The sequence below is a fragment of the Lycium barbarum genome, chromosome 4 (assembly GCF_019175385.1).
Source record: "Lycium barbarum isolate Lr01 chromosome 4, ASM1917538v2, whole genome shotgun sequence".
Taxonomy (NCBI): Eukaryota; Viridiplantae; Streptophyta; class Magnoliopsida; order Solanales; family Solanaceae; genus Lycium; species Lycium barbarum.
The window spans coordinates 110347370-110419458 of NC_083340.1; the positions used below are offsets into that span (position 1 = coordinate 110347370).

Below are 72089 nucleotides of genomic sequence, written 5' to 3' on the forward strand. Positions count from 1 at the left end.
CTGCCGATGATTATATATAAGGGCCTCGTTTTCATGTTTTGTGAATTCATATGTCTCCAAATCACTCCGAATCTTTAGGCTTTTGTTTACTCAAAACTTTAACACCTTTGTTTTATTCGTCTACCCGTGATGGCTATCCGTAGTCGAGGGATGTTAAATGAATATTCATGCAAAGGTATAGTTAACAAATTTTTTACCCTAAGTGTCCTTCTCATTTTAAACATTTATCTTGTACAAACAACTGGGACATTTCATGATCTGATCTTTTTTCTGCCCTTGCCGTAACAAGTAATACTAGTCGAGCACGATTCATTCGATCGTTTGGCCCTCACAACAAATCCTAGTGCAGAGTGCAAAAAATACAAAAAATATCTGGCTTCTTTGAGCGACGTCAAACTTGTCGAGGGCATGGCAGTCCCCCAGTGTTTGTGTTCGAAGTATGAGAAGTCGAACACTGTGAAAGTCGACGCTGGGCAGTCCCCAGTCCTTGACATTTAGCTGGTCTTCGATATGAAAAGTAACACGTTGTACATTGTTGCCTTGTTAAAAACCTTGTCGAGAAACCCACTTCGGGACAAAACCGAGCTAAGGGATGCAACACGTGTTTTCAAGCCTAATTCTAACCTTTTGAGCTCCGATCCGGTCTGTACCTACATGGGCTAGTTGGCAAACAACTTAAGAAATTCACAAAAGGTTAGCGATCATACCTCAGTAATAATATCTTTTCAAGTGTGCCATGTTCCAATTATTTTGCAACTGCTGGCCATCTTCTTATTCAAGTTGGTATGAACCTTTACTGGTTATTCTGGTTACTCTGTACTGTCCTTCCCAATTCGGGCCCAGCTTCCCCTTGTAAGGGTTTTTGGTGTGCAGAGTAACCTTCCGGAGGACTAAGTCCCCAACTTGGAAGTGTCGAAGATTTGCCCTTTGATTGTAGTACCTTCCCATTCGTTGCTTCTGTGCTTCCAAGCGGACCAACACCGTTTCATGAAGTTCATCCGTTAAGTTGAGCTTTACGGCCATAGCCTCGTTGTTTGATTCTTCCGTGGCGTATTGGAATCTAAAACTCGGCTCCCCAACTTTGACAAGAATCAAAGCCTCTGCACCATAAACTAATGAGAATGGTGTTTCACTGGTGCTCGACTTCGACGTCGTTCTGTAAGCGCATAGTACTTTCGGTAATTCTTCTTTCCACCTGCTCTTGGACTCATCCAACCGTTTCCTTAGGTTCTGAATGATTGTATTGTTTGTTGACTCCGCTTTCCCGTTCGCGCTTGATGATACGGAATTGACATTATCTTTTTGATTTTCAAACCTTCGAGGAAATCATTGACTTTATTGCCTATGAACTGCCGGCTGTTGTCGCATGAGATTTCGATTGGAATACCGAACCGATAGATGATATGATCCTATATAAAGTTAATGACCTACTTTTCTCTGAACTTTTCGAAGGCCTGCGCTTCAACCCACTTAGAAAAATAGTCAGTCATAAATAATATGAAACAAACCTTACCTGGTGCCTAAGGTAATGGGCTGACGATGTCCATTCCCCACTTTATGAATGGACATGGAGATAATACCGGATGTAACAATTCGCCTGGTTGGTGTATCATCGGAGCGTGCCTTTGGCACCCGTCACACTTCCGAACAAAGTTTTTTGCATCATCTTCCATATAATCCCAATAATATCTGGCCCTAATCAACTTTAGAACCAATTGCTCTGCTTCGGAGTGGTTTCCATAGGTCTCTCTATGGACATCGCGCATGACGTAGTTAGTTTCTCCGGGCCCCAAACATCTGGCCAAAGGGTCGTAAAATAACTGCGATACAATTTTCCTCCCGACTAGACAATATTTCGCCGCTTTGGTCCGAAGAGCCCTAGATTCCTTAGGATATGTGGTCAATTTTTAGTCTTCAAGATAATCAATATACTTGTTGCGTCAGTCCCGAGTCAAGCTATTTGCATTTACTTCGGCATGGCTGCTTTCTACCGCAAAGTTCATTAGTTAAATAACCGTACCCGAATTAAATTCCTCCGCTCCTACTGACGAGCCCAAGTTGGTCAATGCAACATCTTCGGTGTTCTGTTCCCTAGGCACGTGTTGTATGGTCCATTCTTTGAATCGGTGTAATACCATTTGGATTTTCTCCAAGTACCTCTGCATTCTTTCGTCTTTTACTTCGAAGACCCCGTTCGCCTGATTGACGACCAAAAGTGAGTCGTATTTTGCTTCGATGATTTTGGCTCCCAAGCTCCTAGCCAGCTCTAAACCTGCAATCATAACCTCATACTCGGCTTCATTGTTAGTCAAATTTAAAGTTCTTATGGATTGGCGAATAATATCGCCCGCAGGAGCTTTAAGCACTATTCCAAGTCCGGACTCTTTCGCGTTCGATGCTCCGTCTGTGTGTAGGGTCCAGATTCCTGACGTTTTTCCCGAGGTTAACAAAAGCTCTTTTTCTACCTCGGGAATCATTGCGGATGTAAAATATGACATGAAGTCTGCTAAGATTTGAGACTCTATAACCGTTCTAGGTTTATAATCAATGTAATAAACACTGATCTCAATTGCCTATTTTGCTAACCTACCGGATAGCTCCGGTTTATGCATAATGTTTTTTAACGGATACGTAGTTACTACGCATATTGGGTGGAATTGAAAATAAGGTTTTAATTTCCTAGATGCACTCAAAAGAGCCAAAGCCAATTTTTCTAAGTAGGGATAATGTCTCTCCGCATCCCCTAAAGTTCTGCTTATATAATAAATTGGAAATTGCGTACCTTCTTCTTCTCGAACCAAAACTCCACTTACCGCAACCTCGGATACTGCTAGGTAAAGATACAACTGTTCATCCTCCTTCGGGGTATGCAGCAAAGGCTCGTTGACATTCTAGGGTCCTGACGAAGTCGTTCTTCTTCTTTAGCTAAGAAAAGAACGGGTGGCTTTTATCCGAAGATCGTGAGATGAATTTTCTCAGGGCCGCAATCCTCCCAGTTAACTTTAGTACTCTCTTCATGTTGCCGACTACTTTGATGTCTTCGATAGCCTTGATTTTTTCCGGGTTAATCTTGATTTCTCAATTTGACACCATAAAACCCAACAATTTGCTCGAACCTACTCCGAAGGCGCACTTTCAAGGTTTAACTTCATGTTGTACTTGCGCAGTATATCGAATGTTTCCCGTAAATGCTTCAAATGGTCCTCTTTTTCTAGGGACTTAGCTAGCATATCATCAATATAGACTTCTATTGTTTTCTCTATCTATTCTTCGAACATTCGATTAACTAGACGTTTGTAAGTTGCTCCGGCATTTTTTAGTCCTAATGGCATTACGTTATAACAGTAAGTCCCATATCTAGTTATGAAAGAATTTTCTCTTGATCCTCTGGGTTTATCCGAATTTGGTTGTACCCGGAGTAGGCGTCGATGAAACTTAACATTTCATGCCTTGCCGTTGCATCGATCATTCGATCGATGTTAGGTAAAGGAAAGGAATCTTTCGGGCATGCTTTGTTCAAATCTTTATAATCTACGCACATTCTGAATTTATTACCTTTTTTATGTAAGACTACTACGTCAGCTAACCAGTTCGGGTATTTAACTTCGCGTATGAAGCCTATTTTTAATAGCTTTGTTACCTCCTCTTTGGCGAATTTATGTTTGACCTTGGACATTGGTCTTCGTTTCTGCTTCACCAAGGTGAAATTCTTATCAAGACTCATCCTGTGTGTCGTCACCTTTGGCAGAATACCTGTCAAGTCTAAGTGGGACCATGCAAAACAATCGATGTTAGCTTGAAGAAATTTAATCAACTTACGACTGAGCTCCGGGGTCAAGCCCATGCCCAAGTATACCTTTCTGTCGGGTAGGTGAACGAACAGGATAACTTGTTCCAATTCTTCCATAGTTGATTTAGTCACGTCCGATTTATCTGGTAGCACGAACGATCTTGGAATGACGAAGTCATCTTCCTCGAAGTCCATCTTCTCCTCGTTTTCAGGTCTGGCTGGGTCCGAGTCCTGTGGTTGCTATTTAGTATCTTTACCTTTGTTCAGGTCTTCAGTATCCCTGGGTGTGGTTGACTTCGGTGCTAGAACCGCTTCTTCGACCGCAAACATTTCTTTTGTTGCCTGTTGTTCTACATGGATAGTTTTTATTCCATTCAGGGTCGGAAATTTCATCATCTGATGGAAAGTTGAGAGCACTGCCCTCATGTTATGTACCCACGGTCTGTCGAACATAGCGTTATACCTCATTTCGCCATCAATGACATAGAATCTTCTATGTTGAACAATCCCGGCAGTGTTCACCGACAGAGTGATCTCTCCCTTGGTAGTTTCGCATGCCATGTTGAACCTGTTGAGGACCCGGGCTTTCGGCACAATTTGATCCAACAAACCTAGCTGCTCTACCACCTTCCAACGAATGATATTGACCGAGCTACCTGGATCAATCAAAATACGCTTAACCTAAGAATTATTTATAAGTACAAAAATTACCAAAGCATCATTGTGAGGTTGAATGATGCCCTCCGCGTCCTCGTCGCCGAAGGGAATGAACCCCTCCGGTACATAATCTCTAATTCTCTTTTCCCGAGTGATCGAGACCTTTGTTTTCTTCATCGTCGAACCTCAGGGAACTTCTGCTCCTGCGATAATCATGTTGATCACGTGATGAGGTTCCGCCGGTTCAGGTTTCTCGGGCTCTCTCTGGTATCAGACGTCCCAATGGGATTGTTCCTGAATTGTAAGCCCCTACTACCTGAGCCGCGATCATTTCGTTTATCATTTCTTACCACATTATGGTTGTGACCAATTCTTCCTCTATCCATCCTAAAGCTGAACCTATCAAGCTGGCTATAAGGCCGATACTGGTCCTTCGATGGTTTCAACTCTGTTTCCATCGCCCTTTTTAGCCTCTTCGTATTTTTGTTTCGGCTTGCCAAACCTAGGGAAGCTCGAACTAATCATCTTCGATTCAAATTTTGGATTCGTACCTGTTGTGGACATCGGCCCATGTCACTGCTTCATACTCCAACGAATTCTCCTTTAGTTTGAACAAGGTGGTAGAGCTATGAGGATTGAGTCCCGTAGTGAAATCTTGGGCCGCCCACTCATCCGAAACCGGGGGTAACAACATTCTTTCCTTCTGAAACCTTGTCACGAATTCTCAGAGTAATTCGTTATCCTTTTGGGCTATTCTGAATATGTCAGCCTTCCTCGCTTGGACCATTCGAGCCTCAGCATGGGACTTTACAAAAGCATCTGCAAGCATCTTAAATTGTTAGTAGAGTGTTCAGGTAGCATACTATACCATGTCATTTCCCCTTAGGACAACTTCTCACCGAACTTCTTCAACAACACCGACTCAACCTCATGTTCTTTGAGATCATTGTCGTTTATAGCGTAGGTACAAGAAGTCACGTGCTCTTACAGATCCGTTGTTCTGTCATACTTAGGTATATTCGGCATCTTAAACCTCTTTGGGATTAACTTTGAGGCTGCACTTGGAGGGAAAGGCCTCCGAATATAGCATTTGGAATCTGGCCCGGATAAAATTGGTAGGGCCTCGGGGATCTGGTCCATCCGAGAGTTGTAGTTTTCTACCTTTTTCTCGTTGGTGTCGATCCGTTTGGCCAACGCCTCGAGCATTTTCAAGACCTCGGATGAACCATTAGAATCGAATGTCAAGGCTTCGAATGAACCATTAGGACCGGACCCGTTACAATTGTCACTCACTCTATCTCCCCCATGGACCGGCTCATTGATTTGGTTCGACTTCGCTGTTGCTGGGCCGTTGTTCTTCTTTTGGAGTTGGACTATGGTCGCCTGTTGTTCCTACAACATATTAAAAATCAAACGTAAGTTAATCTCTTCCCCCGTACCATCGGATGTCTTTGCATCATTGAATTGACGACGTTTGGATCGACGGGGAGGCCGCCGTTAGGATCAACAAGGGGGTAGGTCATTTGCTGGCACCCCGTTGTTGGGGTTCGCGTCATGGTGACTTGAATCATCGTCGTTCAAGTGGGCTGACTGGCTAAGATTTGACATGCTGAAGCAAACCTGAAATTACAAAGACCAATAGAACAAGTGAAAGTAGGGTTGTGAACAAACCACCACTATTATATCTTGCCCCACGGTAGGCGCCAAACTGTTTACCCCTTAAAAATGTAACAATTGAATTTATACGCGGTTAAAGGATATGTGGCTTAATTTGTTGTTGAAATAACGAAGTATAACTCATAATCTATGATATGTACATAACAAGAAAAAGGATGGCCTTGAATTGTTATTGTAGAATACAGTAACTTGGTCCGTTGCCCAAGCCGAAGCTTATTCAACTTGAGAACTTGTAGGTGTACAGCGTATGGATGTAGAAAAAATGAGAACTAGATGCCCTAATGAGGGGATCTCCCTCTATATATATATAGTACTAGAGTTAGAGTTATACAAGGAAGTTAGAGTTATACGAGGTAAGTATTGTAAAGGAGATAATGATTTCGATGATCTCGGGCACCTCAACAGTTGATGGCGTTATGGCCGGCGCAACGGACGGCGAGAATTTCGCTACAGGTCGGATTTCTTGGGTTCGTGTCGATCGGCGCCCCTTCGGTTTGTGACCCCTCGGGACTTGTTTTGCTGACTATTCGAACCCAAGCCGGCGCTATATACCAACCCTCTTATTTTGCTCTGATCTTCCGTTAACGGATACAAACACTTTGTTCCGGTTTTACACCGTATACACACACATCCTCAAATACACATGATATACCCGGAAGATATACACATATTTATACATCCGTACACAGCGTGAAAAACCCATCGCAACATTTTAACATATCCTCCACCACACCACCACCATATGTCACGACCCAACCGGAGGGCCGCGACGGGCACCCGGTGCTAGCCCACCCGAGCACCTCTTAACATATCTTTACATTTATATCTAGGTGAGCCACATATTAAATCATACATTTCTATTCATCAATCATACTAATCCCATTGGACAACAATACCTTTATATCAACATTAGCAACTATGCCCATATCAATGTACATAAGCCGACGAGGCTAACAAAATGATGTCCAAAATATAGGCCGACAAGGCCAAACACATCTAACTAAGTACACATGTCTACGAGCCTCTAAGGATAGTATGTCATATCATATAGGCGGGACAGGACCCCGCTATGCCCATAAATATGTACACAAAAGAATCAATACCAAAAGCTATAGCTCCGAATGAAATGGAGTTTCGTTATGCAGTCCCTGAGAAATATAGCTACGGATCAAGCCTGTCTCCCCGGCCACCTGCGGGCATGACGCAGCGTCCACAAACAAAAGGACGTCAGTACGAAGAATGTACTGAGTATGTAAAGCATGATCAATATCGTTATAGAAGCATAATAAGCAACATAAGAGATAACATAACATGGAAGATAGTAGTATCATTGTCATAAACACTTACTTGCCTTTCATAGGGACTTTCCATTTCTAATGCGTGACTGTGTACATACATCCGTATCCGTATCCGTTTTCATATCCGTACTCATTTACATTTCGTAACCATATTCGTATTCGTATCATGTTCGTATTCATACTCATATCTATATCGTATACATATCCATATCATATACATATCCATATCATATACATATCATTTACATAGCATACCCGACCACGAAGGTTCAGTGTTTCACGTACCCGACCATGGTTAGGTGTCACGACCCAACCCCGTGGGCCATGACTAGTGCCCGAGATGGACACTCGTATGCGTACCTGTTAGATATAATCAGACTGAAACTAAAGACAATATGGAAACTTGCAAAAAAAACACTAAAGGTTCACAACGTCATATATATATATATCAAGATGACCTGTCTCCTGAGGAGTCACAATTAATCAAAACGTAATACGATACACAAGCCGACAAGGCTGCCACTACATACCAATATGATACGCAAGTCGACAAGGCTGCCACTACATACGATACGATACGCAAGTCGACAAGGCTGCCACTACAGACGGGAATATCCTTAGCAAATCATATAGACATAGCTGAACAAAACTTATACACAACCCACACATATGTCTACAGACCTCTAAGAGTACATGAGTGAAATATGACGGGACAGGGTCCCGCCGTACCCCTGGATATATATATAAGTCTAAATAGAAGATCTGTACCAAAATATCTAGGCTCCGAAACAATGGAGCACTCCAAACAGCTGAGCAGAAGTCCTAAGCTGGAGGATCACCAAATCGAGTATATGTACCTGCGGGCATGAAACGCAGCCCCCCGAAGAAAGGGGGTCAGTACGGAATATGTACGGAGTATATAAAACATGTAATACAATAAGGAAAATCACAACTGCATAAACGATTACAGGAGGCAAGTATGATAATCAAAGATACCAATGCACCTGTGCCTTACGATATGAAAATCATGCATGTCTATATCATATACCATATCCGGCCCATTATGGGTCTCGGTGAATAAGTCATCATATACCATCCTCGGCGCCATAATCACATCATCATATCATCATATCATATATATATATATATATATATATATATATATATATATATATATACTGTACCCGACCCTCTAGTGAGGGACTCGGTGAACAATGCAGTGAAACTGTGCACGAAAACATACCCGGCCCAGGACTCGGTGAAAGATACATTAACAGCATGCACGAGCAGAGTAGTGGGCAACCATATGCAAACTAAGTTATATCTGAGACTCAATAGAATATTCAAAACGAACTATCATTTGAAAATCAAAGACAATAGTTATGTCAAGTATCCTTCGAATGTCACTATGGAATATATCAAATAGAACTTCAGGAATCATAGACACATATCAAGACATAATGAAGTAAGTTCTGGGAATCAAGAACATTAGCCATCCTAGTGTCTCTAAGAATAGGAGTTTCTTTAAAGTCACATGCTCGTCGTCTATTTGTTTATAAAGATCATGCCAACAAGAAAGAAGGGTTAGCTTCACATACCTTTGGCGCTTAATCCGTAACTTGATATGTATACGCTGTCCAAAGTATCTCAACCTATATTAAGACGTCAAGACTATGGTTAAGCTACGGAAAGGTGTAAAACGTACTTCAACGTTAGTAGTTTATTTCTAGACAATTGGGCAGCACCTCCCCTATATCGCTCACTCTCCTCACATCCAAGCCAGCTATACAACAACCAAAATAGCATCAACAATCACACGTTCAAGTACTATATCAAGACTAGCCAAGACAAGATTCAAGAATACTCCGAACAGCCCGCATAACATTCCAATCAGCCCACACATCACAACATTCAATGATCGATAACATAACGGCTACGACATATTCAAGTTACTCTTAATAATCTATAGCCCTAACACTTCATCGAAACGACCTTATAATAGTTCAACAATTATAACAACACAACGCATAATCTTAACTACACTTAGTCCTCCAATTCAACAAGAACAACAACACGCCCCAAACAGCCCCTAATTACAACATAACAATGCCCGATAATCTAACGAACATCTAAGAATACACCAAGCAGACCACATATGCTTCGTATACGATATTTTATACGCTTCTATCATCCGAATTTGTGAATCATATCAGCAATAACACGACAACAACATCAATTACTCATACCTAAGAAAACTACCTAATATCACAACAAGTTCTTAAAATAGCCCATAAAACAAATACAACTTCAATTTTAAATATCAAATTCCTTCACCTTCATCATATAACCCATGACAACAATAACGAAAACCCTAATCAAAATTAATTCACCATTATTAAGTTAGAACAGCCCCCAACACGGCCCAAACAGAACCTTAGCATCAACACACACAATTCCTTACATCCAATTCCACATCCACCAAATTATACAAAGACCAAACCATCTCTAAAACATTTAGGAGGGAATTAAACCTTACCTTAGCAAGCTTGAGTTGATCAAGAACTGCCATGGCCGTGAGCTGCCATGGCTGTTGTAATCTCTATTTCTTTCTCCAATTGAACTTGAAAAATTATCAAATTATGTAGAGGGGGCTGGCCGTGAGCTTGTTCAAGAGCTACCATGGCTGTGAGTTTCCATGGCTAAGCTATGAATTGGTTTTCAAGAAAAATGAGGGGATGAAGTGTGATTCCTTAGTCATCAAATGCTATTTATAGGCAGCCCAACAATCCTACATGTGCCCCACTATGGCATACCATTATTCATGATCAGATTTTTAATTATTATGCTTGGTGGGGCCCACTTAATACACTAATTAGGTTAATTAATCCTTAATCCCCACTTAATAATCTAATCATGGTTAATTAACCCATAATCTTCACTAATATTTCTACACTAATTGTTATTAACTAGCAAACCGTGCAATATAAAAAAAAAAATCGGCATTAAAAGTCCATGTCTCATATCCCAAAAATAATCTTGTCCTTGAACTTATGTCGATTAGCTTACGAATAACCCAACACGCAAAAATACGGGATATAACACTAGGCTCGGTTATCATACATACCTGGCCAACCAAGGCTTCGGGGTTACACATACCTGGCCCTACCAAGACTTCAGGGTTATCCGTACCCAACTGCAGAGGTGCGCGCGCGTTACATAAATATATATACATATTCTACCCGACCTTATAAGCTCGGGGTTCCATAATAGTCATACATAGACACATATACATAATAGCTCATAAGCATCTTTAGTATCATTACTATTTTCATCGTCGTCATTATCGTTATCACCATTATCGTCGTCATCATTATCTTCGTTCATTACATCTATCCTTGTAGGATTATTCGTCATATGAAGAATTTAGTACAATCGTAATACATATCAAGAATTATAAGCTTCGTAGCTTTTTGAAGATAGAATCATGTGGAGAGCATCATAGGCTCATAAAAGAATAGATATTTGGCCAAAGAACCATGCCTTACGAAAGAAGGGTTAGCCTTACATACCTTTCCGTTCAACTATTTTATCACTTGCATGTTCTCCTTCAATGCTCACGTTTCTACCTTCATTAGAGTTATACTATCATTAGAAAACCGATAGCTCGCATACATGACTAAAGATAGAGAAAATTGGACAGCATCTCCTTTATTTATACGACATTCCTCCATATCGTAAATCAACTCCCAAACGTCAATAATACATTCACAACATCATAACAATAGTCTTTATTCATCCACATTATCTATATTTCTCAATTCACTTCCAATCATCCATATCCATGGTCATAACACATGACTACTTTCATTCATATACAATGCCTATCCCATGTTCTTAACATCATTTATAACATAACCATATCACCACACATCAAGAATCATGACTCAATTCAAGCTATTACTCACAATGATACTATTCTCACATTCATGACCCATTTTTCTATATCCTTCTACAATCCAAGTGTTTCAACTTTCAAATACCTTAAACAATATGGAAATACCATAAATCTTACCTTAGATGGTGTAGGGACGAACCTTGGGTGAAAACATCTCACTTGAGCAAAACCCTAGTTTCACCTTCACTTGGATTCCTTGCCTTGGATGAACTTTAATGGGTTTCTTACAGTTGATTCACTTAGTTTGATGTTGTTGATCACTAATATCTCTTGAATCCTTGTGGGAGAAGTGTAGAGAGATGTTTTAGAGAGAAGGTGTGTGAAAGGAAATGAAATGAAATAAGACTTGGATCCCTTATTAATACACAAATCTGTCCCAACCAGTTTCTACGGACCAACATACGGTCCGTATAAATTATACTGACCGTATGTCTGGCCGTAGATTTGGTCCAGAGAGGGGTGCTATTCTGGGCTGATTATACGGTTCAACATACGGCCCGTATGTTTTATACGGCCAGTATGTTTGGTCGTATAATCCCCAGTTTCCCGAAATTCGTTTTCGTCGACTCGTTTGATCTCCAATCCTTATGGAACCTTCTTAACACTTGTTTATCACCTCATTAACAATCTAAGAGACGTTATAACTCTTCTCCAAAGCATCGTTAAATCATCATTAACTCGTTACTCGCAATTCCTTTTCGATACCTATCGTATGCCTTGCCTTCTCTTGGCAAACTTTCTCCCCCTATCTCGAACATCTTTGAAATCTTAATTAGGGTCATCAAATGTCATTCCTTACTTATCGAAATATCGTATACTTCGTGCTCTTCGTTAGTCTATTCACTGTGCATCAACGGAAAATTTTCCGAGGTGTAACACCATATCCCTAGTTATTCCACCATAACAATGCAAAACACCATTTCAAAAAAAAAAAATGAGAGAGAGATAGAAAAGAAACAGAAAGTTGAGATTTACTTCTTCATTTTCTTCTCTTAAAGCTTTGCTTCTGGTATAGACGTTAAAGATGATGGATGATTGAGAATAGCTATGGGGTACCAATTGTTTTAATTTCAAAGCTAATATGTGCGAATTGTTTTACTTTTAGGGTGTATTCGGTATGAAGGAAAATGTTTTCTAATTTTCTCATATTCGTTTGGTTAAAAATTTTGAAAAATATTTTCTTTAAGAAAACAAGTTCCTTAAAAATGGGAAAATGACTTTACTAATCAAAGTAGAGAAAACAACTCCACAATTGGCATTTCACTAACCACCCAACCCACCCCCTAACCACCAAACCCCAACAACCCCACGCACCTCCCCCACCACCATCCCTCCACCACAAAAAAAGTTTTTTTGTTTGTTTTTTTACACCACTCACCCCACGACCCCTGCCCCAACAACCCCTCAAAAAAATTATTTTTTTGAAAAAAGAAAAAGTTTTGAATTTTTTTTTCCTGGTTTATTACGACACCCCCACACCCTGCGCCCTACCACCCCCTCCAAAAAAAATTATTTTTTGTTTAAAAAAGTTTTGAATTTTTTTTTTCTACACCCACCCACCCCCTCCCGAATTTTCTACTTCATATTTATTTTTACCTTTATAAAAAAATTATAAAAATGGAAAGTTTGCGTGGTTAAATTTGGTGTGGGGTGGGTGGTGGGTTGTAGGTGGGGGTGAGGGTGGGTGGTGGTGTGGGATAGTGGATGGTGATGGGGTGGATAAGAAAAAGTTTCCCATTTTTTATCAAAGTTAAATGAAATATATAAAATAGAAAATTTGGGATGGAGTGGGTGGGTTGAGGGTTGGATAAAACGGTGGTGTGGGGTTGGCGTGGGTGGTGGTGTGAGGTAGGATGGGTGAAGATGAAGTGGTTGGAGAGTGGTGGTGGTGGGATTTGGTTGGGGGTGGGTGGGCTGGGTGGTGGAGGGTGGGTGCTTGGGCTGGGGGTTGGTGTGGTCTAGGGTGGTGGGGTTAGGGTAGGGTTGGTGGGGCATGGGTGGTATTTTCGAAAAAATATTTTTCTACCAACCAACCGAACATGAGAAAATAAAGTAAGAAATTCACTTATTTTTCACTACCCAACTGAACATGAGAAAATAAGTAGAAATTCACTTATTTTTCAAGAACACATTTTCCAGGATTCCTCCATACCGAACACACCCTTAAAGTTAATACGGATTATCGGGTGCCAATAACAAACCAATGAGCTATTTTATGCCATTGGCTGAGCGTAGTTGTCATACAATGCCAAATGCTCATTTATTTAATCTCACTGATATTACAAGTAGATTATACAATGGAGGTTATGGTCATCCAATCTAGGGGTGGGCGTTCGGGCCATCGGATGGATATGAAATTTTCGGTTTGGATATTTGGTTTTCGAATTGAAGAAATTACAATTCAAATCCAATCCAAATAAGTTTGGATTGGATTGGATATTTTAAGTTCGGTTTTTTATTATTCGGTTTGGATATTTCGAATTTTCGGATTTGACTCTTGAGACTTAAGGCAAACTTATTAGGAACGAAATTCATGTGTTAGTTCCACAGAGGTAGATCTAAATCTTATTTGCTCAGTGAAAAAAGTCTTCCAGTTCAAATTAGGATTAACAAATCCAGGTCATGTCCAACATAGTAAATCCATACCAAATAGATGCATTCTGGAAAAGTGGAAATGAACAAAATAAAATCTAAGTAGTCATCTGGAAAAATAACAAAGAACTCTGTCATGGGTGACACTAACGTGAGACTTTTGAGACTTGAGAAGTAAGAAAACCCTATATTATATTTGATTTAGTAGATAATTGTATATTGGATTTAATATTTTAATGGATAGAGCCTTAGGTACTAATCTATTGGACCTTTAAAAACTAGACTTATTAGTACTGGGCACATATGATATAGGTAGGTCTAGATAAAAGGTATAAAAATTTCGAATTTTCGGATATCCAAAAATCCATAGTACTAAATCCATATCCAATCCGAAATCCATAAATTTTAAAAATAAAATCCGGAAGTCCAATTCATAATCCAAATATCCAAACCAAATATTTAAAAAGTTCGGATTTCGAGTTGGCCCAGACTGTACCCACCCCTAATCCAATCACACATTATTAAGATTTGTCGAAAGTCTAAATAAATATGACAAAAGTTCTTCTCACAAAATGAGCTGGATGCTATGACTCCTAAACCAATGCTTGAATGACTTGATGTTATTATAGATAATGGCTCGACATCATCGGATCAGGTTACACTTATCTTTTCAATTATGTGGCATATTTTGAAAGAGCATCATTAGAAATTTGATTGAAAATAAATGTATCCTTATTGAACTTATATACAATCAGATGACAGATTATGCTCGAGATATTGGCTAATCAAACTCCTACTTCCAAATAAGTTAAACTAATAGCTTGGTTTCCTCATTGGACACGAAAGATAAAACTGAACAGTGATGGTAGTGTCAAGATGCAATCTGGAGATGCTGCTTTAGAGGGATCTTTAGAGATGATAAGGGAAAGTGGTTGTTGTAACACTCAAGTAAGATGAAGCCTACTTCAAGCATTACTTCAGAATGGTGGAGCATCAAGCAAGGATTAAAAGTAGCAAACCAAATAGATTATGAAGCAATAGAAGTGGAAACAAATTGCTTAATGGCTGTCAAGCTTATCAATGAAGAGGACGTCTAAGATTATTCACTTAGACCTATTATTGGAGATCGTAGATATTTGCTGAAAGCCAACAAGGTTGCAGGGCAAACCAATGTGCTGATTTTCTAGCAAATGGACACAACCACACAGAGGCTTCACTACTCTGGAATAGTGCATTTAAGGAAATTGAGTTTCTTCTCCTAGCAGACTTAAGCCGTGTGTCTTATTAACGTTTTTAAGCTTTTTTTTTTTAATTGTACGAAAGAAAAAAAGGGGCGTCCGATCAAAAATCCTCATTGACTCACTAAGTCTTATTCAACTTCCCACATTGAAGTTGCGGGGAAAGAAGTTGCTAGGTAGCAAACTTGACAGTAATTTTAAACACAGGTCACACTTGAAGTGTATGTTAGTTGTAGACAAACATTTTATTGCAATTATCTACTTATTTATTTTCAAACATCCTGTCACTTCTACAAATATGTGGTCTTCTTTTCTCGCCTTCTTTTGCAGTATTATATGTAATTTTTATGCATAATTTCAATATAAAACTGCATACAACAAACTCAAACATAATTCAATTCTCCAAAACCCGCACATTACGAGAGCTCTGAACTATCCTTTCATTTTTAAACTTATTTAAGCATATACCCCATTTGTAACTAATGTCTACTTTTTGATGAATTCATTTTCTACATCCAGGTCCATGTAACGTTAATTATATAAAACAAAGCTGGCATAGCCTGGCAGTGGGCAGTTGATGAGTTTCACGGCCATCCACTTAATCGATTCTTGAGACAGGATCACGAAAGATAAGCGGGAAAAAACACCAGGAAACTAGCCAATATACAATGCCCATTTGAGTTACTAGCCCTTCTTAATGTAGTTAACTCTGCTTACATAACATTCAACATACACATTTAAGTATACATCTTTCAAGACTCCGCGCAGATATGCAGCAACTAAGCCAACAAAGCTCTACCCACCTGTTCATTTAGAAAATAGACCAACCTTGGATGCTTCTTCCTCACTTTCAACCCAACTATTTGTGTTATTATACTTGGTGACCGGAGAGGTCAAAATTTCAAAACTTCGAATGTACTATGATGCATTTAGCAAAAATGGAGGAAGATGGTGCTCCAAGACAGCCAATAATTCTTTTCCTTGGTTTGCCTCTTGCAGTACTATGCCACCGAGCCTTTTGGCTGCTTCCACAAGCTGTCCCCTAATTCTTTGAGATAACAAGCAGCATCCCCCTGCCTTAACACTTTCTCTATACAGTGGCAGGTATGCTATTGCTACCCTCAGAGGTCCAGGAAGATCCTTCAAAGAGATAGGAGTTTCGCCCCATTTTACAATACGCGCAAAGTTTAAGTAGTGTTCTTGTCCTTGCTGCAGTCCATCTGAGAAAGCAGCTTCCGACCAATGTTCCTGAAGGAAACTCCTCAGCTTGGGATTAACAGCATCATCATCGGACTTAGCTATGCTGTCGGCAACAGCATAAGTGGCAACAGGATCACCGAGGAAGTCTGAACGCAAAAGAAATGCTACCCCATCAAGAGAACCACCGCTTCTTTCACCAGCAGCCTTGAGAATCTCAATGCTGAGGGCAGCAAGAACATGGTGAGGAACATGAGGGAGGAGATACGCAGCAACTTCAACCTGACTACTGGAGGTCGCAGCTGTGAGAGCCAGACATAGTTCCATGTCTCTGCATCCCCTTGTGACAAACCATTCAACAACCTGTATGCATCCCCTCTCAGCAGCTCTCATCAGAGGGCCCAAGAAAGCCATTGCATTACCCTCGTCCACTAAACATTGCATAGTTCCAATTTTACCGTAGTGGGAAGCAAATCCCAAAGCCAGGTCAACATCAACATCCAAGCTATTCCTTTGAGCAATCTACGAGGGAACCAAATATGAGAATGACAGACATTTTAAAGCTTCGAATACATTGGAAAAGAACACAGCAACAAAGTATAAAAGTAAAACACATCCTCCAAATTCATGCACACCAATCGAAATACAAATACTGAAATCAAGCACACTTAGTAACATAAGGACTATTATGGACGACACAAACCCAATTAGAGAACTAGACCACCATCAATAGCATTTAAAACCAGGATAATAACAAAGAACTCAAACTTAATGACTAACTGCAACCCCTCATAATCGTGGTATGCAGATAGTGAATTTTTCATGCCACTTGAAATACCAAATGATCCTTTACAAAGCCCCCAACTCCAAACAAGATTGCACTTGAGTAGTTTGCAAACTAAAGCGATGAAGATAGTAATAGAACATCAAAACTTGAAGCCTACAGTTCCACCTCCCTTCTGGTACGCCGAGTCATATGAACTCCAGAGTCGAAAGAATTAGCCCCCGCATTCTGTCCCCCCCCTTCCCTTTTAACTTTAGAAAGGGAAAAACATGCCACTACACTAGTACACAAGTTAGTGTTAGGTTATTTTGAAAAGGGATGACCTATTATTCCATGATTAATATGTGAGGCTTTGCGATCATATAGATGGTAGTAACTAATTTTTTGCCTTGCTTTTATGCTGTTCTTTTGTCTGATAAACAGCATCATGTCCAGTTTTAAGTTATTAACAGAGGCATGCACTCAATCGTCTTGCAGGATGTGAAGCAGGAACATCAATGAATTTATCCCCAAATGTCAGACTTCTGAAACCATGTTACATTCTTCATAGAGAGAAGACGAGTTGCTTCTGATACTGATGGCTAAAGAGGGGTAGCTTCTTCACAAGATAAGGATATTGAAGACACTACATGTTGGGTTTTTGGGTTTTCCATTCTTGTGTGAATTGGATTAATAAAACCCAATCCAATTTGGACCAGGCCACTTTTGCCCTAAAATCCACTATATATAGGATCGACTTAGGTCTTATTTTCATAACACAAGAGTGAATTCATAGCAGCCATATAGAGAGAAAAATGTGAGAGAGAAAGCAGATTTTCGTCCAGAAATTTTCTGCTACAGCAGTCCGCTCCAAATGTTTGCCGATTCGTTAACCGTTGGATCGTTCTCAAACTTGAACTGGGGGTTCTCAACATCAGGTTCTTCGATTTCAACGGTGGAGATTGGATTTTGTGGTCTGTAGCTCCAGTTTTCGAGTACGAACAGTAGCTCGTTTTTGGGGGTGATTTCTCTCCTTTCTTCACTAGTTTTGGTGCTATCTTTTATGTGTTGTTGCTCCGTCTTTGGCGTTGATATTGTAGCCATTTGGAGAACATTGTTGGAACTCTTGTTGATTTTAGTGGAGCTTTTGTGGGCCGGAGGTCCCGTGGATGTTTCCTCTTCACCTTGAAGGGTTTTTACCACGTAAATTTGGTGTCTCTTGCATTGATTTACTTTTGCTTGCTTTGCTATTTTGTTGTTGGTATAGTTGCTGTTCGGATTTCCACTTGTGCTAGTGTTTATTGTCTTCTCTTGGTTCAAATAGTGTTGGAAGTTTTGACTTGGGTATTTCTTCTGCTGTTACCTCGTCGTGCAATTTGGTATTTTCTTGTTTCTTCCCAACACTACAGTCTACATAGCACACCATAAGGAAGATATCCTAAGCATAATCAATTCAGAGCCAATCAGCTTGACGCCACCCAAAAGTTTGTCCAACAATAAGGCCTTCATTGCTTTAATCAGCTAAATCCCTCCATCACTCCACCAAACACCAAGAGGAACTAAATCCTAACTTCTAATTTCATCCAGGGATACAAGACAAATTTTAAAGAAACCAATTAGGTCTGTTTCTCATGAAAATATGAAATTCAAGACAACACAAACACTCTGGTGTCATAATTAGATTAAGTTCTTCCAATTCCTTCCTCTTCTCTTTTTCTTTTTCCAATTAAAATTGTTTGGTAAGACTTCACAACTAGATTTTATGCAATTGGTATCAAGCAAAGTCCTTTTTTTCGAGACACGTATCAACTACATCCTTTTGTAACCATTTTGCAGTTTAAATGCTTTCCTAATCTACGTTTTGATGTTGAATTATAGCAATTTATCATTTGTATCCTTTGAACCTTCAAATTTGATGGAAAATGTCCTTCACATCTTTTGTTTGACGGTCCAAAATGTTTTCTAGCATATTCTAAAATGCCCTATGCCAGACAATTTAACTATGTATTACTCAACTTGTAGTCAGTAGGATAGGGACAAACGGGACAAGATAGAGATAAGTTGTCTTGCAATACCTACAACCACTTGAAGCATGCAGTAGTATAAATTTTGCTACAAAAAAAAAAAAAAAAAACACAACAGATGCAAAGGATCTATAGAGATGATACCGACGATTGAGATTAAAGTTTACTTGTTGTAACCAATGTCGTTAAAGGCTCGCTGAAAGCGCGCTTAAGCCTTGAACCTCGGTGAAGCCCAAGTTGTGCACTTCACCTCACTTTATTGTCACTTTAGTGTAGGCATCAAGGTGTTAAGGCGTGTAGATCTTCAGCGATGGGTTCTGTCTTCTAAAGCACAACAATTATATATATATATAGAGAGAGAGAGAGAGAGGTCAGACCACGATGATCGATAGGGACAAACGGGACGAGATAGACCTAAGATTACAGGGAGATAAGTTGTCTTGCAATACCTACAACCACTTGAAGCATGCAGTAGTACAAATTTTGCTTAAAAAAAAAAAACACAACAGAAGCAAAGGATCTATAGAGATGATACCGATGATTGAGATTAAAGTTTACTTGTTGTAACCAATGTCGTTAAAGGCTCGCTGAAAGCGCGCTTAAGCACTGAACCTCGGTGAAGCCCAGGTTGTGCACCTCGCCTCACTTTATTGTCACTTTAGTGTAGGCATCAAGGTGTTGAGGCGTGTAGATCTTCAGCGATGGGTTCTGTCTTCTATATATCTAAAATATAATTTTTCCATTCTTCTGTCCAATAATTATTATGTGTTTATAATTACATTTTTTATTCAGTATTTGTGTTTATAATTACATTTTCTTGCATCACATTTCGAATTTTTGTATCTTTTCTTCATTGGCGCTTTTCTGGCTAAAGCCCACGCTTTAATTGCACTTGGTTTAAAACTCCAACATATTTTGGTGTTTTCTTGTACTTTTTACTCTGGATTTGTAACAGCTACATTAGGCTAGTGTCTGTCAGAAGCCTTTTATTCTGGTCTGAGACTTGTATGTTTGTGTAATTTTAAACTACTCGTCAAATAATTTAAGGTTGAAAGTTGACGTAAGTTACTCCGTGATGAATGTGTACCAATCTATAGACCAAGTGAAGGGCCTATACATTCTAAAATTATGAAGTTTATACTATGTTCACTTATTTACTTCGATCGGAAATAGTTCAAGCTTCTACCATCAAATAAAAAATTCGTTCTTTTTTTCTGACATGTATTTTTCCATTCTTTTCTTTATCATCCATATGCCTTTGGTTGTTGTATTCACCACAATTACAGTTTTATATAGCATTTCTTTCGGATAACACATTGTAGCAGAAGTTCACTTTACACCTTGGGTCGCTTAAGGTCCCACTTCATGCCTTACATCTCCACCAATGGAACTAGTAGAGGACACTAACAGTTCGAAGTCAAAATCTATTACCTTACATCATAGTACCCCCCAAATGTATGAGGTTCAATTGCCTTTTTGCTCCAAGGTGAATTCATCACAAAACACTAATGCAGTGTAGCGAAAAATAACCCAAATGCAACTGCTTCAGAGAAGAGGAGTATGCGGAGAACCATACAAAGTTACAAAAACCACACACAAAAGAAAAGTTTCAGTGATATGTACAATAGCTAGAAAATTTTAGGTGTATTCAACCGGTATTTTCTTGACAAAAATGCGTACTGAACTGGAAAAGCACAACTAATGGTTTAACAGGTCCTTCTAACCCTCTCAAACCCAAATAATTCCCCACTTTTCTGTCTTTTCTTCTCTTACAAACAATCGCGGAATTAATGAGTTCTTATGCAGAAAGCTATTTCTATCAACGGCCAAAAGGGAACCTACGTACTTTTTTTCTTTTTTCCTTTTATTGCCTTTATAAATAAGAGGCACGAGCTATAATAATTTCGACCTAACTAAGTATTCCAGCGAGCTACAAGTCTCAGGCGTCTACTTGCCCTGAGGGGAAGTAAAACAAGATTCTTTATAAGCAATTTCTAGTTGAGATTCATTTATTACTTAAAGGTATATCTAAAGTTTTCTTTTATGTATTTACTTTTATCTTTTATCTACTTGCAACAAAACAACAACATTACCCAGTGTAATCCCACAAGTGGGGTCTTGGGAGGATAAGATGTACGCAGACCTTACCTCTACTTATCAAAGTGAAATTCGAACAGCTAGAAAACACTAACATTGCTTAAAAACCAATGATGAGAAAGACAAAAAGCAAACAGAACATCCGTGACAGGTGAATTACCAATATAAAAATTACAAAGGCAGTTAAAGTTACCTTTCTTTAAAAAAACTCCAAATATACATCAATATACCTGCAGCAGAATGCGGACCAGCTCTGTGCTCCCAAAACGCGATGCTTCAAGAAAGCACTGATTGACATTGTCTGCACCCCCTTCCACAAACATGCCGAGCAATCCTTGGATTGCATTAGCTGAAACTCCTGATGCCCAGCCAGTATCAAATGAACTTGAGAATAGTGTAAGCGGAAAGCAAGCTGCATCAAATGCTTCTGTAAAGTCCTTCCCGGTAAGGTGGTTCCCAGCAAGATCCAGGAAAGTTTTGAAAGCTGATAGCTGCAGTTGTACTATTTCAATAGCTGAGTTACACCCAACCCCAACCCTCTTTCCTTGGCAGCGGGAATGGAAACCTATACATTTAAGAGCCCATTCCGTGAACTTCTGAACCTTAGCACCAGCTTCAGCCTTCAAGACTTCATCTCCGTTGCATTCTTGTAGTCGTTCATGCAACCTGCTGAGAGTGGTGGTAAATACCCAGCAAAAATTTTAGTGCCACAAACATCTACAAAACCAGACATCAAGGGAAATGGAAAGAGATATGTTGAAACTTGACCGGACCCAAGGGTCTGGCCTAATGTCAATGAAGTGGGAGCAAACCCTAGATAGCGGGATTCAAATTCCAGCAGAGACAAAAAATAAAAATACTAAGTGATTTATCCTCATCTACCTAAGCCTTGGTGAGTAAAGTTACCCAGTATCCATGCTGATGGGACGTAGCAGGTACCCGGTGGAATAGTTAAGGTGCACACAATCTAGCTCAAACACCACCGCCATCAAAGAAAAGAAATTGTGACTTAACCTTGTAAAGTATCACCAAGGAAATTCTTTTGTATGAAGAATAAACTTTTCAATAATATGTCATCCTGTGTATTCATTTTGATGATAGACCATAATAGCAACAAACCAGCAAATACTAAAAGAGTATCTTCAGCATAAAGATAACTCAAACAAAGATTTCACAGGCTGTTGGAGCCTGAAATAAATGCTTCTTTTGAGCAAAAATATATTAGTATTGGAGAAAATAAAAGAAAAACTATTTCACAACTACGTACACAAAGCATCCAGTGACCGATATCTGGGAATAAAAATTTGTTGTTCCGGGTGGAAGAACTTGGATTTCAATAAGCATGCTACGCTGCACAGGAATCCTACTAATTTGACTAGACATGTATACTTCAGACATTCAGCAGCAAATTGAAGGCGTTCTCTACCATCATTTAAGCATTCAAGGACTAAGGAAAGGCAAAAGGTCTGACCTTTGTGCCATTACAGTGACAGTATCTGCAAGGCCCATCGTTCGACTCTGGCAAGCAGAAACACAAGAAGCAAGAAACGAAGTCCTCAAGGCAGCCCGAGTGAAGTCGTATGCACCATTAGCGATAATCTTCTTAATCAAACCTGTTATCCCATACAACTCATCATGACTAGTTAAAAACCAGATTGAATCCAAAGCAATACACAACGCGTCATTCAGGGTTTGGGGATCAGCCAGTAGGATCAAACTCTCTGCCAGCTCCCAATCATTGCCACTCACAGCACCCTGTAACAACCGCCCCAACTCAATCCTATCTTGTCTACTAAGCTTCTTTTCAGGAACTGATTCCGAATCAGCGTTAGCTACCCTCGATTTAATCTTATTACCTCCACCACAACTACAAGTGGAGTCCTCATGTACAAGTGGAACTTCTCTTGAAAATACCACATTTCCATTGCTTCCCTCACCTTTTTCGGATGGTAAAACAACAATTTCATTGCTCACATCAGATATTTCCACTTCCATAGTCTCTTCTTCACTAACAAAAGCTGCCTTATCTTCTTCCATATTTTTTCCTTAACAATTCTCAACACCAAAAACTGGGCAAAATACCTCAAGAATCAATTTTTCCCATCAAAATCCACTAAAAACCAAAATTTAAGCAAAACCCCAGAATTGTTTTTTTTGCTACACAATCAAGATCCTTTTTGTTTTTTTTTTTCCTCAGTCACAGCCACAAAAGCCCCAAAATTTCAAACCAACAAGTAATCAAAAGCACAGAAGTTGAATGAAACTTAAAAATCAAGAAAAGAGCAAACCATCATCGTAGCTTATACAGTAGAAAACACTAACAGATGAATTCTTGATAAGGCATATCCACTAACAAACCTACAAAGCAACAAATACCCATCAGCTAAAAAATAAAGAAAATTAATGGAAGTGAAAATGAAATAAAGAGAAGAAACCCTTTTGCCTCTTCATTGGCTTGGATGGTTAACTACTGGTTAGGAGCATTTTGCTTTTGCCAAATCTGCAATTTCTTTATTTTTTGTCTCCTCATTTGTTTCTAGGGAATTTTTACTTTTGATTCATCAATTATTGAATGAACTTTTATTTTTATTCTACAACTAGAACCTGGACCATCTTAAAAATTGTTTATCATGTTAAATTTTGTTGTTTGAACATTATTATTACATTATATAATTTGATTAAATTTCAACTGTCATACTAGCATTAATACCCACCCGACGTAGGGAAAATATTAATTATTTTGACAGTAAAATTTAGTGCAAACAAATTCATTTATCTTATATATTAAAAGCATAAATAATTTTTTTTAAACGTTGAACGACGAAAATATCTTTGATCAACTTTTATACCCTTAAAAATTTAAGTAAAGAGTTGGGATAAAATTGTAATAACCACTATCCGTATGAATGTAAATAGCCTAGAATCCTAAAATATATCTAAAACCAGGACACAGAAAGCCAAAAAAAAAATCCACTAAGAAGTTGGTATGGAGTATAACTCTTTTCGATACTAATTACCGCCGCTATGCGTTATTTTTTCAAAGAATTGTGAAACAGATAATTGTTCATATGTGTAATGAAATATCTTTAAAAAAGAACAACTTTAAAGATATGTGAGTCTATCACTCGAAATTACAATTTTCATTTGACAACTATTTGATTCATAGATATTATTTTCTCAGATTGCCTATCAGTAGAGAAAACAAAAGAGTCCTTTGTAGTGTAAGATCCCCTCATAAAATATCAAAGAACTCATCTTTTAAGGTTCTAATAATATCTAATTGTATTAAATTTAGATATTAGGTAATAGCACCACAAGCATGTACAATTTATTATTTTAAAGTAAATGTTATAATAATCGATAAGGGATATCCCTGCAACAACACTAATTATTGATTGACGAAAATATTCCCAAAATATTGATCAATTTTTATGTCCTTTGAAAGCTAAAGTGTTTATTTGATGAAGAAACTATATGTATAATTATAATATATATATATAATATCACTCAATATGCGTAGGACATTGAGTGGACTGATTTAAGACAAATTTGGTGAATAGAGTTCTTTTTGCACTTTAATTAGTTAGTGCATGTTTAGTCGAGGTGATCACGTCGGATTGATATATCATAGAAATTATAATACGGTTATAAATTTAAATTACTCAACAGTTTGAATTCTTTTAGAAAACAATTAAGTACAATTAATTCTATTTAAGACATATTTGCCATCTTAAAGATTCGCTATATTGGGCTTCTGCTTTGAGAAGATAAGCATAATTAAGTTATAATTAAATACCAATTTCATTCTTCGCTTGGTGTACTGATTTACTGATGAATTATTTGATATTCCATGTAGGAGGAGATCTCTCGACTATTTCTGTGAAATAAAAAAAAAATCCAAGTTTGTTTTCAGTATATTAAATGGTGGACTCGAGATTTAAAGGTTATCTTTGATTTGGATCCAACATATTTTTACGATAAACTCTTATTTTTTGTTACACTTTTTATTGAATTCTTACAGTATTTTGTCTTTTTAGTAGATTAGAAACGAAGTATTAGGGTCAACGATGTACATACTTGTCACAACCCAAGTAGCCGTGAGTGGCACCCACACAAATCTCTTAGTAGGTGAACCATCCCCAAATCATTTGAACAATTATAAATTAATTACCAAAAATAAATCATGAATAAGTCTAAATCATTGCCATAAATAAAATAACTGCGGAAGTCCTAACTATTACAACCCCAAAGATTCGAAAATCATTGTACAAGAACTCTAAAACATAAAGCTGTCTAATGAATGAAATAAATGTCTAAAATAATCATAAATGTCTGGAATGAAAGTAGACATCCAAAGAAGGATCTTCAGGAGGCATGGATAGGAGCTCACCCTCGAATCTGATCGGGAACTGGCATCACGCTAGATATGAGGTTTGAAAGATGTCTCCGGCACACAATCTGCACTCAAAAGGGTGCACCAAGGTAGTATCAGTACAAACACTCAGTACTGGTAGGTATCATAGGCTAACTAAGATTAGTATCATGCATACGTTCATAAAATTAACAGAATAGGCAGATAGGTACAACAACAAATAAACAAATAATGTCATCAACAGAATTCAGCCAACACAGTCATATGATAAGTCAAGTCATCAATCAGTCTCGGAAATCAAATAAGTTTACCGTCACAAGCTCAGTCATCAACCAACCATAAGAATAAAGTAAGTCCAGTGCAATGCAATGTAATAATGACAGAATCTCAATCGTGTACACACATGCTAAATGGTATTATTTCCCCAAGTAGTCATGACCTGCAGGGGACCCATGATGTCCATGCACCACTCGCTACGGAACTGACCTCGGATCACGAGACCATAACTAGGCCATATCCTCACCTCCTGTCAAATGTGCCTTTATATATATAAACATTCTGTTTCTCACCACGATGTGTTTCTCAACGTATTTCCAGTTCATCAGTAAATGTGGAGTATGATTAGTCAATAATATGAATATTAAGTGTTATATCCCGCATTTCTGTACAATCGGATAATTCAAGACAATCGCGGGAAGACAGTAATCAAGGCCATATTTTTTTTACTTTGCTTGGCATATAAGTTGTTATGAAAATTTTGAAGTGGGAATATTAAGAAAGGCTAGGGGCAAAAAGGTAAATTGGCAACATGACTCGTGGAAATATGGAGGAAGGCGAAGGGCAAATTTGGAAGTTGGAAAAATGTTTCATAAATTACAAGAATTTGCCAAGAATACAAAGTGGGCTTGAACTATTTTTTTTTAGTAAAAGAGAGGCCCAACCGGCCATGCATAGGGTCCAAGCCCATATGGAATAAATTTTGGCCAATAAATAAGATGACTAAGTCATCTTTATCACATTAAGCTCTAGAATTTTCAAGAAAGGGAGAACAAGAGAAAGAGAGAGCTAGGTTCTAGGGCCTTTCGGCCAAGAGAGAAATCAACAAGAAAAATTGATAAAATTTCTCCAAAAATCATTTTCTACCAAGTAGGGGGTGCACAACAAGGTGGAGTTGTTGTTGGAACAAGAAAGGTTCAAAATCATACAAGTTGCCAAGAGTTAGGCAAGTGAGAAGTTGAAGAAGAAAGGTAAATTCTAATCTTGTTTTATGTGTTATACATGGTTTATATGTGTTGTAGTATGCTAAAATGGATGAAATTCATGAAGGAGAGGAAATTAGTATGTGGCCGTGCATGTTCATATATGAATAAGAATCATATTTCAATTATTTTGTTTAGTGTTTGGTTGTTATGGTTGTGAATGATATGTGGAAGATGGAAGTTGAATGAATTTGGAGAGAATGTAGTTGTGCATGCATGAAGTGTGGCCGTGAGTGTTGTGTGTGTGTGGCCGTGAGGTTGTGGTATAGTATGGAAGTGAATGAGTTAATTTTATGTAGTGTTTTGGTTGTTGTTATATTGTGAATCCTATGTTGCTAATGAATGTCTAGGAACCTTAGTTGAGTTGTGGAAGTTGGAGACTTATTTTAGAAATCATGCATATTGAATGTGATGTTCTTATGCGTATGAAAGACAATGATATTGGTATGGGGTCGTTGGAATATATATATATTAGAAGATTGCATTGTTTTATTGGAGTTGGAAGGTTTTGAAGAAAGTAGTAAATTGATATCATGTATCTTGAATTGAATGTATGGATCGCTAGTGTGATTGTTGAATTCATGTTGATAGTTTGGCCGGGTTTGAATTCCCGGATTGTGTTTGATGAGAATTTGACTAAATTGAATGTCGAGGATGGTATATTTACAGAGGAAATGCTGCCGAAATTTCGGTAGCCAAGTATTACCTTAAGATTTCAACTTTAAGTATACTAATGAGAGTTTTGGTAAAAACGACCAATTTGCAGATTTTGACGAAATTGTGACGTGAATTTGGAATAGCAAAAGGAGCGGAAGGAGGTATGTAAGGCTTCACCCTTCTTTCTATGGCATGTCTTAGATGTAATAAGTCGGGTACGAGCCTCGGGGACAACTCTGTTCCCCGGAATCCGCACCTAAAGTTTTCCACTTTTTGTTCAATAAAATTGAACTAGAAAGTGTGCAAATGGTAGAAAGACCTCCTAAACCCCTAGAAGTTGCATAAATGGGATCCGATTACCCTAGAACCCTCACAAGTAACGCCATGACATGTAACATATGTAAATAGTATACGCTACCTCATCCGGCCGAGGTGGGCCCGTTACTCTCGGATTTTCCTTACAGCCTTGTTGGACTTACTAGAAGTTGAATCCAAGGGAATCCTTTGATCCAGATTTGTTACCAGATGATAAGTACTATAAGTACTCTAACGAGGAGACTTCCATGATGATAATGATGACAATGATGTTAGTCAAGAGGATATGCCTATGATAAGTACTACCGGAACGATTCTATGACTAAGATTTCTAAGCTAAGTATTCTATGTGAATATGAAAGTGATAAACTAATTCTTGAATCTTATTTATATCCCCTAGCTATGACTTTACTTTCTAAAGACTCCCAAGCCTATGAACTGTCATCTATGACGCCCACGATTTCATTCTACGTTTACTTTAATACTATTCTCCGTTGACCATCTCACCTTAAAATATCCGTCCCCTCGAGGTGAGACAAAAGCGATCACGAGTATTCCATAATGTAATCGGAGGTCACAGACCTTATGTCACTCCGATGTTTACATGATTTTTCCTTGGGCCCCCTTGTGTGCCTATATGATATACATATAAATAAAACACGTATATTTATATAAGATACGTTATATATATATAAAAAACATGTATATGTATATAAGATATGTATAAGTATATAAAATATGTATATGTATATAAGATAAGTGAATGTATATAAGACATGTATATGTACACAAGCTATGTATATGAATATAAAGATATGTATATGTATGTAAGATATGTATATGACCCTGGGATGGGGGGAAGGGATATATGGGGAAATGGGAAGGGAAACATGTTTCATTGCCACCTGATCAGCTGTCTTATCATCCCGGACGTGGGGTGCCCGGACGCGGGATATATGGGTGAGCCGGTGTATATCGGTGCTATGTGGGTGAGCCGACATTGCTCGGCGCTATGATACGACCTACCATGTCATGACCAGACATGCTATGCTACGATATGATATGTTATGATACGCTATGCTATGACATGATATGCTATGATACGCTATGCTATGATATGATAAGATATGCTATGATATGACAAGTTATATTATGAGATAAGCTATGCTATGATATGATAAGCTATGCTATGATATGACAAGTTATATTATGAGATAAGTCATGCTATGATATGATAAGCTATGCTATGATATGGTAAGCTATGCTATGATATGACATGATACCCCTAGGACACACTATGCTATGACATTGACATGATATAACACGATACAATATGCCACGATAAGACACGACAGGACACGACCGGACATGCCACGACAAGTTACGGTAGGGCACGATAGGGCATGATAATACATGACATGATATAAGTTCTATTTTCTATGACCACGAAAAAGAATGTTTCAAAAAGGGAAAGATGAGCCTACATGATAGCCGGCCTAAAAGGGGCCTTTTCGCGTACAAGTTACTTTCTTGCCTCATTATATGTCCTATGACTCCATGATATTATTAATTATACACTATGTTACTGCTTGTGTTATCTTCCATGCCTTACATACTCAGTACACTATTCGTACTGACGTCCCTTCTTGTGGACGTTGCGTTTCATGCCGCGCAGGTCAGCAGACAGGTGGACTTGACCCTTAGGAGCTCTACCAGCGGTACTCTACAGCGCTCCAGTTGTCCCGGAGCCTCACTTCAGTGGTACTATTTTGTGTATGTATTCTCGGGCACGATAGTACTCGGCCCTTTCTATGTATAAGTGTACTATGTCTAGAGGCTCGTAGACAGATATGCACAGTCAGTTATGTACAGTTAGATATGTGGTGTTTTGGCGTCTTAATGTTGTTGTATAAAGTGATAACGAAGTTTACTAGTCTATGTTCATAATGACGCTGCTAATGTTAATGTTCATTAATTTTCAGTAACAAAAAAAAAACATGGCATTGTTTATACGGCTTGCTAAGGGGTAAAGGTAACAAGATAAATAAGGGGTGCTCGGTACAAGTATCGGGTACTCGTCACGGCCCCTAGTCGGGTCGTGACATTAAGAACACAAGGCCTCATGCCACAAGTCATATCAAGACTCAATCAATTCAACTCATCAACAACATGAATATGAAATCATCTCAATCACAAGAAGAGTATATATGAACTCTTTCCTTGTCATAACATAACAAATTTCACTCAGGTTTCGGTATATAAAAACAATGGCGACGAGCCCACATAATCATAGCTCATACCACCTAAGTAGTGTCCCTCTGGACGTCATGTCTGAAGACCTATACATACTTTCTTCCCTCAATTTTACTGCACATACAATCAACTAATCAAAGTCTAACTCAAGCAAACCATAACCTACCTCAACGCCGAACTGAAATAATGCAATTATTCTGCAGCTGCTTTCCCCTTTCGCAAAGCTTCGGAATGTTCAAAGTCTAGAAATCACAACGCTAAGTGAGTAAGGAATCATCTACTCAACAGCAACAATTTGGGAAAGAAAACCCCACTACTTCTACCCTTTTTTAATGGGTGAACTATCACTAGGTGTGAATTCATCCTAAAATCAATCCCAACAATCATGTTATATCAATTCATGGGTTTCCTAATCAATTCGACCCATTTCAATCAGTTTTTAGGCTAAGGCTTCCATTTTTATATGAACTCTAAGTCTCAATCAATCAATTCCACCATTAATAATCAAAATCTCATTCCAGGAAGTGATATTCTATACTCCTAAATGACAAAGCAACAATAAAATCAACAACTCATTCATTATTTAAGAGTTTCATATGTTCTAGGGTTCTAACCTTTCGATTCACCTTTAAAGAACCTTTAGCGGATGAAGAAACTTGAGACGATTATGGAATGAATGAAGATAAAGGTTGACACTTACCTTCATGAAAAGTGGTGCCCTAGCCTTAGAAAAATCGCCTCTATATTTCTTGGGAACTGTTTTTTGGTGTTATGTGGGGAATGGGTTCGAAATATGGAATATAAAACACAATTTCTACTTCTCGTCGACTGCTGCAGCGATCGACGTTCGCTACGGCGGTCTCGCTATAGCGGGAATCGTCCTGCTATGGCGGATCTCATTTAATTCCCCATTTCCCACGACGGCGAACCACGCACCACTATGGTCGACTCGCTACAACGGTATTACCACCGCTACAGCGGTCCAAATCGACCAGTGAGCTCTGGTGTTTTCTGTTATATCCTGTATTTTGTACGTTCGGATATTTCAAGGTAGTCGTGGTAAGTTAAGGGAATGACCATCTTCCAAAATTATTTTAATGTACAAGTTGGTTATGAATATTACTTATGAACATTATTAGTATGGAAATATTGAGAAAGACTAAGGGTAAAAAGGGAAATTCACAAGGTGGCCCATGGTAATATTGTGAAAGGCTAGGGGCAAAATGGGAATTTCACAAAATATTCAAGAAGGTTCTTGAAGGGGCCATGTTGGCCGTGTGGCATATAGGTATATGTCCACATTTTTACATATATATATATATATATATATATGTGTGTGTGTGTGTGTGTGTGTGTGTGTGTGTGTGTGTGTGGGCTAAAGCTTACATAAGAAGACAATTAGTCTTCTTTGTTTATTTTTAAGAAACTTCAAGAAAAATGGAGAAGGGGACATGTGGCCACCCTTGTGTGGATTATATATATATATATATATATATATATATATATATATATATGAGAGAGAGAGAGCTTACCAATCAAGACATATTTTTCATGAAAAATCAAGAAACTTGAAGGAAAGAAACACCAAGGGCATTCGGCCCTAGCTAAGAAAAATGGTGCCATGGTAATTGATCAAGAAAAATTATTTTCTCCTAGTAATTCAACCAAGGGGAACGTCCCTAACAACATGGAGTGATTGTTGGAGCAAGCCAAGCATTTATTGGGTGATTTACAAACCCTAGCCAAGTAAGAAGACAAGTGGAGGAAGGTAAGGTTCAATCTTCTTTTATATATGTTATGGATGGTTTATGCATGTTGTTGTATGTAGAAATGGATGGAATTCATGAAATATGTATGTGTATGGTTGTGGCCGAATAGAGGTGGTGTTGTGTCGATGTGATGAATTGATTTTTATTTAGTATTTTGATTGTTGTAGTTGCGGATTCTATGATGAAAATGAAGGTTTGATGAATTGAAATGAAGTTGGAATCATTGTGGGATTATTGAAGGAATTAATATGACATTAGCATGGTTTTTTGTATTGTGAAGATAATGTTGTTAACATGTGGTCGTAGATATAATGCATGAATTTGGAGGTAAGAAATGTGTTGATTTTATTGTGTTTGGAAGATTGTAAGTTGGGTTGTTGTGGTTGAATTTGAAAGAAGGAAATAGGTTGTTATTGTTCTTGTTGAATTTGGAAGGTTTCGGGTGAAGTAGTATGTTGATTGAGTTGTTTTGAATATTATGTGAATTGAATTGAATATAAATGAAATGTCGTTGAATTGTATGACAAAGGTTGTTAATGTCAAAATGCGTCTTGAATTGATTGTTGATGTTGTTGGCATGATTGTTGGTATTGTTGTTGATCATTTGGCCGAGTTGAATTCTCGGATTGTTGTTGATAAATTTGCCGAGTTAGATTCTCGGGGATGGTGTATTTACAGGGGAGATGCTGCCGAAATTTCGGCAGATTATAAATGAATTCATTTGAAGGATTAAGACAAGTATATGATAATGAGTCTAATGATTGTGTCAATCTTCTTGAATGTAGACTAGCGATAGCGAGCTTAGACAATTAAGCGTAGCTAATAGGACGTGGGGCAGGTATGTAAGGCTTACCCTTTCTTTCTTTTGGCATGATCTTTGTGAAACCAACATGACAAAGTATATGTATGATTTCAAAGAAACTCCCATTCTTAGAGCCACTAGGATGGCTAACGTTCTTGATTTCCATAAGCTGTTTCATATGGTTTTGATGCCTATCTATGATGTCCAAAGTTCGGTTGATGTGTTTCCGAATGGCATTCAAAAGATAATTGATATGACTAATGTCTTGATTTTCAAATGATAGCACGTTTGATTAATCCGCTGAGTCTTTGATATACTTTGATACGTACATATGGTTCCAAAGGCTCTATTTGATTTGGTCCATAACGATATCCGAAAGGTACTTGACATGATTATTGCTTTGATTTTCTAAAAATGGCTTCTGAAACGTTCATAGAAGGTTCTGTACTTCAAACGATCATAACTTTCTTATACTAAGTCAGATTGACCCGAAACTTGTTTCTGGGCCTTCAAGTGTCGAGTTATGTACGTACCCATCGAGTCTTAAAAATTTGTTCTATGTGCATATGTATATGAAGCGACGCCTTATGAGATTTATGATCTTATTCTATGTTCTCTTAACGCTGTTATTCGTTGCTAGTCTCATCTTATAATAATTGTTCCTTCAAGGTGAGACAAAGTCATGATGATTAATCCATAATATAATCGGAGGTTACCGACCTTACGTCACTCCGATGGAGTTATAGCTTTTGATTGGGATCTTATGCATGCTTAAGTTGTGATGATTACACCGCGCCTATATGGCCGGGCAGCATCGCTAAGGCGAGCGGCTTATGGATGATTACACCGCGCCTATATGGCAGGGCAGCACCGCTAAGGCAGGCGGCTTATGGATGATTACACCGCGCCTATATGGCCGGGCAGCACCGTTAAGGCGGGCGGCTTATGGATGATTACACCGCGCCTATACGGCCGGGCAGCACCGCTAAGGCGGGCGACTTATGGATAATAACACCGTGTCTATATGGCACGGGCAGCACCACTAGTGGGCGGCGTGGGATGATTACCCCGGACGCGGGCTAATGATGTTATTCGATTCAGACCGTTATTTATGAATATGGGATATGTGAAACGGTAAGAATGAGCATGCACGACTTCGCCTTAAGGGGCAAGTAGATACAATCATACTCTATTCCTATGGTTTTTATACTTCTTTATATGTTATCATAAATGCCTTACATACTCGGTACATTACTCGTACTGACGTCCCTTCTTGTGGACGCTGCGTTTCATACCGCGCAGGTACACCCGGATGAGTAGAAGCCACTATAGAAGATGTTCCAGAGAAATTGGCAAGCTCCAATTGCCCCTGGAGAGTTGCCGGGTCAGAGTACTTTGCTATGATGTCTTGTTCGAAGTTAGAGACTTTGCAGACATAGTCGTGGGTATAGAATGTCAGTCTTGTAAGCGGCTCCATCAGCCGATGTGTCTTATAGTATTATGTTACAGATCCATTATGATTATAGAATATAATTGATTTGAGCACGATGAAGGAAAAGTTTCTAGAAGCTTTATTATGTATTTCATTCTTATTTGATTTAAAGGTCCAAAGAGATTATGTATGTTGTCACGACCCAACCCCGTGGGCCGCGACTGGTATCCTAATTGGATACCCATACGTACCTACCCGACAGAATCGGCGTACCAGACAAAATATTTCAAATAGGTGTTTACAGATTCAAGCCAATACAGGTACGGCGCGCGCGAAAATATATATACATATGCATACTGAAACGTTCGCATAAGCCGATGAGGCTAACATAACAGACAGAATCACAAAATCGTACGCACCTACCTGAACAGATGTAACCCGTAACCCACATACATATCTACAGGCCTCTAACAGACATACAGAATCAGATGACGGGACAGGGCCCCGCCGTACCCAGAATTATCATACATACAGAATATACAGATGTCAGAAGATATATACCAAAAGTATTCACTCCGGATCAAAGGAGCTCTTCAAAATAGCAGAATCTGAGTCCTAGACTGGCGGTGTATCTCCAGGTGTGTCTGTACCTGCGGGCATGTAACGCAGCCCCCGAAGAACCGGGGGTCAGTACGAAAAATGTACCGAGTATGAAAAGCGGAAATGTATCAAACATAATCATAATCTGGACCGGACGCACAGAAATACAATTGACAGAATCATAAGCCGAACAGACAGACGGAAGTATACCGGACAGAGTCACAATCCAGACGGACAGACAGAATCGTGGTCCAGACTGACAGACAGAACCATAATACATACGGACAGACAGAATCACAATACATACAGACAGACAGACGTGTGCCGGACAGAATTATGCATGCAGAGTCATACAGAATCATACAGAGTCATGTGCTTATATAAATGCTGATAGCACATACATACATACATACATACAGATCCCGGCCCTGTCATGGGGGCGCGGTAAACAGAACCCGGCCCTCTTAGTACGGGACGTGGTAGACAGACAGAATCAGATAATGTGCCATCCTGGCCGCCATCCCCATACACAGATCATAATATCATACCGATATAAACAGATCCCGGCCCGTACACCGAGGGACGCGGTGAACAATGCAGAAGAATATGCACGATAACAGAACCTGGCCCGGGACGCAGTGAAGGAAGCATTGAGACATCCACGAACAGATTAATGAGAAACCACACACATACAGACTCAATCAAACTGAAGTATGCCAAGCGGCGAGTCAAATCAGAGTATTCATATGGTATTCATAATACGCGTCTATATCCTACTTGGGAAGGCACGACAGATTATTACCAGAATCAGATTTCCAGATGTCAAAACCATTTTGTAAGATTTATATAAAAAGTAGTCATATCGTGATCAGAATAATAGTCCAGATGTTACTTGTGAAAATCGGACAGAAATGAGACAATTTAGATCATACGATAGGTATCGGGCTCCGTGGGCTCACCTTGGACCAACTCGAGGCGACATACGTAAATTACTGATAATAGAGCTTATGAGGTCATCCATAATCATATGGAAGTATTCCGACTCCGTTTAGGAAAGTTTTATACAAGAGTTCACTTTAGGGACAAGTTATAAGAAAAATGATTCAATCTTACTGAAGGAATTGGAGCGGATTTCCATCTCGAATTCCGAGGAACGGAGTCGTACTTAAGGCTCGCGGCCGAGCCTATTACATTCAGAACATGCCTAAGAATGAAGGGGTAGGCTTTACATACCTCGATTGCGTCGTACGCTCGCTTGGCTTCGATTCCAATTTCGTCCAGAATCTACAAATGGTCAAGTTTACCAATTGTCAGATTCAAACCTTAAGACTCCAAGTTTATTATATATTTGCCTACCGAAATTTCGGCAGCACTTCCCCTATATATATAACATCCCCAAAAGTTAAACACAGCCAAACAATCAACACAACCCAACAACAATATCCATAATGACAACAAGTATCTCAAAACACATAATATGGCACAATTTGCCATCTTTCCGTCATAACGTAACACCTTTCATTTCGACCTTACACTTCCAAACCAAACTTATTATTTTCATATTCCTCACTCATCAAGATCACTACAACATGATTCAGAGGCGTATCATATCGTTTTCACCAAATATACATAAAGTATACACAATATACAAGTTTCCTACCAAAAGCATAATTCACCCACAACTTCCAATCTTTTAGCAAACATGTTCATGATATATTTCTATCTTTCAACTTCATCAATGACAACCATAGTTTGCCTCTTAATACTTTCATTTTCATTTTTACATAAGTGACAATAAATTTGCATAATTTCCTACAACAACTTAACAACCATTCTTCCATAACAACTAAAGTCATTATTCTTCCATTCATTTCACAATCACACCATTAACATACTAAATACAACAAATCCATTTTCATTTCAAACTCCTACATCACACGGCCACACACTAAATTTTCCAACTTCCACTAATTCATTCAACTTTCACTTCCAATACAATTCCTACCATAACTACAACTAGATTTCAACATAATTTCAAGTCACCATAGACATGCAATATATACATACATATGGCCATACACACACTTACACAACCCACAAAATTTTCATGCTTTTCATTCATTCCCACACACTACAACATATATACATATATTCCATGGTATAAAAATGGTAAAATTCTTACCTTTTCTCAACTCCTTCACTTGTCACCCAAGACACTTTCTTGCCAAAATAATTATGCCACCTTGAAGAGGACCTTGCACCTAGTAAGAATCCCACAAGAAATGGATTTTTGAACCCAAGATTAGGCTCCAAGAATTTTTCTTTCTTTTCTTTCTCTCTTTCTCCTCTAGCCGAATTTGCCTCTTCTTTTTCCTCTTGTTTGTTCTTTGTTTTTCTTGAATGTTCTTAGGATAAAGATGAATATATATGTCACATGGAAATTAATTCCATGGACTTGGTCCATGCAATGGCCGGTTGGGCCTTCCCTTTGTTGGGCCTTATTCTCTTATTATTATTTTTTTAGCCCAATTGGCTAAATTTTGTAATTCATGAAGCAAGTTTCCAAAATTCCAATTTTGTCCTTGGCCTCCTTTCGTAATTCCACACCAATGCATTCATAGCCGACACATTCATACCAAGTAAGGTCCAAATATGGCCTTAACTATTACAAGTCAATTTATCTCAAAATTTTCGAATACGAAAAAATGCCGGATGTAACATATGTAATAAGAGTTAGCGGGTTCGCTCGGCTCCGAATATGGGGTCGGGTGCCCATCACACCCTAGTAAGATCGGGGTGTGACATTTTCACCAGATTTTCACCCAACACCCCAATATCAATCCGAGGCCATACAAACACAAACTAAACTTGCAGATCAATGTAAAAACGTGTGATGGACTCACCCGCGGCCTCAAAATTTTCAACGGAGGTCAAATTTACTAAGTCACCCCCAGCGGAAATGAAGACCAGTTTCAGACAGTGCACAATAACAAACAAAACAATTTTGAGTTTTTAGACTTCTAACTCCTTAAGTTCTAATTAAACTCATTTCTATTCTTGGGATGATATTGGCAAGGGTAAAATGGTCAAAGCCCCTATAACGACCTATCGGGTTGTTACAATACTGAAGGGGCAGATCAAAATTGGCTGAAGTTTTATAAAGGAGATAGATAAATACGTTATCAACAAAGTTCAATTTTCTAGAAAGATGTTAATTTTTTTTTTTTTAAAAGGCCAATTCATAGTATTTTCGTCCAGAAAATTCTCGTCTAAAATAACCTACAAGTCGATAAATAATCCTACATGTTAACCAAATATTTAGGACTTGGAGATTTTGTAAACAACCATTCATATAAACTTACAATTTATTGTTTTAACCTAAATAGTGTAATAAGCGACAAGGGATATTCGTGCAACGCACGCACTAGAGACTAGTCTATATTATTTTAAAAACATGAATATAAATGTTGGTTGACCAAAATATCCTTTAAATATTGAACGATTTTTATGCCCTTCAAAAAATAATTACATGTTCGATAAAATCATAATATCTTAACTTTGTCTAATAGTAGACTTTGGTTTCAACTAGAATTCCGTTAGCTGAGAATTTTGGTAAATTTAAATTCATTCTTTTTATTTCTTTTGACCACTCAAATTGATTCCTATGATGATTCATGTTCCTCCTACTGACGTAGGAATAATTTTGAAGTTGTGTGGATTGAAACACTTCATCACAAATTTAATTATTTTTGAAGACGACCAACCAAATACAGTTAATTTTACCTGCGAGTTTTTTTTATCTATCAAGCTGTGTAAGTCTCTCTATTTTTTTTTTCTTTTAAAGTATTGTTTAGAGCTTGGACTTTCTTAAAATAATATTGATGTACTTGATTTTTTTAATAGAAAAATATTAATTACTATATCTAACTTTGTGATCAACTATTTTTTTTTTAAATAAATAACTAAATATTCTTAAAACTGATTGATATTCTTATAATGTAATTTTATTTAGTAACGATTTTCAACATTTTAATTTCTGTAAATGACAATAAATAAATGTATGGTCACTTAATATCTAGTATTGAATTATCTTAGTGGTAACATGTTTTCTATATGGGGAAAAAGAAGAAAAATAAATACCAAGAAAATCAATTTCAAAGAAGTATTAAGTAGATACAATCGGGAGAAATACAATCAGGAGGAGCTAATTCAAACCCCTATCTTATACTATAGTAATATTTTGGTAACACATATAAATACATCGAATTATAAATAATATTATCTAATATTTTTAACTATGATTGAGATTGATTGGGAATAACGTGCAACTGCACATTTATAGAGACTAGTTTATCTATCTATATTATATTAAAAGCGTGAATATAAATATTAATTGACCAAAATATCCTTCAAATATTAAATGAATTTTATACTCTTAATATTGGTTATAATTGTAATATTATAATAGAGGAATGACCATCGAAAGAAGAGATAGAGCATGAACTTGAGTTGGAAAAGGTTTGTTTAACCCAAAAGTTTCACTGATATACTTAATATGAGGTGGAATTCTACAAGGAAACGGTGGCTTCCTATATATGAGTAGCTTCCGCCATTACAAATTTACAATCTAATTATATGGTGTCACGGCCCCACTTATGGGCCGTGCAGGCACCTACCTATTACTAACTAGTAGGCGAACTCTTACCAACCAATCCAAAATTCAGCCAGTTTATAATTAACAAATTTTTAAGGATCACAACGATTAAAAAGTAAAAGCTCATACAGACTCTATTTTATATACAAGAAAACTGAAAAACTTCCCGGGATCTAGTCTAGACAGGTACAAGAGCTCCTATTACACGAGAATAGACAAAAATAAATGACCCAACCTCTACCGAGAATGAGATGAGAGAGACTGTAGGAGGATGCCTGGAAATCCACACGAAGAAACTTCAACTTAAACCTGCAACATACCTACACCCAAAAAAGATGTAGCAAGAGTAGTATTAGTACACCACACGTACTGGTAAGCATCATAGGTCGACTAAGATTAGTTCACGCAACACAATATAAAGTCAATAAGATAAGCAGATAAGTCGACCACCCTCAAGACTCCCAGTTATTCACTTCTCTTATCCCCATAGAAATATCGGTCATCTAACTAGTCACTGAAGTCCCATTCCACATTCCATTAAGCCAATTAATTAAGTCTCATCTCCTCATTTACACTAACATCTACTTCCTAACTTTTAGCCGTAGAGCTTTTCTATCCAGTTCATTTACTAAGATATGATGCACCCACGGGACAAACTGACCACTTAGAAATTCATTCTTTCACTTACCTTCATAATAATCACCACCTCACACAACCTCAACAAAATCATAAGAGATGCACAATGTAATATAACATACTGTCAACACACAAACATAAGGACATAGCAGTATGAAATGTAATGCAATGCAGATGCGATGCAAGGACCAAATCACGCTATACATACATGCTAGCTGATGTCATTGCTCAGTAGTCATGACCTGCAAGGGACCCATGGTGTTCATGAACCACTCGTTCCGGATACTCATCGGACCCGAGCCATAAATCCTCCGCTTCGGAAAGAACCTCGGATGCGGATCCACATCGTATAATATACTCACTTTTACATTACTGCCAATGATTGGCTGTCAAATAGTACTTCATTCAACCCAGCTAGGCTATACGACCGAATAACACAACTAGCACGTACTCAGACTTTATGCTCCATGTATTACCTCATAACCACATGTAATGTCTGCAATGGTGCCAATGAATGAAAACAATGTCATGAATCATGCCTTGATGGGCGTAGTACTACTATGCCTTCCATCAGTCCTCCCAATACAATCCTCTTTGTTAACAAGAATGATAATCATATGAATATTTCAATATACTTGGAAATAAAGACGGAAACCAAATATACCTAGGAATACATATTCTAAACAACGAAATATCCCGTACCACATAACCCTCAATGATAGTAGCACTCAGCACTCAAATAAATACTCGTTGTTACCCTAGTTACTATTTACACATAACGTTTGTTGGGTTTCGAATGTATCCATCCAAACTCCGTGTCTGAAGACCTAATCATGCAATCTCCCGTCAACTCTAAATGTATTTATGATTCACTAATCAACGTCTAACCCAAGTAAACCATAACCTATCTCGATAACGAATAACTATTTGAATTTCCATGAATAACTCGCCCTTCTAGCCCTTATCCAAATCCATGAGAGATGATAGTTGTAGGGAAGGAGGTGGAGAATCTTGGGAAAGGCCTCTTCTCTTGGTGATAAGGGTTTTTCTTCTTGTGTAATCCTAACAGCAGCCTTGGAGGGTCTTTTATTAAAAAAGAGGGTGACATATTTACAAAGTAACAAAAATGCGTCTACTGCCCCGCCACGTCCGCTGCGGCGGACGAAGTCTCGCTATAGCGGCACCGCTGTGGTGGTCCCTTAGCCTTTATAACGGTCCACTTCCTGCCTCGGTGTAACACCTCGTACCTTTAGGCTAAGGTTTGACTCGTAAGATGATGATAGAAAGAAACCAAGATGGAAGTTGTAGAAAGTGTTTTTAAAACTAATCAAGTTTGTTACATCCCGCATCTTAGAACAAAGATTAGACTTGTAGCATTGGAGTTTAGCGGAGAATTTGAAAGTTTGTGCGTTCTGTGAAAATGGTTGACAGACCTACTTCGGGAACCAATAACCCCTTGATTCATTGAGAATTTGAGAAAACTTAAAACATGAAAGTTGTAGTCCTTTGAAATATCTTTCCAACGGTATCTTGCAGAGCTCAAACAGAGATCTATACTAAGAGTTATTCCTGTTTTACTATCACTGGTCGGAGCAGAATTTTCAGATTTTGGGTTACGTTTTTAGCCTTTTCCTACTCGAATTGAGACTCCTTGTTTTATTATTTTATGAACTAAAAACGTCCCTAACACTATTCTAAACCCTAAGAGACTATTTATTCTCACTCTACCTCTATCCCTAAAGAACCTAGACACTCCAATTCTTCAAGAATCACAAGAAAATCATTCTTGCAATCAAGAAAAATCGAGTTTGGTTTGACAATCTTGTTTCTTGAGGTTTACTCTAAGGTAAATCTTTCAATCAAGAACCTTTGAATTCCACAAGGTTACATCATTTCTAAACACTAGCGAAAATCCATCCACCCCGGTACCCTCTAAAAATCAAGAGTTGTAAAGAGTTAGAGAAAGCCCAAGTATTTTTCTGTTGACTTTCACTCCGACTAGCCATATTCAATTAGTGTTTTCCGGTAATCTAACCGTTGGATCGAGCCCAAATTTTAACTGAGTATTTATAACATGTAAGTCTAAAATTTGAATGGTGAAGATTGGATTTAGAGGTCTGAAGAAGTACCCTGAGCCACGAACAGTAGCTACGAAAATCAGTGAAAACTCTTCTCAAGGTTTCAAGTTCAAAGCTTTGGTTTCTTCTTCAAAGTTCAGACCTTTTCTTCAAGTTTTGGAGCGACTAAGGTATGTAGAGTTTCTATCTACGTGTGGGAACATCATTGTTCTTCCCCACGCCTCTTAATCCATAAAGTATGAATCTTTACGAAAACTACGGTTTCTATACCATGCTCATAACAACCCTAGGTCCATGTCCATGAATATATTATGTATGAATTGCTATTATTCTATCATTGTGTTCTTAATAACTCCATATGATTATTGAGAATCTGTCTGTAACCCATGAACACCCATATCTCGTATTCCATGGGTTCTTACATGCATGTTTTTAAATAAAAATGCTTATTTCATGAATATCCTACATGTCTACAAGTTTTCATGCAATTGTATTATATAATTATCTTCATGCCATCTTTCAAGATACATACATGCTAAATACAAGTTATTTCATGAAACCATGTTTACAAGTTATTTCGTGAAATCATGATTACAAGTTATTTCGTGAAATCATGATTACAAGTTATTTACAAGTTATGTCACGAAAGTCTCGGGCTTCTTAGCCAACTATATCATGTTCATGTTTTTGGGAGTTGCACAAGTTACCGAGAAGGCTCAGATAGCCTGAAACTACGTAGCCACCGTAGGACAAGGATCGCTTCGCCCGGTTAGGACGATTCCTTAATTTAGCCAAAAAAAACTATAAAATAATCAGTTGATGTTAATCTTTCTTTTTGTCAACTCTAATAAGTTTATGGTGAATGAGTATGACAACTGTAAATTTCAGTTTAACTATGATATCCGATACTACAAAAAGTCTATCAACATAATAAAATGATGCTATAGAACCAATGTCATGCTTTTTACTCTAAAGATAAATTCTTCTGACTAATTTACTTTGTTATTACTCAGTCATACTTACATTTAAGTTAGTCTACGTGTTGAAACTAAAAACTTTACGTTTCGTAGATAGTATTGCTGCAACAAATAATAATACATGAGAATTTGTAGACGTCACGTAATTAAAATTAGTTAATTTGGGATTTATTTTTCATTTTTGTTACAATTTATTTACATGGGATATCCGTGCAAAGCACAAACTGATTATAGAAGCATGAATATAACTATTGGCTGACCAAAATAGTCTTAAGATATTGAACTACTTTTATATCCTTAATAAGCTCTAATTCTATTCCTCATAACTACCTAAAAGAACTAAGTATTATCCTATTACTACTAACGTTACTAATCCTATTTCTATTTAACTACCTAGCAAAAAAGTCTTCTTATTGAGCATACTACTCGACAAAGTTAGGACTATTAATCCTATTAATTACTTCTATTGCTACTCAATATAGGTGAACTATTATTACTACGTTTCTCAATGAAGGTTTACTATTCAACGTATGTTAGGACTATTAACCCTATTACCACTAATCTTATTAGTCAATATAGGTGAACTATTAATCCTATTACTACGTTTCTCAATGAAGGTTAGAATTACCATCATATTACACTAGGAATTCAACTCAACTACGAACTTACCTCACGTTTTAGATTCGAGTAAATTGATCTCCATTTTTTTTTACATGAATTGTATTATCAATTTAATTTGATATGGGAGCCAACCACTTCTATATTAAAAAAACATTATTCCACATTCTTTCGTAAACTTTCCAAGAAGTACTAATCTTAAGCTTTGATACTGCTTCGGAAAGAAGATAACAAAATCCGGCAAATTTCTTGAAAGGTATTATTTCTTCCCATTATTAAAAATTTTACTTTCAACTTTATTATTCATGTTTGGAGGTCTCTGCGTCAACTTATCATCATGTTGCCTTGCTTTAGCTTAGGATTTTGATATTTTATTAGTCGGTAGACTAAAACTCAACTCATACGTATAGGTTCTTGGCAGTGAAACTTATTACATGTCCTAGACACAATGCAAAAGAAAAATATATTGTAGTGTGTTTAATTTTCTAAGTTTATGCATGTAATGAGAGATTAATTAGATGTAATAATTGTTAGGTTTTTGGGTTTTCCCTTCCTATGTGGAATTGGATTAATAAAACCCAATCCAATTTGGACAAGGCCACTTTTGCCCAAAAATTCCTCTATATATAGGATCAATTTAGGTATTATTTTCACAACACAAGAGAGAATTCATAGCAGCCATTTAGAGAGAAAAACGTGAGAGAGAAAACAGATTTTCGTCCAGAAGTTTTCTGCTAAAGCAGTCCGCTTTAAATTGCGTTACCCGATTCGTTAACCGTTGGATCGTGCTGAAATTTGAACTGGGGGTTCTAAACTTCTTGTTCTTCTATTTCAACGGTGTAGATCGGAGTTTTGGTCCTGTAACTCCATTTTTTGAGTACGAACCGTAGCTCGTTTTTGGGGGTGATTTCTCTCCTTTCCTCGCTAGTTTTGGTGCTATCTTTTATGTATTGTTGCTCCGTGCTTGGCTTTGTTGTTGTATCCATTTGGAGAACATTGTTGTAACTCTTGTTGATTATAGTAGAGCTTTTGTGGGCCGGAGGTCCCGTGGATGTTTCCTCTTCACCTTGAAGAGGTTTTATCACGTAAATTTGGTATCTCTTCCATTCGATTTTTTTTGCTTACTTTGCTATTTTATTGTTGGTATAGCTGCTACCTGGATTTCCATTTGTGCTAGTGTTTATTGTCTTCTCTTGGTTCAAATAGTGTGGGAAGTTTCGACTTGGGTATTTCTTTCGCTGTTACCTCGTCGTGCAATTTGGTTATTGCCTGTTTCTTCCCAACAAAGTGGTATCAGAGCTTGTGATTGTATTTGGTTGTGTTGATCGTCTATTTGAATGATGGAGGCAAATATGAGCAAGATGGTTTGTTTAAATGGCAGTAATTACCATATTTGGAAAAACAAGATGAAAGATCTTCTATTTGTCAAGAAATTGCATTTACCTGTGTTTGCTTCTAAGAAACCCTAGTCTATTAAAGATAAGGATTGGGAATTTGAGCACTTATAGGTTTGTGGCTATATTAGGCAATGGGTTGAAGATAATGTTCGAAATCATATTGTGAATGAGACAAATGCTAAAAGCTTGTGGGAAAAGCTCGAGACACTTTATGCTTCGAAGACTGGCAATAATAAGTTGTTCCTACTGAAACAATTGATGAATATTAGATACAAAGAGGGCAGTCCTATTTCTGATCATATCAATGATTTTCAGGGTGTCCTTGATCAGCTGTCTGGAATGGGTGTCAAGTTTGATAAAGAAATACAGGGACTTTGGCTTCTTAATACTCTGCCAGACTCTTGGGAAACTCTTCGAGTTTCTTTGACTAATTCTGCTCCCAGTGATGGTGTAACCATGGAATATGCTAAGAGTGGTGTTTTGAATGAAGAGATTAGAAGAAGATCTCAAGCGTCATCTTCTTCAACTTCACACTCCGATGTTTTAGTTACTGAAGACAGGGGGAGAAGTAACTTCAAATGTCAGAATGACAGAGGCAAAAGTAGAAGCAAGTCAAGATCCTCCAGGTACAAGAACCTTACATGTGACTATTGTCACTTGAAAGGGCACATCAAGAAACATTGCTACAAGTTTAAGAGAGACCAGAAAAGGCAAAAGAAAGAAGGCGATAATGAAAATCGTGTTGCTGAAAATGATCTTCTTGTTGCTTGTGGTAAAACTGATATCAATATTGTTTGTGATGAGTCTACCTGGTTTGTGGATTCAGGTGCCACTTCTCATGTCATGCCAAAGAAGGAATTATTTTCTTCTTATACTCCGGGTAATTTTGAAAATTTACGAATGGGCAATAATAATGAGGTTGAGGTACTTGGCATTGGCATAGTTTTCTTGAAAAGTAAGAATGGTTCGAGGTTGGTTCTTAACAATGTCAAGCATGCTCCAAATGTTCGGCTGAATTTAATTTCTGCAGGAAAACTTGATGATAAGGGTTATGATCAAACCGTTAGTGGTGGCCAGTGGAAGATAATTAGAGGTTCAATGGTTGTGGCTCGAGGTTACAAGATGTTTGACTTGTACTTATTTTAGGGTTCCTTTTGTGGTGACTCAGTAAATTTAGTGGAGAATGATACTTCATCAGAATTATGGCATAGAAGGCTGAGTCATATGAGCGAGAAGGGGATTGATAACTTGGCTAAGAAGAATTTGCTTTCTGGAGTGAAACAAACAACATTAAAGAGATGTGTTCATTGCTTAGCCGAGAAACAGAAAAAGAGTTTTTTTCAGAGTCATTCACCTTCAAGAAAGCATGATTTGCTGGAGTTGGTACATTCTGATTTGTGTGGTCCTTTTAAAGTAAGCTCTCATGGTGGTGCACTTTACTTTGTGACTTTTATTGATGATCATTCTCACAAACTCTGGGTATTTCCTTTGAAGTCCAAGTATCAAGTACTTGATGTGTTCAAGACTTTTCAGGCCTTGGTTGAGAGACAGACAGGGAAGAAACTAAAATGCATTCGCTCAGACAATGGTGGTGAATACATTGGTCCCTTTGATAATTATTGTAGACAGCAGGGTATTCGGCATCAGAAAACTCCTCCAAAGACTCCTCAGTTAAATGGTCTAGCAGAGAGGATGAACAAACCTTTAGTTGAGAAGGTTAGATGTTTGCTTTCAGATGCTAAGTTGCCAGATTCATTTTGGGAAGAAGCACTTAATACTGCTGCTTATGTTATCAATTTATCTCCTACTGTTGCTTTGGATGGTGATGTCCCTGACAGAGTTTGGTTTGGTAAGGATGTCTCTTATACTCATCTGAGAGTCTTCGACTGTAAGGCCTTTGTGCATGTTCCTAAGGATGAGAGGCCAAAGCTGGAAGTTAAAACTAGGAAATGTATCTTCATTGGTTATGGTCATGACGAATATAGCTATCGTTTCTATGATCCAGTTGAGAAGAAACTTGTTAGAAGCCGTGATGTTGTGTTCCTTGAAGACCAGACAATTGAAGATTTTGACAAAACTGAGAAGGTTGATTCTCAGAGCAATGAAAGCTTAGTTGATGTTGATCCAGTTCCTGTGACTATTGCACCTGAAGAAAATCTTCAAAATAATGAAGATCAGTTGATAATGAAGATAGTGATCATGTTTAGAATGACCAACATGATGTTGTTGATGCTCCAGTGGAAGATGATGTGATTGCCCAGCAACTGGTTGCTATTAATGTTCCAGAGAGTTCTCTCAGAAGATCTATTAGAGAGAAAGTACCTTCATCTCGTTATTCTCCCAATGAGTTTGTACTCTTGACTGATGGGGGAGAACTTGAAAGTTTTAATGAGGCCATGGATAGTGAAGAAAAAAAAAGGTGGTTTGATGCTATGCAAGATGAGATTAAATCATTGCATGATAATCATACATTTGATTTGGTTAAGCTTCCTAGAGATAGAAAAGCTTTGAAAAACAGGTGGGTTTTTTAGGGTGAAACATGAAGATGATAACCCAGTTCCACGGTACAAGGCTAAATTGGTTGTCAAGGGCTTTAATCGGAAAAAGGGAGTTGATTTTGATGAAATCTTTTCTTCATTTGTGAAGATGTCATCCATTCAGGTTGTCCTAGGCTTGGCTGTGAGTCTAGATTTACAGTGTTGCTTGATTGCCGGGATGGTGGTTTCCTCCACATAGTCGGGAGGGGGAGAATTGTTAGGTTTTTGGGTTTTCCCTTCCTATGTGGAATTGGATTAATAAAACCCAATCCAATTTGGACAAGGCCACTTTTGCCCAAAAATTCCTCTATATATAGGATCAATTTAGGTATTATTTTCACAACACAAGAGAGAATTCATAGCAGCCATTTAGAGAGAAAAACGTGAGAGAGAAAACAGATTTTCGTCCAGAAGTTTTCTGCTAAAGCAGTCCGCTTTAAATTGCGTTACCCGATTCGTTAACCGTTGGATCGTGCTGAAATTTGAACTGGGGGTTCTAAACTTCTTGTTCTTCTATTTCAACTGTGTAAATCGGAGTTTTGGTCCTGTAACTCCATTTTTTGAGTACGAACCGTAGCTCGTTTTTGGGGGTGATTTCTCTCCTTTCCTCGCTAGTTTTGGTGCTATCTTTTATGTATTGTTGCTCCGTGCTTGGCTTTGTTGTTGTAACCATTTGGAGAACATTTTTGTAACTCTTGTTGATTATAGTAGAGCTTTTGTGGGCCGGAGGTCCCGTGGATGTTTCCTCTTCACCTTGAAGAGGTTTTATCACGTAAATTTGGTATCTCTTCCATTCGATTTTTTTTGCTTGCTTTGCTATTTTATTGTTGGTATAGATGCTACTTGGATTTCCATTTGTGCTAGTGTTTATTGTCTTCTCTTGGTTCAAATAGTGTGCGAAGTTTCGACTTGGGTATTTCTTTCGCTGTTACCTCGTTGTGCAATTTGGTTATTGCCTGTTTCTTCCCAACAATAATGACAACTTCTAATTCAAATAAGTTGTTCAAATGGTTGTAGAGGATAGACAATCAGACATAAGCGCCATGTTTCAGTTTTTGAACAACTTTTTTGGATGGAAAAGCAAACCATCACCTAGATAGTTATTTGAATTGATAAAAGAAATTCCATATCTAATAATATAATAATGACTTTCGGTATATAATGAAAATAAAATAGAATGTCTGGTCACTAGCTCAATTCTTAATGTTGGATTATTTTATTCCTAACATATTTTTTCACATAGATAAAAACATAAAGGATATATATATATATATATATATATATCAAAAATAATATTTTAATGGAAACTATTAAGTATATACAATAAAATAATATTTTTGTAGCTAATAAAATAAATAATATATGTAATTTCAAATAATCTTACATAACATTTGTTATGATTGTTAGGGAATAACGTGCAGACACGTTCGTAGAGACTAGTACTATTTTAAAAGTATGAATATAAATGTTGGTTGACCGAAATATCCTTCAAATATTGAACGACATATATATCCTTTTAGTCTAATTCAACCATGTTTGTATTGGCTATTTTGGTAAACATAAAATATCATAATTGAAAGTAGAATTTAAAACAAATACTACTTCTTTGATCCTAATCTAATTATTAAAGAGTTTTACTATCGTGTTCAGAACATTACACGTTTGAGTTCATTGGAAAGGACATAACTAAAAACAGTACATGTTTGAGTTCTTTGGAAAGGACTCAAAATTCTATAATCTCAAGCTTAGAAGATTAAGGTTTCGTAATACAGCTGTAACTATGAATATTTTTGTTTTATTTAATCATCCAATTGGTATATTTAGGTTATTCCTTTCAATCAAAATGTCATTGTTATTTTTAACATTATTATTTTCTCGAGAGGTATTGCCTTTGTGACATAATATATTTTAATTATATTTTTTCTTAGCTAAGATTCCGATGTTTTAATTTTACTTTTTCAAAGAACATATCAGTAATTCAATTTCTTGAATATTTTAGAATACTAACGAAAGCTAATAGGTTCTAATAGCAAGAATTAATACAACTAGATATGTAGAATATAAATTATGTTAAAATACCCACTCCCTTTCCAAGTTATGAGTCGTTACTTCGATTTGGAAAGCTTGAGTATTGTTATATTTGAACTTGAGTAAAAATGATTATATTATTTGTATCAAGATTTTTGAAAACTCCATGTCGAACTTGAGATATAGATCAACATTGTTGGCAGGGGCGGAGCTAGAGGGGTGTAAGGGGTGTCGATTGAACCCCCCTTCATTGAAAAATTATACTATTCGATAGGTCAAAAATGCTTTTTTGCATATGTACAAGTTATTGAATTCCCTTGGCATAATAATTTTTTCTCCGAATCCCCTTACTTAAATTCCTGGTTCCACCACTAATTATTGACAATAAAATAATATTATAGCCGGTTTGATCAAGCTTTTGGGAGAAAATAAGTACTTTTGGGAAGTAGCAGAAACTGTTCTTCAAAAGCTAAAATAAATAAATAAAAAAAGAGTAGTTTTTTCTCCCAAAAGTACTTTTTCGAAAAACAATTTTGAGAAAAATACATTTAGAAACACTTTTAAAAGTTTGGTCAAATACTAATTGTTGTTCAAAAGCGTTTTTTTAAATTAATTAGTCTAACACAAACTTCTTCTCACCATTTTTTTTTTGAAAAGCACTTTTCAAATATTTTTGAGATATGTTTTAGAAGCTAGGCCAAACAGGTAATTAGGCTACAAAAAAGAATTGATGATAAATGTAACTCTCAAAACAATTTTATGTGATACAAGTGATTTTAACTTTAGTTTGGTTTAATATTTATTGCATTCATGAAAAACTAACATATTTTCCCTTCTCTTTCTTTTTGGATATTCTCAAATAATAATTTGTTTGCCAGTTAGTTTTTGTTTCAATTTCTCGACTATAATTATAATTCTGATCATGCATGAAGGTGTAGGCGTAAGAATAAAGTACTAAGTTTTAGGGTCTCTGTGTTAAATCTGATGGATTAGAGAGTCACAATGTGTGGTGGACATGTGATGAGTATGTTCCATGGATGCATCATACCTTAGCGAGTAAACTGGATAGAAAACTCTAAGGCTAATAATCAGGGAGTAGCCGTTAGTGAAATCAAAGAGATATGACTTAATTATTTGGCCCTAAAGAAAATGCGAGGTGGGACTGCACTTGACTAGTCGGATAACTGGTAATACTGTGGAAATGAGGGAACCGGAATGACTAGGAGTTAGAGAGGTGAGTTCGTATCGGTGTAATTGTCTATTTTGGAAGTCTTGAGGATGTACGTTGACTTATCTGTTTATCTTATTGATTTTATATTGTGTTGCGTGAACTAATCTTAGTCGACTTATGATGCTTACAAGTACGTGTGGTGTACTGATACGACTCTTACTACATCCTTTTTGGGGTGTAGATGTGTTGCAGGTTATTACTTGAAGTTTCTCTTAGTGGATTTTCAGACATCTTCCTACAGCCTTATTTATCTCGTTCCAGGTAGAGGTTGTGTCGTTTATTTTGGTTTTGTTCTTGTGTAATAGGAGCTCTTGTACCTGTCTAGACTAGATCCCGAGAACTTTTAAGTTTTCTTGTATTAATAACAGGGTCATTAATCCTTATTTTAAATTATGATCATCATTTATATTACTGTTAATAAAAATGTGTTGAATATTGGGTTGGTTGGTAAGGGTTCGCCTACTAGGTAATAATAAGGTAAGTGCCCGCACGGCCCGTAATTTGGGTCGTGACACTTTTGCTCTCCTGCAAAGACCTCGATGGCTATCAATCATTCTCGCTCTCCGGCAAAGACCTCGGAGGCTTGTTGACACCTAATTGTTGACCTCCCGTAATTTATTTTTATCACTCTGAGTGCTTGGATAATAAATAAAATGAGCCATGCACCTTAAAGGGTTTAAATATTTTTTATATAAATTGTCAGGTCAATATTTTACTTCTCTAAATTGATAAAGAGGTTTTTATGACATCACAAATTATTTATAAATTAATTGGTACATTTTATGACATTTACGAGACACTTGTTAGATTTAATCAAATCAAAGAAAAGGTATTTTTTTTAAATAATCATTTAAATTGTCAAAAAATCAAAATTAGCAAATACTTTATTCCCTTCAATTCAAGGAGTTTGAGTAATTTGAATAATTAACAATTTCACCCCTTAATCTTTAATTTTGTATAATTGGATAACTGTCTATAAATGTTTTAATTAGGCTAATTAATCAATTAGATGGTCATTATTGCAAATTGACTTTTAACTGTTTAACTATTTTTGTCATGGCCACAATTAAATTAACCAATTCATGGTTTAAGGAAGCTGGGGTCATTTTTGTAATATTAGCCTCTTAATGGCCTTGATTGAAATAACCAAATTCATTGGCTCAAATTAATTAACGTCATTAGTGCAATTTAATTTTAAAATTGGCAAATTAGGCCAAATATGGTCATAATTGAAATAATCAGTTAGATTAAAATCAATTAAGGCCATATTCGCAAAATTAAACCCATTTACACAGTTGGCCACTTTTAAACTATTTAATAGGTTAATTGTAACGACCCATCCAGTCATTATTTAACATTTCGCGAAACCTTGCCCAATTTAAGTGTAGGGTTGTAGTTAATATGCTTCATAAGATGTTTTAAGAGGTAGGAGCGGGAAAAAAAATCAATTTCGAAAAGGTGTGGAAAATGTCGGGCCAGAATTTAAGGCGGACCGCTATAGCGGTCAGTGGACCGCCGTAGCGGTATTGCTATAGCGGCCTGAGGACCGCCGCAGTGGTCCACGCGGAAACAGTGTCCCGAAATTTGATACTCAGTCTATTTTTCTCTCATTTTTCAACATAAGACTTTCAAGGGCTGCTCCTAGGGTTCCTCATGAAAGAAAAACCATAGCCACCAAGAAAAAGAAAATCCTTCTAATCCCCTTTTCCACCTTTCCCTACGAAGGATATCCGCTCATGGATTCAGATGGAGGTTAAGAAGGTAAGCAATTCATGGAGAATCAAATATCTGTTCACCAAAGAGGTAGGTTACGGTTTACTTTAGTTAGACTTTGATTAACTAATCGTATAAATGCTTAGAGTTGACGGGAGAATGCATGCTTAGGTCTTCGATGAGTTTGGTTGGATGGACTTGTAATGTGATTTAAATAGGGTATAATTAGGGTGATAATAATAAGGATTTAGTGTAGTAGAAAGTGATGTTGTCACTACGGAGATACCTTGTATTTACTTGGTGCAACCCTAGAAGGGGGCGAACTTCGTGTGTATATCTTATTGTTGAACGTTTGTGCGATTGTTTCCTTGGATTCAGAAGATTGTATAAATTGAATTATGTGGAGTTAGGTTGCATTACGCCCATCAAGGGCCGGGATCATGATCGATTTGTCATATAGTCTCGTGCATTACATCTGCATTTGTTCATGCGGAAATACAAGTAACATACAAGGCTGAGTATGGCACTGTGTATCCGGCCTTGTGGCTGTGGGATTGAGTACTTGAATTACATATATGTATACAATTTGAAATCCGTGACCGAGGTTCGTTCCGGGCGGAGGTTTGTGCTCGAGTCCGAGGAGTATTCCGGAACAAGTGGTACATGGACACCATGGGTCCCCTGTAGGTCATGGCTACTGAGTAAAGACATCAAATAGCGTGTATGTACAACGTGCTGGGTCTTGCATCACATTTGCATTTCACTGCATTCTCATGATTTATTGTTATATATGTATGTGTTACTGTCATTAACATTATCCATTAAACCGTATGTGTTGTTGAGAGCCTGGTGGGGGAGGGGTTTTACACGAGGTAAGTGTAGTGTTGGTCGTCAGATAGTGGTTTATTTCCCTAGATATATCGTATCACAGTAGTAAGGTGAGTAGGTGAACTCTTTGAACAATAAGGGTACAGGTGCAGCATACGGCGAATGTGAATGCGAGAGTTACCAGATTGTGATTTAATAAATTACCTTAAGGTTGGGGAATAAAAGAAGTGAGTTTGGAGAGTTAGGAGGTAAGGGGGCGGTATGGTAATAGTCTTTATCTAGAATCTTGAGGTTCATTAACCTATCTGCTTATCTTATTAACTTTATGTTGTATTGCGTGAACTAATCTTAGTCGACCTATGATGCTTACCAGTACGTGTGGTGTACTGATATTACTCTTGCTACACCCTTTTTTTGTGGTGTAGATGTGTTGCAGGTTTTAGCTGAAGTTTCGCCGCAAGGGTCTATCGGATATTCTCCTATAGCTTCGCCTATCTCACTCCCGACGTAGGCTGTGTCATTTATTTTGTCTTCTTGTATTTTAGGAGCTCTTGTACCCGTCTAGACTAGATCCCAGGGTTTTATTGCGGATTTATTTATATTGAAACGATTCTGTAATAAATGTCTACGTTAAATTTTATTATTTTTAAGGATGATTGTCACATGCTTTCAAGTGTTGGGTTTTATTGGTAAGGGTTTGCCTAATAGCGTGTCATATGGTAGGTGCCTGCACGATCCGTGGGTTGGGTCGTGACATTAATTATGTCCTAATTTGTTTATAATTGAAATATTACGATCAATAATCGATATTTTAGTTTTTATCCGTTTTTTTTAAATTACCCACTTTACCCTATATATGCGTGTATACATAAATTATGCATATATATGTATATGATATATACATGAAGGGTCATCTTCATATTTTCTTATAATTTGGACTGAGTCCAGTCCAAATATGGACTAAGACCCGGCCCAAGCCCAGTGCGCCTCAGCTTAAGGGGGGATAATACCTTTTTAAACATTTTTCATCCATACCAAACGACCCCTATAATTCCCTCTTCTCTCTCTTTCCCTTTCTTCGCAAACCCTAGGAGCTGCCGCCCGTCTCTCTTTCTCTCTCGTCCAAATATGGTAAAATCACAGAGTTAATGTAAGATACGCAGCTTTTTGCAGAATCATTCATATGAAACAATTAATTTCAAGGTTTGTTTTCACCCAGATCTCCCCTAAACGCGGTAATAGCCTTTTTCTTTTGAAATTATTAAGTCAAAAGTTGATCTTTGGCGTCTTATTTGTTGTACTGTGTTCATATTTGCTCAATCCTCATTGGTTGGGGACGAATGGGTTGGATCGAGTCCAACGAGGCTCAGATCTGACTATTCATTTGTTGTTGACATCGTTTTATGCCGTAGATGTTGTTTTACAAGGGTAATTTATGAGAGAGCTAGTTGTCCCACATCGGTATTTTGAGGGTTTGGAACAATTTTGGGGTTCTATAAATAGAACCCCAACCCTCACCATGAAAAAGGTCGGAAAAAGTTGGAAAAAACTTAAGAAGCTAGAACTTCGAGTTTAAGCTTCTCAGTATAAAAATTTTAGACTTTGACTTAAAAAGTTGGGGTTTTCGTAGTTCTAAATTTGTTTTCTTGGTTGTCTTGTGTCTGATGTGGCTGAGTGTGGGCTTTGGAAGCACAAAAAGGCTTTCAAATTCAATCTTTTCTACGGCTGCACCTAAAAAAGGTAACATTTAATCTTGTTACTCATTTTGTTATTTTTCAGTGGCTTGGTTATGGGATAATGCTCTGTTTGCTATTAGTTTTTCTTGGGTTTAATTAATGGTAATTTGTTGCCCTGAGTGATGCTTAAGATTCATTAGGAGCTTGAGATAGATATCCCATTCTTGTCTTCATTAATGATATACTTAGCCTTAATAGTGTTCGTTAATATGAACTAAATGTGTGTGCCTAGATAATTTTTATTGATGTTGCTCCATTGGTAAAGATGTACAGACTGAGGTATGCTTTATTAGATGCTAAGGTTCCTGCTTAGCTACTCATCATTTAAACATGATAAAATATGGTTATATGATTAATGATAGTACCTTTAGTAACCTTCTAGACTAATACTAATCCTATTTGAATGTGTGAGATTGTTAAAGAACTGTGATAGTCCATTTTGAGTAGTTTAAGGTAGTTGCCAGTATTGTTAATTGAATTATGCTATCCTGGAGTCTTTAATCTCTTTTCCTGAGCCTCTACATACTTTATTTATGTCATAATTAGTGGTATAAGTCATGATTAGGATAAGTAAAGAATCATGATTGGATTAAAACAAGGCTTAATAAATTTAAGCATACTTACATGGGTTCTAAGATGTGGTCAAGGTATTAGAATGAGATTGAATGAGGTTTAATCGCATTTGAGTAGGCCTAAGTCTACCTGAGTTTGTTTAAATATGCTTGGATTGGCCTAAAATGACTTTGAATAGTTGTCTATTATACACTAAAAGTAAGTACAAAACAATCAGTACTTTAGAACATAATATAGAAATTCTAAAATGAAGATTGAGACCCAGGTCTATTTTTTTGGTACAATGTGCTCCCAAATGGTTCATTAGAGGCTAGTATAGGCTCATGAAGCCGTAACATCATTACAAGATGAGTCAAGACACTTAGATACCACCAGGATAATTATGTGACATGATTGTTTGACTAGAACCTAGTCTTGATTTTTATGTCACCAAACCCTCCCCTTTCTACATCTGGTTCATACTTGAGTCTTCAAAGGGGTCTAGTGACACTAAAAAGGGTGATTGGATCCTGATATGCTCTCTGATTGTTAAAAATGGTTAATCAATAAATGAAAGATAACTACTTGAGTCTAAGGATTGGTGTTCAGTCTAAACTTAAGTTTATAATGATTAAGATGTCAAGTTCTTTCAAAGAAGTAATGTCAAAAAGGAATTCAAAACAGCTTTTGTCACACCCTAATCCCATTAGGGTGTGATGGGCACCCGACCCTTACTTAGAGCTGAGCGAACCCTCTGACTCTTAATACACACATAACCTCTTTGGACCTTTAAATCAAATAAACATGAAATATATAGTAAGGCTTCCAGAAATATTCTTATTCTTTGTTCTCAAATCAAACAAAATCTGTAACCATATGGAATTTATATCATAACACAAAATGACACATCGGCTGATGGAGCCGGTTGCAACACTGACATTCTATACCCACGACTCTGTCTACAAAGTCTCTACCTTCGAACAAAACATCATAGCACATATACTCTGACTCGGCAACACTCCTGGAGCAAATGGAGTTGCCAATCCAGCTGAAGCATCTTCGAACAATGATCTTTACTCATCTGGGTGTACCTGCGTGGCATAAAATGCAGCCCCCGAAGAAAGGGGGTCAGTACGGAAAATGTACTGAGCATGTAAGGAAAGAATCACAGTAAAAGAGAATCATAGCTGAAACAGAGATTTACCAGAATCAGGTATGAACTTTTAAAACATCAAAGCACTTGCCTTTTCAAATGAAAATCACGTATGTCATCATAGATCATAAATGAAAATCATGTATACCATCATCATATATCTTATATCATATAACGTGCCCCGGCCCTCTAGTGAGGGACGCGGTGAGTAAAGTCATGCATGTTGTCACCATATGTCATATATGCATAAAACGTGCCCCGACCCTCCATTGAGGGACGCGGTGAATGGAATCATGTATGTCATCATCATGTATCATATTTGCATATAACGTGCCCCGACCCTCCATTGAAGGACGCGGTGAATGAAATCATGTATGCCAATGTCATGTATCTTATATGCATGTAACGTGCCCCGACCCTCTTTTGCGGGACGCGGTGAATAGAATCATCATATGCCATCCTGGCCACCACCCCGTCATCATATCATAATGTCATCATATCATATATAACATGCCCCGACCCGCAAGTGAGAGGGACGCAGTGAACAATGCAGAGAAGTACGCACGAGAACATATCCTGGCCCGGGACGCATTGAAGGACATACTGAGACTTGCACGAACAGAGTAGTGCGAAATCATATGCACATAAATCAAGACTCAATAGATACATACACTTACCGACATCTGATGGCTCAGAAACAAGTTTCGGGTCAATCCGACTTAGTATGAGAAAGTTATGAACGTTTGAAGTACAGAACCTTCTACGAACATTTCAGAAGCTATTTTTAGAAAATCGAAGCAACAATCATATCAAGTACCTTTCGGATATCGTATGGATCAAATCAAATATAGCTTTTGGAATCATATGTACATATCAAAATGTATCAAAGACTTAACGGAATAATCAGACGTGCTATCATTTGAAAATCAAGACATTAGCCATATCACTTATCTTTCGAATGCCAATTCGGAAACATATCAAGTAGATCTTCGGACAACATAGATGCGCATCAAAACCATATGAAATAGCTTATAGAATTCTTTTGAAAACATATCAAAAGTGCATAAGAATCATAAACAGACTCGGAATCCAAGAATAGAGTAACCCCGAGGTGCATATCATACCTTATTTGGCTCTAAGACATGCCAAAAGAAAGAAAGGGTAAGCCTTACATACCTGCTCCACGTCCTATTAGCTACGCTTATTTATCCAAGCTTGCTAGTCTACATACAAAAGAATTCACATAATCATTAGATTCATTGTCATTCACTTGCCTTAGCTTCTCAAATAATTTCACTTATAATCTGCCGAAATTTCGGCAACATTTCCCCTGTAAACACACCATCCCCGAGAATCTAACTCGGCCAATTTTATCAACAATCCGAGAATTCAACTCGGCCAAATTATCAACAACAATATCAACAATCACATCTCCAACTTCAACAATTATTTCAAATGCATTCTAACACTAACAATTCTTTCTACACAATTCGACGACATTTCATTTTTATTCAACTCAATCACATATATTCAAGCTAACATCAATGATCCCACATTCAAGTATTTATCCGAACTCATTCTAACATGTTTCAAGAACACTTTAAACAATTCACACAATATTCCAACAACCCAATTAATGCACACTTCCACCCGATATCTCACAACACCACCAAAGACAACAACACATTACTTTCTTCCAAATTTATGAACTTCACTAACAATCTACACATTAACAACATCATTCATGCAAATATAAGAATTCATGCTAGCGTCACATTACTTCTTCAACACTCCCACAACGATTACAACTTCTTTTCAAGCCATTAAATCCTCATTTTACATCATAGAATCCACAACACAACAATCAAAATACTAAATAAAATCAATTCATCACATCTACACCACACCACCTCTATTCGGCCACACTCCAACATACATATTTTCATGTATTTCATCCATTTCTACATACCATAACATGCACAAACCATCCATAACATATGAAAGAGAAGATTGAACACATACCTTTTTCACTCAACTTCTTGGCTTGACTAAGGTTGTGAACTTGCACAATTAAATGATTTTATTGCTCCAACAACCATTCCATGTTAAAGAGGACCCTCCAATTTCTTGGAACACTAGAAGGAAATAATTTTTCTTGGTCAATTTCATGGACATAATTTTTGGGACCTTGGCCGAATGGCCCTTCTCTTTCTTTCTTCTTCTTCTTTTTTTTTCTCCAAGTTTCTAGAGTTGGAAAATGAATGAATACTATGTCTTGTTATGTAAGCTTCCTTATCTATATATATATATATATATATATATATATATATATATATATATATATATATATATATAATGACATAGCCCATAAAAGTGTGGGACCCACACATATACACACACACATCACATAGCCAAATGGCCCTTTCTTGAACTTTCATGAAACTTTTGTGAAATTCCCATTTTGCCCCTAGCCTTCCACAATATTTCCATGAACCACTTTGTGAATTTCCCTTTTTGCCCTTAGCCTTTCTCAATATTTCCATACTAATAATATTCATAAATAATATCCATAACCAACTTATACATTAAAATAATTTTTGAAAATGGTCTTGCCCTTAACTTACCACGACTACCTCGAAATATCCGAACGTACAGAATACGGGCTATAACATGCTCCCCCCTTTAGAACATTCGTCCTCGAATGTTCAACTGACCTCATGGGGTGTCATAATACTTCGGGAGGGTCCCTCTCATAGTTATTCTTTTCTTCATGCCCATTCCCTATCTTTCACCTTATTTTCTTTATAGTCGAACTCCTCGGTCTTTACATGAGTCCTCATTTCGTGTCATGGGTTTTCCAATCCATTGCGCCAATTCATTATCCTTGTCCTTCCCAGGTCATCTCTTCTCTGTTACCGTTTCGTTACAATACCTTAATAGAAGCCATGCCTTTGGTATGCAATCTTCACTTAACGATCCCATATGGCTACAGGTTGTTCCTTGCTCTCATTTATCTACAGTATTGCAGTCCAGTTATACCTATGGTAACTTATGATCCGAGTTCACTTATCCTCTTAGTTCGCAACATCCTTGAGTTCTTACTACAACTTTTCTTTTACTTCCTTCCCTCGCATTTCTCAACTCAAGTATACTTGTCTTTAATTTCTTTGTGTTGGCGCTCGTTTCATCCATCGTCATTCCTTGTTGGCTCTTCGGTGTGGATTCCTTATAAATATGATCGAGCATCACTTCACATCGATGGTTCATATAATTCCATAGCGTATCTTCTCATGTTTCGTATAATTAATAGTCCACGAACTATTTTCTCGTGCCCGATGAACTCTTTTATTTCATTCATAGGCGCTGCGTTCTTTCTTCCTCTCAAACATTTCAGACTACCAATTGTTGATACTTTCGTTATAATATTGTCCTTATCCGAAATATCCTTTGAATCTTTTCATTTTCTCCAATATCCTTTGTGAACTTAGCTTGTAGCCATTTTCTTGCTCTTTTTATTATTCTTCAAAACTTGTTGCTGCGTACTTAGGTACGCCACAAATTTGCCCGATATGAGGGATTCAAATCATGGCATAGACATATCATAATTCAAGTTGGCATGAAGCATTCTCTTAAGATGTCTTCCATCCTTTCCCTTCATGTCGACCTCGTGGTATACTCATCGTCAATTCGTTTCTACTTAGACTCGATAGATACATACACTTACCGAGGTTCGAAGGATCATAAACACGTTTCAAGTCAATCGGAGTTAGTATATGAAAGTTACAGACATTTTTACCACAGAACTTTTACGAACATTTCAAAGCAAAATCCGAGATCTTTTACGAAAGTTAGGGACATTTTACTACAGAAACCTTTTTGAACGTTCCAGAAGCTATTTTTTTAGAAAATCAAAGCAACAATCATATTAGGTACCTTTTGAATATCGTTATGGATCGAATCAAATAAAGCTTTTGGAACCATATGTACGTATCAAAATAAATCAAAGACTCAACGGAATAATCAAACGTGCTATCAAAATCCAGACATTAGTCATACCAATATCTCTCGAATACCATATGGAAATATATCAAACAGAACTTCGGACATTAACACATACAGAACTCTTTTAGGAACAAAACTCTTCATACTCATCTCGTTGTCCAATCCTATAATAAGATCGATCATATGGAATATACTCATATCAAGAAGTGAATAAGAATCGTAAACAAGCTCAGAATCAAAGAATAGAGTAATCCCCAGAGTACATATCATACCTTATTTGGCTCTAGGACATGCCAAAAGAAAGAAAGGGTAAGCCTTACATACCTGTTCGACCGCTTATAAGCTACACTTATTCGTCCAACCTTGTAAGTCTACATTTAAAAGGAATTTATGCGAATGTTAGCCTTTTCGTCGCATATTTGTACCATATTTCAAATCATACTATTTTATATTCTGCCGAAAATCGGGCAGCATCTCCCCTGTTTATATGCCTAGCCCGAATTCTCAATTCAGCAACCAACAACAACAACAACAATACCAACATTAATCATAATATTTCCAATACCAACGTATGCCATAAAACAGCCCACACATTATTTTCTAAATTCCTTAACCAACCAAATTTGCGATATAACTATTTAATAATTTTATTTCCGTAAGGGAGTCGAAATTAATACTAACAACATCAATAACGACATCCTCCACATTCTACAAGTTGAATACATTTATTTTCATTCAAAATTCTCTTCAAATCTCATTCCATAATTCACAACACCAACAAACGAATTTATCACACTATTTTCTCCGTTCTAGTTCGGTAGAACTCTAAATAAACTAAGCTCGTACTCTGTCCATAATCCCATTCTCGGGTACATCCATTATCGGATCATCCTTCTTCTAATACTATCGTAATTGATGCATTATTGCATCATCTTTTTCCTACAACCTGGTCATTTAGTTGTTCGGCTCTTGCTGTTTTGTAGTCTCCCTTTACTGGGTGGTCATTCCATAGTAAGCATCGTAGTTATTCCAATATCTTGTTAATGTTTGTCCTCTTCACCGGAACATCGTTCAATTCCTTTTCTTCCTGATGAATTATTTTCAGTCCAATCTTGAAAGATACCCTGCAATCACTCTATTCTTTTGCTGACTGACCCTTATATCTTATTGAATTCGCTTCTACAAAAATTCTCACTTCAAATTACATCTGTTTTTCATGTCTGAGTGCGTTTGAATCTTTGCATCCTATTCACTCGCTTTCTCCTTATGAGTCTTACCTTACGGTGCCTTCCAAAACAAATCCACACTTCGGTCTTCAATCCTTACTTTTCAATTTTAAGCCCAATACGTTTCTTCCATCGATTCACTCAATGTCCGTACTGAAATGGATAACGATAACAACTATATCATTTCCGTATAACTCTCACTTTTTGTTTTAGGGTCTATAATTGTCACATCTTAGGATTTGTCGTTCTAATCTCTACACTTATACTTTCCTTACTTGCTTCCCCCCTTTTAAAGTCTTACTTATAACACTCATAAATCCATTACCTCATCTCCGATCTTGAATTCATGTACCCCTTTCCTCAATTCCCTTTTCAAACTACATCATATTCATGCCATTTCCCATAATTTATAGTTACAGTACTTTATGTGCGAAGTCTTAACATACTCATCTTGCAGTAACGTAATTTAATAGTACAACCAATGTTGCAATCCAAACAAAGGATGTATTTTACTTAACGCAACCGTTAATTATGGGTCAATGTTTACCTCTGCTCCAATTAACAACTCTGTCCCATGGGGATACTTAGAATACTAGTATGTCAAACCGTCTGTACCCTCCGTGTAGTACCATTTATCCCATTCTTCAATAATCAGCATTCACTGGTAGCGTCATCTTCCCCTTTTCTTTCCATCTCCGTTATTTCTCTCTTTCCTGTAATTGACTTACGGTAACCGTAATTGCATTTCCCTTAAACCGCCATCTGTCTTATCAAGGATCTAAGTCTCATGTACAACTAAGACCCCTTGTGCGTCATAGTCTTTTATTCTTGTGTTGTACTCAGAATTGATTTCAACGACAATCATAATCATATCTTTACTTGTTATTGGTGATATCCTTACTTTATCGCCTTATTATCACGTGGTGAACTCGCAACTCATAGCCACATCTTTCTTTCCAGCTTATTTCTTTAGGTACTTTACTTGTTCTGTCTTAGTATAAGGTATCCGTAGGAGACGCATCCTCATTTTTCTCATAATATGACTACTTCTTAGGCTTGTGTACTTCGCCTGTTTACTTTTCTTTCTGTATCCCTTGACACCAGTATACTTGTCTTTAATTTCCTTGTATTGGCGATCGTTTCATCAATCGTTATTCCTTGTTGGCTCTCCGGCGTAGACCCCTCACAATTATAATTGGGCATAGCTTCACGTTGATAGTTCATATAATTCCATAGCGTATACTCTCATATTCAGTATAATTAATGGTCCATGAACTATTTCTAATACCCGGCGGCCTCTTTTACTTTCCAACCATAAGAACAACGTTCTTTCTTTTCTTCGAAAAATTACTAACTACCAATCGTTGTTACTTCGTTATAATAGTCATCATCCGAAATGTCCTTTGGATTTGTCATCCTCTCCATTATCCCTTGTGAACTTAACTTGTACACCTTTCTTGCTCTCTTTGTTACTCGCGCTTTATTACCCTATTCGATCGGTGCCTTCAATATACCATAGCACCGGTTGCTGGGGCATACATGCCTACTGATACAATCACATGTAGAATATTATACGCATTCATATATAGGTATATATATAATTTCTACCATCTCGCCTACAAAATATTTTCAAACGCTATTCAAACTTATCCTAATTTCAAAGCTGAGATGCAATTTCTCTCTCTTCACCAATCTAGTCTGCCTCGTCCTACGCGACCTCTTATGGTCTCCAACCATCCCGTATACTCTGATTTACCTTAGGCTACTCTAACTTCTCATTTGCCTCTTATGTCTCAATTTATAGGACCTTTAGTTCACTTCCCAGGGGGTCACTCATCCTAAAATTTCTCCCATCTTAGCACGCTTAACCTTGAAACTTCGATGGAATCCGGTGCCTTAATGCTGATATAATCGCGTCCACTTCCGCGCATGACCTTTATTACATGATCTAGAGCAAGTCGAAGTCTTACAGATTCCGAGACCTCCTCGTAACACGTCCTTTCCTTTACAATTACTATTTTACCCCTTTTCAATCCTCAATATTCACCTTTCACTTTCGTGTATAACTACCTTCGTCCCAGATTCCTAGATTCCCGATGGTAGTGATCGCGCCTTCATCGCCCTGCCAAATCCATAACCTTTCTGAAACAACTCACCCCACTTATCGTCCATTTATAATATTTACTTTCCACGCTTCTTTCCTGTTAGATGTACCTAACTAAATATCCTGATTTTGAAAAATTCTAACAGAATCTTCTTTACCTCAGAATCTGCACACAACAAATACCAACAATGCCTCACAGGGCATATATTTGTGTACGACATATTCCAGCCACCCAGGGCTCCCAATTTCAGGTAACAAAACAAATATGTTCCAACTTACCTTTATGACCTTCCATATCATCACTCAACTTCTTCCGTCGTATGTAAGGCTTACATATAAGGAATCTCATTACCTACGACTTGGCTCTCTCGCACGATCTGAGACAGAAAGAAGGTCAACAATCCCTAGATGCCTTGCAGCCTCCTGTTTATAAATGTGGCCGGCTTCACACCCATAAACAGGACTCTGCTGGACACGAATTTGCAGACAACCCCTAGGACAACCTGGCTCTGATACCACATTGTCACACCCTAACCTTACCAGGGTGCGATGGGCACCCGACCCTTAGTTAGGGCCGAGCGAACCCGCAGACTCTTATTACACACATGATCTCTTTGGAATTTTAAATCAAATACAAATGAAATTCATAGTAAATGCTTTCAGAATATTCTTTTCATCTTTCTTTAATCAAATAAAATCTGTAACCACATGGACTTTATAACATAACACAAAATGACACACCGGCTGATGGAGCCGCTTACAGACTGACTTCCAATACTCACGACTCTGTCTGCAAAGTCTCTAACATTTATCAGAAATCATAACACATATACTCTGACTCGGCAGCACTCCAGGAGCAAGTGGAGCTTGCCAACGCCACTGGAACATCTTCTATATTGACTTTTACTCATCTTGGTGTACCTGCGCGGCATGAAACACAGCTCCTGAAGAAAGGGGGTCAGTACGGAATATGTATTGAGCATGTAAAGCATGAAATACAGAAAACAGAACCATAATCGAAACGAACAGTACAAGAGTGAGTACATTATCCAGATTACCAAAGCGCTTATTTGCCAATCACAAATCGTGTATGCAGATGTCATATGTCAGAAAAAGTACAGATCCAGAATATCAGAATGATTGTTTCCCAAGCACAGATCATATATGCCGAAGTCATATGTCAGAAGAAGTACGGATCCAGAATGTAAGAATGTTTGTTTTCCAGACACAAATTATGTATATCAGAATCTTATATCGTATGTGTGCATATAACAGATCCCGGCCCTCTCGTGAGGGACGCGGTGAACAGAATCATCATGTGCCATCCTGGCCGCCATCCCCATATCATCATATACAAATATACATATAACAGAACCCGGCCCGCAAGGGAGAGGGACGCGGTGAACAATGCAGAGGAAGGCGCACGATAACATAACCTGGCCCGGGACGCAGTGAATAACATACTGAGACTTGCACGAACAGAGTAATGCGAAACCATATGCACACAAATCCAGACTCGATAGATACATACACTTACTGAGGTTCGAAGGATCATAAACACGTTTCAAGTCAATCGGAGTTAGTATATGAAAGTTACAGACATTTTTACCACAGAACTTTTATGAACATTTCAAAGTAAATCCGATATCTTTTACGAAAGTTAGGGACATTTTACTACAGAAACCTTTTTGAACGTTCCAGAAGCTATTTTTTAGAAAATCAAAGCAACAATCATATTAGGTACCTTTTGAATATCGTTATGGATCGAATCAAATAAAGCTTTTGGAACCATATGTACGTATCAAAATAAATCAAGGACTCAACGGAATAATCAAACGTGCTATCAAAATCCAGACATTAGTCATACCAATATCTCTTGAATACCATACGGAAATATATCAAACAGAACTTCGGACATTAACACATACATAACTCTTTCAGGAACAAAACTCTTCATGCTCATCTCGTTGTCCAATCCTATAATAAGATCGATCATATGGAATATACTCATATCAAGAAGTGAATAAGAATCGTAAACAAACTCAGAATCAAAGAATAGAGTAATCCCCAGAGTACATATCATACCTTATTTGGCTCTAGGACATGCCAAAAGAAAGAAAGGGTAAGCCTTACATACCTGTTCGACCGCTTATGTTACACCTCAAAAATTTTTCCGTTGGTACGCAAGAGAATGAACTAGTGATGAATATGAGTGCATGATGTCTATGAGCAAGAAACAACGTTTGATGACCTTAGGCGAGATTTCGAAAGTATCCGATGTGAGACGAGGAAGTTGGCTAAGTTAAGATGAGATACAAGGTGAGCAATGCATGTGCATGGACGGGGGTGATTAAAATGAGAAGTCTAAGAAATATGGGAAGTTGCAGAATTGCAACTGCCCAGTGGTCGTATATTGCAAAATACGGACCGTAAAGTGCAATACGGTCCGTAAACTGCCATGCAAAAGCTTCAGTTTTCTGCCAGTGGTCGTAAAGTGCAAATACGGATCGTAAACTAGTATACGGTCCGTAAACTGCCAGGTCGTAAACTGGCATGCCAAAATTCAACTTTCTGCCAGCTGAGGAAAAGGTATAATACGACCTGGAATACGGACCGTAAAGTGATTTACGGCCCGTAAGCCATGGTCGTAAACCACCATGAAGGCAGCCCAGCCTCTGGTTCTGGAAATGGCTAATTACGCCCATGGAGGACGAGCCGTATAATGGAATACGGGCCGTAAACCTCCATGGACGACCACTGTTCATCTCAGCACAGATTTCACAAGTCATTAAATAAAGGGACCAACGCTTGTTTTATTTCATTACAACATTACACCACTTCTCTCTAGAATCATCTCTCTACATTTATTTCATAAGTTTTCAAGGTACACTCCCTCAGAAGGAGGAGTCATCATTTGATATTTCGGAAGACGGAGTTCTCTGATGTCGAGGCAGGTTATGTGTTCCCGATGTGGTAGGTCTACGCCACCAAATATTAAGGGAAGCTCATTGTTCCCGTTACTCCATTCACCCTGGAGCGACGAAAATGTATCATGATCTTAAGTCCGTATATTGGTGGAATGGCATGAAGAAAGATATAGCGGAATTCGTGGCTCAATGTCCTAATTGTCAACAGGTGAAAATCGAGCACCAAAAGCCGGGTGGATTATTGCAAGCTATAGAAATCCCGACGTGGAAGTGGGAAGTGATTAATATGGATTTCATTTCAGGCCTACCCCGTTCTCGACGTAAATATGATTCCATATGGGTGATCGTGGATAGACTCACTAAATCAGTTCATTTCTTACCGGTCAAGACGACCTATGTGGCTGAAGATTACGCAAAGCTTTATCTTAAAGAGATAGTGAGACTCCATGGTGTTCCAGTATCTATTATCTCCGATAGAGGAACTCAGTTTACAGCCAAGTTTTGGAGATCGTTCCAAGAGGGTCTAGGGACCCAAGTGCGCCTTAGCACGACATTTCACCCCCAGACCGACGGGCAAGCTGAACGTACTATTCAGACTCTCGAAGATATGTTACGGGCATGTATGATAGATTTTGGAGGAAATTGGGATGACCATTTGCCACTCATTGAGTTTGCTTACAATAACAGTTATCATTCTAGCATTCAAATGGCGCCGTATGAGGCTTTATATGGGCGAAAGTGTAGATCCCTGATTGGGTGGTTCGAAACTGGAGAGGCCAAGTTGATAGGGTCAGAATTGGTCCAGCAAGCAATAGAGAAAGTAAAGCTTATACAAGATCGATTGTTAGCGACTCAAAGTCGCCAGAAGTCCTATGCAGATAATCGTCGAAGGGACTTAGAGTTCCAAGTTAAGGATTGGTTATTCTTGAAAGTGTCGCCAATGAAAGGCGTTATGAGATTTGGCAAAAAGGGGAAGCTCAGTCCCCGGTATATCGGACCCTATGAGATTGTGCGCAAAATAGGCAAAGTGGCCTATGAGCTAGATCTACCTCTAGATTTGGAGTCAGTCCATCCAATATTTCATGTCTCGATGCTTCGGAAGTGTGTTGGAGATCCTACGAGGATCGTCCCAGTGAATGATGTTCAAGTGACAGAAAAGTTAACTTATGATGAAATACCCATTGCCATATTAGATAGGCAAGTACGGAGGATTAGAAACAAAGAAGTGGCCTCAATTAAAGTTCTGTGGAGAAATAACAATCGAGAGGAAATGACATGGGAAGCGGAAGAGAATATGCGATCCAAATACCCACATTTATTTCAGCCATTGGGAGAAGTCCAAAATGAGACGTCGAGATCATAAGGTATGCACGTTTTCCTTTTATGCTTTTGGGTCGTGTGTGGCCAAATTTCTAGTGCTGTTGTATTGTTGCCCTGTGAGGCATTGTTATTGTGGGTTGCTGTGACAGGGTGGTAGTGCCACATTACAGAGGAAGCTCTGGCGAAATTTTTATGGGATTCCCCAAGCCTTTAACATTCGAGGACGAATGTTCCTAAGGGGGGTAGAATGTTACACCTCGGAAATTTTTCCGTTGGTACGCAAGAGAATGAACTAGTGATGAATATGAGTGCATGATGTCTATGAGCAAGAAACGACGTTTGATGACCTTAGGCGAGATTTCGAAAGTATCCGATGTGAGACGAGGAAGTTGGCTAAGTTAAGATGAGATACAAGGTGAGGAATGCATGTGCATGGATGGGGGTGATTAAAATGAGAAGTCTAAGAAATATGGGAAGTTACAGAATTGCAACTGCCCAGTGGTCGTATATTGAAAAATACGGACCGTAAAGTGCAATACGGTCCGTAAACTGCCATGCAAAAGCTTTGGCTTTCTGCCAGTGGTCGTAAAGTGCAAATACGGACCGTAAACTGGTATACGGTCCGTAAACTGCCAGGTCGTAAACTGGCATGCCAAACTTCAACTTTCTGCCAGCTGAGGAAAAGGTATAATACGACCTGGAATACGGACCGTAAAGTGATTTACGGCCCGTAAGCCATGGTCGTAAACCACCATGAAGGCAGCCCAGCCTCTGGTTCTGGAAATGGCTAATTACGCCCATGGAGGACGAGCCGTATAATGGAATACGGGCCGTAAACCTCCATGGACGACCACTGTTCATCTCAGCACAGATTTCACAAGTCATTAAATAAAGGGACCAACACTTGTTTTATTTCATTACAACATTACACCACTTCTCTCTAGAATCATCTCTCTACATTTATTTCATAAGTTTTCAAGGATTATAAGCCATCAATAACATTAAGACAAGTGAATCAAGGATAAGGGAATCATCAAGGATCATCCAAGTCAAGAAATCTAAATGGAGAAAAACTAGGGTTTTGCTCAAAGAGGAGTATTATCAACCAAAGCTTGTTCCTACAACTTCTAAGGTAAGATTCATGATTTTTACAAGATGTTTAAGGTATTGGAGAATTAAAATACATGGATTGTAGAAACTGTGGTCAACTAGGTCATGAATGATGAATAGTGACATTTTGAGAAATAGTTTGAATTGAGTTATGAATGTTGTTGTGTTACGATATGAATGTATTATAAATGGTACTAAGATCATGAACTATACATTTTAGACGAATGGACGAAGTTGGGTGTTATGACCATGAATGTGGGTGAATTAGAGGAAAATTGAGGAATCTAGATAATGTGGATAATGTGAATGACTAATGGCCATTGTTATGATATTAATGAAGGTATAAACGCTAGCATTGGAAGGGAACGTGCAAGTGTAGAATAGTTCGACGGAAAGGTATGTAAGGCTAACCCTTCTTTCATAAGGCATGGTTCTTGGCCAAATTCCTAATTCCTCTATATGAGTATGTTGTCTTCACATGGTTGACATTTCGAGCTCATAAGCTCACGACCCTTGATATGTACTATGATTATACTATGTTCCTCGTATGACGAGTAAGTCTATAATGTAGGTGTAACGATAATGACGAGGATAGTAATGATGATGAGAGTAAAATGAGATTAGAGATGCTTACGAGCTATGATATATGTAAATGTATGCCTATGAAGGGCTATGATAATGTCACGACCCAGCTAGGGGCCACGACGGGTACCCGGAGCTAGTTACCGAGCACCGCACACTCTACTACTTATTTTGCCCATCTAATATTCTTTTATCAATTTACATACCAGTTGTAGGAAAATCATAATTAAACAAACATAATTACTTTATATACAATTGCCTTTCGGCCATAAAAATAATATACACGCATATGAAAACGTCTTGTGAGACCATCTAACCCACACTGCGTATCTACGAGCCTCTACTAACATACTGTATATACATGGACGGAACAAGACTCCGTCGTGCCCAAAATATGCATATATATATATATATATATACCAAAAGGATAATCCTAAGCACCTCCGGACAATGGAGTGCTTTCAACCAGCTGACTGCTACTGAGGATCTGGGCCAAGCTCTCCTCTCTGTCTACCTGTGGGCATGAACACAGCGTCCGAAGAAAGGACGTCAGTACGAATGTTGTACTGAATATGAGAAGCATAAACAATGAAAGAAAACATCAACAATATAGTGATCACATCAACATGAAATATCTGGATCTGTCTGATAATCATAAAGGAAATCATGCGTGCCATCTTACTCATACTCATCCTCATAACATATATGCATCATATGCAAGCTGCCCGTCCATGTCGGAATGGTGTGATAATCAATAATATTAGCCCGCGTCCAGGCCTCCCGCGTCCAGGGTACCATCTCATGCCGCCCACTAGTGGTGTCTGCCCATGCCCGAAGGTCATGGTATATCCGTATAGCTGCCCGCCTTGGCGGTGACTGCCCGGCCAACTAGGCACGGTGTGAAATGCTCATGTCATGCTTATCATAAAAGGCTCATAATAATAATATACTCATCATAAAATACTTATCTCATTGTAATACATGCATAAGGCTCAAGATCAACTTTACTCTATCGGGGTGACGTAAGGTCGTGATTCCCCGATTCCATTATGAAACAACTATTGATACTCTGCCTCACCTTGAAAGAACTAGTACATAAGGTGAGTGTAAGCGATAGTTAACATCATCATTATACTAGCATCATCATATCGTATTCCTCATCTTATATGGACATTAAGGAGTTAGACTCTTAGCCTTTCGGGCTATAAGAACTCATGAAGAGAATAGGAATTTCGTGCTACAAGATTCATGCCATCAGAAAGAAGGGACTAGCCTCACATACCTTGGTCGTTTAGCTAAGATATCGCTCACTCGTTCTCCTTCAATATCGCGTCGTTACCTTCATAAAGAATTCATATCAACATTAATAGACCAACTAGAAGAACGTATCACAATTTCTAGGAAAAGTCGTACAACGCTTCCATCGTTCATACCATTTTTCTCATGTTTCATATCACTCCCAACATTTATGATACTACTCTCAATATCGTACTCAACATTCGTCATTTACATACAATTGGCAAAATCCACCATTTTCCTCCAATTTTCCCTTATTCCTACCTCTAGCTTATCCTTGTGTTTTCATGCATTTAATGCTTGTTTCATGATATAAACATCATTTATAACGTATTTGTATTCACGACACTTCAATATTCATAGTTCAATTCCACTCTCATTCATTTATGTCACTATTCACTCACTAATGACCCATTTCTATGTTCTTCTACATTTCAAGTGTCTATGCTTTCCAATACTCCAAACAATATGGAATAATCATAAAACTTACCTTGGATGAAGGTTGAACAATCCTTAAGTTGAGATTCTTCACTTAGCTAAAACCCTAGTTCCACCCTTGGTGGGATTTCTTGACCTGGATGATCTTTTATGGTGTTCTTACACTTGATTTCATAAGCTTAGTGGTGTTGATCTTGAT

At 37.8% G+C, this 72089-nt stretch overlaps 2 protein-coding genes across 4 annotated transcripts; both read right to left on the minus strand.

The window, feature by feature from the left end:
• Positions 1 to 4030: 4030 nt before the first annotated feature.
• Positions 4031 to 4905, minus strand: LOC132637671 (uncharacterized). Its single transcript, XM_060354726.1, has 2 exons — positions 4798 to 4905; positions 4031 to 4471 (listed from the first exon to the last, which is right to left on the minus strand). The coding sequence occupies exons 1-2, from the start codon at positions 4903 to 4905 to the stop codon at positions 4031 to 4033; spliced, it is 549 nt and encodes a 182-aa protein (XP_060210709.1).
• A 10957-nt stretch (positions 4906 to 15862) lies between these two features.
• Positions 15863 to 23936, minus strand: LOC132636231 (ankyrin repeat protein SKIP35-like). Of its 3 annotated transcripts, XM_060352977.1 has the most exons (4): positions 23724 to 23933; positions 22760 to 23646; positions 21519 to 21957; positions 15863 to 16926 (listed from the first exon to the last, which is right to left on the minus strand). In XM_060352977.1, the coding sequence occupies exons 2-4, from the start codon at positions 23323 to 23325 to the stop codon at positions 16126 to 16128; spliced, it is 1806 nt and encodes a 601-aa protein (XP_060208960.1). In that variant the 5' UTR covers positions 23326 to 23646; positions 23724 to 23933; the 3' UTR covers positions 15863 to 16125. The 3 variants fall into 3 exon arrangements, with proteins under 3 accessions (XP_060208960.1, XP_060208961.1, XP_060208959.1); XM_060352978.1 differs by having other exon boundaries at positions 21519 to 21954; positions 22760 to 23936; XM_060352976.1 differs by having other exon boundaries at positions 22760 to 23933.
• Positions 23937 to 72089: the final 48153 nt, after the last annotated feature.

Coding starts and splice junctions, on each gene's coding strand:
- LOC132636231 (XM_060352977.1), bottom strand. CDS start 23,325: ATGGAAGAAGATAAGGCAGCTTTTGTTAGTGAAGAAGAGACTATGGAA. Junction 21,958..22,759: donor GTCACTGTAATGGCACAAAG/GTCAGACCTTTT, acceptor CACCACTCTCAG/CAGGTTGCATGAACGACTAC. Junction 16,927..21,518: donor TGGTCCGCATTCTGCTGCAG/GTATATTGATGT, acceptor GTTCCCTCGTAG/ATTGCTCAAAGGAATAGCTT.
- LOC132637671 (XM_060354726.1), bottom strand. CDS start 4,905: ATGGAAACAGAGTTGAAACCATCGAAGGACCAGTATCGGCCTTATAGC. Junction 4,472..4,797: donor TTGGTCACAACCATAATGTG/GTAAGAAATGAT, acceptor AATAATTCTTAG/GTTAAGCGTATTTTGATTGA.